General features: G+C 35.1%; 5 protein-coding genes and 2 long non-coding RNA genes across 7 annotated transcripts in view; 6 read left to right on the forward strand and 1 right to left on the reverse strand.

Annotated features, from left to right (window-relative positions):
* Window positions 1-5,674: 5,674 nt before the first annotated feature.
* Window positions 5,675-10,176, forward strand: LOC124450928. The gene is made up of 3 exons (XM_047001579.1): window positions 5,675-6,247; window positions 9,250-9,476; window positions 9,789-10,176. Exons 1-3 carry the CDS (start codon window positions 5,729-5,731, stop codon window positions 10,033-10,035), a joined length of 993 nt encoding a protein of 330 aa, XP_046857535.1. The 5' UTR covers window positions 5,675-5,728; the 3' UTR covers window positions 10,036-10,176.
* A 5,540-nt stretch (window positions 10,177-15,716) lies between these two features.
* On the forward strand, window positions 15,717-47,264 carry LOC124450939. The gene is made up of 4 exons (XR_006950268.1): window positions 15,717-16,220; window positions 19,226-19,451; window positions 19,753-20,645; window positions 47,172-47,264. It is a non-coding gene; the product is annotated as an uncharacterized LOC124450939 (long non-coding RNA).
* LOC124450922 (putative lipase LIH1) lies at window positions 28,571-29,649 on the reverse strand. Its single transcript, XM_047001572.1, has one exon. It carries the CDS (start codon window positions 29,636-29,638, stop codon window positions 28,577-28,579), a length of 1,062 nt encoding a protein of 353 aa, XP_046857528.1. The 5' UTR covers window positions 29,639-29,649; the 3' UTR covers window positions 28,571-28,576.
* LOC124450938 lies at window positions 36,331-37,339 on the forward strand. The gene is made up of 2 exons (XR_006950267.1): window positions 36,331-36,543; window positions 37,130-37,339. It is a non-coding gene; the product is annotated as an uncharacterized LOC124450938 (long non-coding RNA).
* Window positions 40,112-47,018, forward strand: LOC124450923. Its single transcript, XM_047001573.1, has 3 exons — window positions 40,112-40,696; window positions 45,716-45,942; window positions 46,248-47,018. The coding sequence occupies exons 1-3, from the start codon at window positions 40,175-40,177 to the stop codon at window positions 46,537-46,539; spliced, it is 1,041 nt and encodes a 346-aa protein (XP_046857529.1). The 5' UTR covers window positions 40,112-40,174; the 3' UTR covers window positions 46,540-47,018.
* A 10,490-nt stretch (window positions 47,265-57,754) lies between the features above and the next one.
* Window positions 57,755-62,367, forward strand: LOC124452009. Its single transcript, XM_047002603.1, has 3 exons — window positions 57,755-58,267; window positions 61,569-61,795; window positions 62,109-62,367. The coding sequence occupies exons 1-3, from the start codon at window positions 57,755-57,757 to the stop codon at window positions 62,353-62,355; spliced, it is 987 nt and encodes a 328-aa protein (XP_046858559.1). The 3' UTR covers window positions 62,356-62,367.
* Window positions 62,368-68,024: 5,657 nt separating this feature from the next.
* Window positions 68,025-72,089, forward strand: part of LOC124450927 — a 4,509-nt gene continuing 444 nt past the window's right edge. The window contains exons 1-3 of the mRNA XM_047001578.1: window positions 68,025-68,567; window positions 71,275-71,501; window positions 71,806-72,089. The exon at window positions 71,806-72,089 is cut by the window's right edge and continues 444 nt beyond it. Coding sequence (XP_046857534.1) covers window positions 68,049-68,567; window positions 71,275-71,501; window positions 71,806-72,052 — 993 coding nt within the window. The 5' untranslated portion in view covers window positions 68,025-68,048 and the 3' untranslated portion in view covers window positions 72,053-72,089. The remainder of the gene's footprint in view (window positions 68,568-71,274; window positions 71,502-71,805) is intronic.

Consider the following 72,089-nt stretch of genomic DNA (forward strand, 5'->3'; position numbering starts at 1 on the left):
CGTTTATAGACTCCTTTATCCGTCGAACCAGTCAAGCCACCCCGCTTATCAGTCGGTTATTCCAGGTCATTTAAAATTCAACTGATCTGGTTACCAAGGAGATATTCATTGGATTAGTCATTAGTTTTCAATAATAAATAAAGCTGGATTTTTATCACGAAGTAAATGCGATAATAAAGTAAGAATAATTAATGAATTTTTAATTAATATGAATAGGTAATTTTTGAATTTCAAACATCAGTCGCGCGACGGATTTGACATACTCTAGATCCGCCCCTGCTTGAGAGATATAGCAATAACTTTAGTCAAGGACACGTATAAGTGTTTGCATGCACTTCATTTACCGAAATAAATCTCAACTATTTTTGGGTAAAATGAACATGATAAACATCATGGTATATGTGCCAATTCTTCGATTCGGGACAAGAGTAACTTCAGAAAAAAACGAAATAACCTTTCTGAAGTGTTTAACATGTCTAAAAGGTTTACTTTTAGGGATGGTCACAGAAGAGAAAATTTGCATAAAATCAATAATTACCAAGAAAACTACCATATATGCACAATCTCTAATCAAATGAAATTTTGTATGAATTGACAAATATTCTTAAATTTTAAGATTTTCAGGAAAAATAAAATGAGATTAAAGAGAAGACTGTCTATAAAATTAGGAGCCCCCGGAGCCCCTTGAACCTGCTCATAACCCCTGGGCATTTGCCAAAAACACCCGGAACCTCGGTAAAAATTATGATGACGCAATAAAATATATGCAATTACTTTCCCGTCCAATGAGCAGAAAATAAGTAATTAGGGTTTTTAAAACCTTTCAGTTAGTGGGAAGTAGATTTTGATTAACTTGCCGATGCACCTTTACATATACTGTGAAACAAAGTAAGGCTGCTTCCAGTGTTCTTTTAGTGCATGATGTTTAACATTGAAAATAAACATTGTCATTGGGACAATACGATTATTTTTGTGACCTAAATATGGTTGAAATGAATTCTTAATTCATGATTAGCGTTAGCTAGTTAAGTGTTCTTTTTTGTCCTGTGTGGTTGTTCTTTGAAAATATGAAAATTTGATCTCTGCCAAGATTGTTTTTTAATTTATGTAACATCAACCTTTGACCAGACATTGTGCATGGTGATTTTTAAGATTATAAATTATATTTACTTGTTTCCATTGAGTTATGTAGCTTAACACTTGTGAAAGTTTGGCAGAAACAAGAAATTGCGTGCAAGCACAAACACGACGCAAAAGTGTTTCCGAGCAATTTCAAGTTTCTCCAATACATTTAAAAGTGTTTATAAACAAGTAAATATGTTTTCTATTTTGCGTATAAAATAACCTTTAAAAATAAAACACAAGTTTATTGATTTTAATCGTAGTATTGCTGCCCATCGAAACGACGATGGCTGTCTGCAAAAGTCCATTTAGTTCACTGACTTCCACAAGCGCGCTCGTGACTTAACATGCCAATGCGGCTTGCGCAGGTCCTGTTGCAGTGTTGGCAACGAAATTCTCCCTAGTCTGCGACAGTGGAGGCGTTCCTGGTAGCGTGACGTCTTGATCGTTTTACAGCGTTGCTCCGCCGCTGATTTTAATCGACATGTTGATTATATTCTCGCCATTAAGATTTCCAGGCAAACCATGTTAAAACATTATTTTAATGTCACTGTAGGCATTAGGTTAAGAAATACTTTTACGTTTTCCCATCATTAATTGATACAAAATTTCTATTATCTTACTATAAATATTGTATTGAATTTAAAACTTAAACATTGAGGTCAGGGTTAGTTTTGTTAATGTGGAGTGCTTCTTTGATTTTTAGGGAGAATGAGTTGTCGGCAGTGTCGATGATTTTGAAGCAAGAGGGTGAATAGTTGGTTTTACATGAGTGATATTTAAGAAGGAGTCGGTAGATATGAGAGTTTTTGTCTGATGTGGTATGTTCCTTATTCTGGTGGATAAATAGCGAAGTTTTGCTAATGTATCCGGAATTACATCCCGCGCAATTGAATTCATATACAACCATTGATTTAATTGCATCAGGGATTGGGTTTTAGAATGAAAAAGGTTTTGATTTTGAATGATGTGAAAATCAGTTGAATGTCAATATCTGTACAGAAGCGTTTCATAATGTTTGTAGGTTTGCGCTGTGTGTGTCGTGAGTAATGTCCGATGTATGGTAGTTTAAAGTATAAAGTTGTTATTTTGGAATGGTCATTCAGTATGAGTGCCATTAGTAGAGAGCTAAGATACTTAGCTAAATTATAATTGTATGCGTTAATTGATGAAACTATCGGTCGTAATGGAGGCGATTGCTCTGGTTCTCGTTTCTTGTGGAGTTTCTGCAAGCCATAGAAACGTGAGGGTTGAGAACCTCTGGAGAAGATTTCATTGTAAACTTCTGTTGTTGATCGAGTCTTTCTTTAGAAGCTTCCTTAACAGTAGTTGCAGTTTGGCTTCACATGATAGTGTGACGTCTTCTTTGAGTGGGGTAAACTTTGCTGTATTGTTAATGATTTCAAGGCAGGAGTTACGATACATTTGACGATCCATGATAACAACGCCGTTGCCTTTGTCCGGTTTAAGAATGATAATGTTTGGAATAATGCGAATGTTTTTAAGGATGCGATGTTTTTCGAAGTCAGCTGGTGTCGGATGATAAGATGAGATGTACGAGTGAGCGATGTGTGCCAGCTCTGTTTTAGATGCGTGTAGTCTTCTTGATTGCGAATACTGTGTTTTATAGTTTGGTGGTTTTTTCGTATGTTGCCAGAATGTCGGCTGAATTGAATTGTAGAAGTTTAATGCTGAACCCAAGGCCATTTTTCAGGGGTTCTAGTTCTTCGTCCTTTCATTGGTGTGATAATATATTGGTTATCGTTTCGTTGTGTGAGAATGGTAGAGTTCTGTGTTAAGATATGAACATCGAACGAAAAGTCAAACAGCATAGCATTGCATGCATAATTAAGTAGATATGACACATGTCAGATTAAGTGATATTCTGAACTTGTTATCATAATATCGTTATTCGCCGATATTTAACTTGTTATTTGTTTCACAATAAAATCATAAATATTTCACGTGCAATCCGAATGTTATTGCCAAACGACGAATAATTTAACATATTGTTCCTTGTGAGATTACTTAGTTTTTTCCGATGTGTGGTAATTGTCTTTTGTAGGTATTTGGCTTTGTTTTTTTTTATATAGCATAATTAACAAAATACCTAGAAAAGACAATTACCACACATCGGAAAAACTAAGTAATCTTACGAGGAACAGAACTTTACCATTCACACACAACGAGACGATAACCAATCTATCATCACACCAATTAAAAGACGAAGAACTAGAACTCGTGAAAAATGGACTTGAGTTCAGCGTTAAACCACCACGACTCGACTCAACCGACATTCTGGCAACATACGAAAAATCCACCAAAGTATAAAACACAACATTCGCAATCAAGAAGACTACACGCATCTAAACAGAGCTAGCACACATCGCTCCCTCAAACATCTCATCTTATCACCCGACACAAGCTGACTTCAAAAAACATCCTTTCCTTAAAAACATTCGCAACAATCCAAATATTATCATTCTAGAATCGGAAAAGGCAATGGCGTTGTTATCATGGATCGTCAAATGTATCGTAACTCTTGCCTTAAAATCATTAACAATACAACATAGTTTACCCCACTCAAAGAAGACGTCACACTATCATGTGAAGCCAAACTGCAACGACTGTTAAGGAAGCTTCTAAGAAAGACTCGATCAACAACAAAGTTTACAATGAAATCTTCTCCAGAGGTTCTCAACCCTCATGCTTCTATGGCTTGCCGAAACTCCACAAGAAACTAGAAGCAGAACAATCGCCTACACTACGACCGATAGTTTCATCAATTAACGCATACAATTATAATTTAGCTAAGTATCTTAGTTCTCTACTAACACCACTCATACCAGATGACCACTCCATTAAAGATTCTTTCACTTTCATCGACGACTTCTCATCTTTCAACTCATCAACTTCTTGTCACAAATTCTTCATCTCCTACGACGTTGGAAGCTTATTTACTAACATACCACTTACTGAAACCATCAACCTAGCAATTGACGTAATATTCACTCACAATCCCAGGTTCAGTATAAACCGGACAGACCTCACACAACTGTTTTTAATAGCAACAGCACAGACAAATTTTCTATTTAATGGAAATTTTATGACCAGACGGACGGTGTTGCGATGGGCTCTCCCTTAGCACTCATACTTGCTAACATTTTCATAGGCTCACATGAACGAAACTTGCTAATTATTTATAACGACACTAAACCACGTTTTTACCGCAGAAACGCTGACGATATTTTTGTGTTTTACTAACGAAACTGGGGCCATGAAGTTTTATAATTGCATTAACTCACAGCACGCAAACATTAGATTTTCATTTCAAACTGAACAACAAGATCAACTGTCATTTCTTGATATTTTACTAACAAAATCCCATGACAGCTGTACAACATCTACATATCACAGACCAACGTCACAGGACTTCTGACGAACTATTTTAGTTTCACACCAATTTCATACAAAACCGGACTTATAAGCATTCTAATCGACAGAGCATACAAACTTAACAATACGAACAATGGCTTTCAACGAAACATAAAAAACATCACATCCACTTTTTACGAGACTCTTTCCCACTACACTTTATTAACAGAGCCGTTAAAGGAATATCTTGACAACAAACAAAGCAACAACCTTAAAATTAGACACCAAAACTCCTGACACGACGATCACGACCAACACAAATGAAATTTCCAAAATAACAACTCTATACTTCAAACTACTATACATCGGACATTACTCACGACACACACAGAGCAGATTTACAAAAATTATGAAACGCTTCTGTACAGATATTGACATTCGACTAATTTCACATCATTCGAAATCAAAAACCTTTTCTCATTCAAAAACCCAATCCCAGATGCAATTAAATCAATAATGGTATATGAATTCAATGGCGCGGGATGTAATTCTCGATACATTAGCAAAACGTCGCGCCATTTCTCCACCAGAATTACACATACCACAACAGACAAATACTCTCATATCGACCGACTCCTTCTTAATTCTCACTCATTAAAACCAACTATTCACTCTCTTGCTTCAAAATCATCGACACTGCCGACACCTGATTCTCCTTTGAAATCAAAGAAGCACTCCACATTAACAAAACTAACCTTGACCTCAATGTTCAAGTTTTCAAATTCAATACAATATTTAGTTTATAATACGCTCGGACGCTCCCCATTAATTTATCTTATTTCCTTTTTATTGTCGCAATTTATGCATCATATTACTTTTATATAAACCTTGTATTATTTATTATTTCACTTATACTGAAGATGGCATCATGAGATGTCGAAACATGTCTATTTTAAACATGGCGTAACATGTCGTTCGCAAACGCTAGGCGTCCAAATTGCAGATTATTTTGTTTTTTTCGTTTTTAAATGTCATTTTGTTATTTACTCATCAATTGTGAGTACAAAAATAAGAATAATTGATAAAGGTTTTAACAAAGCACAAGATGTAAAAAACCATTAATTTTTTGTGAAATACTACACCCGACCAGCTTAAGACCCAATTAGAGCGACATCTCTTTTGTCAACATAGAGTTTATCAGTTTGATATGTTTATACTTGAATGAAAAACGATGGCAAATTGCAAAGAGATCATTTCATTTCTTCTTCTCCAGTCGTTACTTATTAATTCCTACTTGTGCAACATCGTGAAACGAAAAGCACCAGAAGGAAAACTTTACGTATTTTCAAAAAGAGAAGGATGTGTGTTCGTACAAAGTGAAAGTCCTTGTACATTAAACTGGAAATTGAATCCATACATCGCCAAACTTTACACACAGAAGAACAAGGTCGTTTCACATGCACTCAATCTCTATACTCAACTTGGCATTTCATCTTTGTGCAGAGATGCTGTTAAAGAAGCCTTATGTTCGCAATGGACCCCAAGATGTTCCGAAATCAATTACAGTCGAGATTATGGTGATGTTACAAGGCTGTGTAACAACGTTTACTCTCGTTGTCCATCAGATCTTGTAAATGAGTTTAAGAACCAAAAATTCTGCAAGATTCTTAAAAAGGGCAGACATTCAAACGATCAGTGTGTTGCGAATACTGCACCCATCAGTGGTGCTTGTCCGCAGCCAAAGTATAAGGTACGTCAACACAAATATATATTAAAAATTAACAATTTGCTGATCAACCCTTAAATTTTTGATAGGATATTTCGATATAATAAAAAGTATTCTTATGAGTTATTTATATTATAAGTCCCATACATGAAGTCTCATGTTGATAAATAAAGCCTCTTAAATATATTTGATTTAAAACAGAAAAATCATCGATCATCTGAAGTATTGCATTAATCTTGTCGTAATTTTTTACTGTAAGTAAATTATCCGGACGCGCCCTCAATTAGGCCGATGGAAACCGTATGTTCAGTAAATTATTATGATTTCTATTACGTTAACCTTTTTTACTTCATATCGTGTTCTGTTATATGCAGTGAGTCTGTAACACGTCATCAATGCCAACTCCCTTTCTTTATGGTTTGTATGAAAAATTCAGGGCGCCAGAACTATCTTAAAAGGGCACATGGGGTGCTTAAAAGGAAAGTCAAAAATATAGAAAAAGGGCGTTGAAATTTGTCTGGACAAGTTCTTTGTATTATATAATTAATTCCTGTAAACAAACTTAGGTTACAATTTAATTATGAAGCAGACATTTTTCTAGGAATTAGAAATTCAAAATTTCTATAGATCAGATCACAAATTTGAATGAAAGTAACTGGTGTGATTTTACCTAGACTACAAGAGTTTTAAGCTTTTTATTGCCTTTACTAAAATCCGTCACATTTAGTTGTAGAAATATAAACGCGTTGATTGACACCACAAGAATTCCGAGCAAACACACGGTAGTTTTCAATTTCCGCGTAATAGATCCTTGAATACTTAGGGTTATTTAAAGTAGGTTGGCTGTCAAGTTAACCATGCTAATTACTCGAGTTAAAGCGACTTAAGTTCTGTCGGAGTTGTTTTCGCGCAAGTCATAATCACCCACGCAGCCACTTTAACGTATTGCCAATGAAAATAATTTGTGTTAACATCACTCGCATGTGATTCTTTTTAGATCATCACATCGGCGTTAAGTAGCTCATTCAATTTCCAGCTTTTTCGTAATAACGGCTCAGTGATTTATTGTGCGTACTTTATCTCACATTGTAAATGTACGCTCTGTGAACGTATTCGGTCAGAACTAAACGATCGTGTACATTTTCTCTGAGCTTTTAAATTTAAATCATATTCAGAAAAAAACTATTGCTTTTTAATTTCTAAAGAATGTAATTTTTTTAATGAATTTACCTCTACGGTGTTTAGAAATGTAAATATACGCCAAAATGTGCTGCAGTAATTTATTTTGAGGTACTCTAAATCCCAGCCACTGCCTCTGTACTCATAGTTTTTGTACTTGATCTAGCTCATACATTTCAAAATATTAACCACGTGTATGTATAAAACTATCAAAGGTAATACTATCAGAATTGAGCAATTCTTAATGCACTACGGAAGATGAAGTGAATCATGCAAATACGCTAAATATGCATGACATTTTCTAATAAAGAAAGAAACAGATGTTTTGTTTATATGTATCGAAAATGCAAGGAGAACCATGTCTAAGTCTAGTTAAACAAATTTAAGGTCTTCTTAGAAAAAAGAAATTTTGAAATTGGCTTGTAATTCAGATGAAAAAACAACCGTTATAAAAGTAGAACAAATTAACCAACCATTGGCGTCAATCCTGTATTAATTTGGGAGGGGGGGCATATTCATATGTTATGCTGTGCTTGGCTAATTTCTTTTTAAAACAATTTCACTTTCAAAAGAAATCAGCCTGGCATAGCTGAATGTATGAATATTGTCCCCCATCCATTTATTGCAGGATTACGCCAATGAAACCAACATTAATTCATGAATATTAAATTTCCTAAATGATGATTCAATCATGCAGTAAATTGATGCAAGATTCAGATCTTTAGTCAGTTTAATGCTATTGAAAAGAATCCCGTGTCCATCTGATGCAGTGTGGCTGTGTATATAAATCCAATTGGATTTTAAAGGTGTTTGGTTTTCTTTCAAGAGATCCATTTGCCATTTGGCATGGCCAATTATGGTGGAAGTAGCTCATTGTTAGAAATAAGTTTAGTTGTAAGCCTTAAATGCCCTTAATTGTAAAATATTTTGAAAATTCACACAATTCTGCTGTTTCATTTGACCTAAGGGACATTAAAATTTAGCGTGACATGTGTTCTGAAATGTACACATTAAAATTAAGTTCAAATTTTCAAATTGATGACAAAATTCAGACAGCCAAAATTGAGAAATTAGATATCAGATAACAAAATAGATTTTGAGCAGTTTTCTCCAGTCTTGTGTTTTTACTCTGTATGGTTTTCTACTCTTGAAAAAGGTACATACTGGAAAAGTCACACATTAAGTGCTTTTGCCGAAAATGCAACAGATATTTATGAGAAAGTTTAAAATGAGAGAAAAATATTTACATGTTATTGTTGCGAAAATTTTGAGAATATCTGCAGTAAAGGTCAATAGGGTATTTGATTTGGCGTACGACAATATATTACTAAATAACAATTCACATTCTTCAAAACGGATAAACTGTTTCAGGCAGTATTTCGATCCCACGAGTAATCTAGTGCATTTAGTTAATTCGTAATGTTTTGTTACGCTTTTGACTAGTGGAACCGAATTCCCATTTTTATAATCTTCTGCTACTGAAAGCATTTGCAAAAACATTTCTTTAGCTAGAATAAACGCTTGCCAAGGGTCTTGTTTTATTTCTAATTTCCGTCATTTTACTTAGAAATCAACGATAGCATCTACAATTGTTAGTAAACAAAAAAAGAGTAAAACATTGATAATTTTGCAACAGAAAATGATAATGTCTGTAGATAAAATTGGACAATAGTTGGAGCAGCCATAGCTAACCAGTCGCCCATGCTTAGGCAGTTATGACTTATCGGCCACGATCCTATCTCATTAATAGATCAGTTGATGATAAAGACTTAGATGATATCCAAACTCAATATTTAAAAATTTGTCTACATTATTAACGAATAATCATATTTTAAATTTACTTTCAGATGACGTCGTGGCTCCTTGAAGAATATCGAAAAACTTCTTTAGGAATCCAGCCAGCTTTGAGCCGTCTTCGTAATCTGCGATACGGTGATGGTAGAAGGATTTTTTCAGATTCATGTGTTTCACAAATAGCTGAAATTGATTGTGCAGCAATTTATTGCTCAGCAAATGAAACTAAGCTCTTGGTAAAAATGGATAGTAATGATTGTCATCATGTTGTCAGTGGCTGGTAAGTAATGACGATTTTTTTCACACGTTTGTCATGCATGAACCAAATTTTCCATCCATTATCATTCGAAATTGAATCTACTCAGTATACATGTCATATAGCTTTATTTGTTTCACGAAATCGGGGATTCCTTGACTGTGAAACGTTACAAGTTGTTAAATAAATTTTTAGGCTGCTTACAACAATAATTTTTGATTATGATTAACGTAATTATGTTGTGCATAAAAAACTGTATTGCATTATTCACGGCTCGTTATACATGCATAGTGCCATATAGTATTGCGCACTTTATTTAAATGTTATCATTTGCAGTATCGACGAACCATTTAGAAGATTGTCAAAGTCTTCGAGTACTTGGAATGTTTTGAATACTTTGAGAAATCAACTTAAAACGAATTGTGACACTTATGCTGCGCCCTCATCCGACTTAAGACCTGAGCCTCCACGGATTTACAAGAAATCACCTACAAAAAAAAGTGCTGGAAACAAAGAGCACAAAGCCATTGGAGTCCTCCCCTTCGTCTTTTTTGCACTTATGAAAATGCTTTTAATTGCTTGAACTCGAGATGAACCAAACTTTTTTTATATTCGTATATTATCCAAAAAACTTTACATATAGTTAATGCAGTATAGTAATACTTGGTGTTAGACTGAATTATACTTGATTTTTCAAATTTTACAGTTATTACCTGTTTTGCAAGATTCTTCTTCATGATGAATGTATTTGTTGTTTTCACGTCTTAAATGAACTTACAATAACAAACATAAGAGTAAGAATATTGATGTCTCCTTGTGCCAAGTGAACATTGTACAGTGTCTCTTTGTACATTGAACTGGACATTGAATGAAAACGTAGCAAAAGTTTATGAACAACAAGATGCGACTCATATCAACCTTTATGCTTAATTATAAACATTTTTTCATACAGTTTGAAAGGTAACGTACATCAGTATTTATAAGCTAGTATGTAAAACTGCTAAAAACAGCTTGGGAGATATAGCAATAAATTTAGTCAAGGACACATATAAGTGTTTGCATGCACTTTATTTACCGAAAGAAATCTCAACTATTTTTGGGTAAAATGAACATAACAAACATCTTGGTATATGTGCCAATTCTTCAATTCGGGACGAAAATAACTTTAGAAAAAAAAGAAATAACCTTTCTGAAGTGTTTAACATGTCTAAAAGGTTTACTTTTAGGGATGGTCACAGAAGAGAAAATTTGCATAAAATCAATAATTACCAAGAAAATTACCATATATGCACAATCTCTAATCAAATGAAATTTTGTATGAATTGACAAATATTCTTAAATTTTAAGATTTTCAGGAAAAATAAAATGAGATTAAAAAGAAGACTGTCTATAAAATTAGGAGCCCTGGAGCCCCTGGAACCTGCTCATAACCCTGGGCATTTGCCAAAACACCCGGAACCTCGGTAAAATTATGATGACGCAATAAAATATATGCAATTACTTTCCCGTCCAATGAGCAGAAAATAAGTAATTAGGGTTTTTAAAACCTTTCAGTTAGTGGGAAGTAGATTTTGATTAACTTGCCGATGCACCTTTACATATACTGTGAAACAAAGTAAGGCTGCTTCCAGTGTTCTTTTAGTGCATGATGTTTAACATTGAAAATAAACATTGTCATTGGGACAATACGATTATTTTTGTGACCTAAATATGGTTGAAATGAATTCTTAATTCATGATTAGCGTTAGCTAGTTAAGTGTTCTTTTTTGTCCTGTGTGGTTGTTCTTTGAAAATATGAAAATTTGATCTCTGCCAAGATTGTTTTTTAATTTATGTAACATCAACCTTTGACCAGACATAGTGCATGGTGATTTTTAAGATTATAAATTATATTTACTTGTTTCCATTGAGTTATGTAGCTTAACACTTGTGAAAGTTTGGCAGAAACAAGAAATTGCGTGCAAGCACAAACACGACGCAAAAGTGTTTCCGAGCAATTTCAAGTTTCTCCAATACATTTAAAAGTGTTTATAAAACAAGTAAATATGTTTTCTATTTTGCGTATAAAATAACCTTTTAAAATAAAAATAAAACACAAGTTTATTGATTTTAATCGACATGTTGATTATATTCTCGCCATTAAGATTTCCAGGCAAACCATGTTAAAACATTATTTTAATGTCACTGTAGGCATTAGGTTAAGAAATACTTTTACGTTTTCCCATCATTAATTGATACAAAATTTCTATTATCTTACTATAAATATTGTATTGAATTTAAAAACTTAAACATTGAGGTCAGGGTTAGTTTTGTTAATGTGGAGTGCTTCTTTGATTTTTAGGGGAGAATGAGTTGTCGGCAGTGTCGATGATTTTGAAGCAAGAGGGTGAATAGTTGGTTTTACATGAGTGATATTTAAGAAGGAGTCGGTAGATATGAGAGTTTTTGTCTGTTGTGGTATGTTCCCTTATTCTGGTGGATAAATAGCGCGAAGTTTTGCTAATGTATCCGGAATTACATCCCGCGCAATTGAATTCATATACAACCATTGATTTAATTGCATCAGGGATTGGGTTTTAGAATGAAAAAAGGTTTTTGATTTTGAATGATGTGAAAATCAGTTGAATGTCAATATCTGTACAGAAGCGTTTCATAATGTTTGTAGGTTTGCGCTGTGTGTGTCGTGAGTAATGTCCGATGTATGGTAGTTTAAAGTATAAAGTTGTTATTTTGGAATGGTCATTCAGTATGAGTGCCATTAGTAGAGAGCTAAGATACTTAGCTAAATTATAATTGTATGCGTTAATTGATGAAACTATCGGTCGTAATGGAGGCGATTGTTCTGGTTCTCGTTTCTTGTGGAGTTTCTGCAAGCCATAGAAACGTGAGGGTTGAGAACCTCTGGAGAAGATTTCATTGTAAACTTCTGTTGTTGATCGAGTCTTTCTTTAGAAGCTTCCTTAACAGTCGTTGCAGTTTGGCTTCACATGATAGTGTGACGTCTTCTTTGAGTGGGGTAAACTTTGCTGTATTGTTAATGATTTCAAGGCAGGAGTTACGATACATTTGACGATCCATGATTACAACGCCGTTGCCTTTGTCCGGTTTAAGAATGATAATGTTTGGAATAATGCGAATGTTTTTAAGGATGCGATGTTTTTTGAAGTCAGCTGGTGTCGGATGATAAGATGAGATGTACGAGTGAGCGATGTGTGCCAGCACTGTTTTAGATGCGTGTAGTCTTCTTGATTGCGAATACTGTATTTTATAGTTTGGTGGTTTTTTCGTATGTTGCCAGAATGTCGGCTGAATTGAATTGTAGTAGTTTAATGCTGAACCCAAGGCCATTTTTCAGGGGTTCTAGTTCTTCGTCCTTTCATTGGTGTGATAATAGATTGGTTATCGTTTCGTTGTGTGAGAATGGTAGAGTTCTGTGTTAAGATATGAACATCGAACGAAAAGTCAAACAGCATAGCATTGCATGCATAATTAAGTAGATATGACACATGTCAGATTAAGTGATATTCTGAACTTGTTATCATAATATCGTTATTCGCCGATATTTAACTTGTTATTTGTTTCACAATAAAATCATAAATATTTCACGTGCAATCCGAATGTTATTGCCAAATCACGAATAATTTAACATAATGGTCCTTGTGAGATTACTTAGTTTTTTCCGATGTGTGGTAATTGTCTTTTGTAGGTATTTGGCTTTGTTTTTTTTTATATAGCATAATTAACAAAATACCTAGAAAAGACAATTACCACACATCGGAAAAAACTAAGTAATCTTACGAGGAACAGAACTTTACCATTCACACACAACGCGACTATAACCAATCTATCATCACACCTATTAAAAGACGAAGAACTAGAACTCGTGAAAAATGGACTTGAGTTCAGCGTTAAACCACCACGACTCGACTCAACCGACATTCTGGCAACATACAAAAAATCCACCAAAGTATAAAACACAACATTCGCAATCAAGAAGACTACACGCATCTAAAACGGAGCTAGCACACACATCGCTCCCTCAAACATCTCATCTTATCACCCGACACAAGCTGACTTCAAAAAACATCCTTTCCTTAAAAACATTCGCAACAATCCAAACATTATCATTCTAGAATCGGACAAAGGCAATGGCGTTGTTATCATGGATCGTCAAATGTATCGCAACTCTTGCCTTAAAATCATTAACAATACAACATAGTTTACCCCACTCAAAGAAGACGTCACACTATCATGTGAAGCCAAACTGCAACGACTGTTAAGGAAGCTTCTAAAGAAAGACTCGATCAACAACAAAGTTTACAATGAAATCTTCTCCAGAGGTTCTCAACCCTCACGCTTCTATGGCTTGCCGAAACTCCACAAGAAACTAGAAGCAGAACAATCGCCTACACTACGACCGATAGTTTCATCAATTAACGCATATAGTTATAATTTAGCTAAGTATCTTAGTTCTCTACTAACACCACTCATACAAGATAACCACTCCATTAAAGATTCTTTCACTTTCATCGACGACTTCTCATCTTTCAACTCATCAACTTCTTGTCACAAATTCTTCATCTCCTACGACGTTGGAAGCTTATATACTAACATACCACTTACTGAAACCATCAACCTAGCAATTGACGTAATATTCACTCACAATCCCAGGTTCAGTATAAACCGGACAGACCTCACACAACTGTTTTTAATAGCAACAGCACAGACAAATTTTCTATTTAATGGAAATTTTATGACCAGACGGACGGTGTTGCGATGGGCTCTCCTTAGCACTCATACTTGCTAACATTTTCATAGGCTCACATGAACGAAACTTGCTAATTATTTATAACGACACTAAACCACGTTTTACCGCAGAAACGCTGACGATATTTTTGTGTTTTACTAACGAAACTGGGGCCATGAAGTTTTATAATTGCATTAACTCACAGCACGCAAACATTAGATTTTCATTTCAAACTGAACAACAAGATCAACTGTCATTTCTTGATATTTTACTAACAAAATCCCATGACAGCTGTACAACATCTACATATCACAGACCAACGTCACAGGACTTCTGACGAACTATTTTAGTTTCACACCAATTTCATACAAAACCGGACTTATAAGCATTCTAATCGACAGAGCATACATAATTATTAATACGAATAATGGCTTTCAACGAAACATAAAAAACATCACATCCACTTTTTACGAGACTCTTTCCCACTACACTTTATTAACAGAGCCGTTAAAGGAATATCTTGACAACAAACAAAGCAACAACCTTAAAATTAGACACCAAAACTCCTGACACGACGATCACGACCAACACAAATGAAATTTCCAAAATAACAACTCTATACTTCAAACTACTATACATCGGACATTACTCACGACACACAGAGCAGATTTACAAAAATTATGAAACGCTTCTGTACAGATATTGACATTCGACTAATTTCACATCATTCGAAATCAAAAACCTTTTCTCATTCAAAAACCCAATCCCAGATGCAATTAAATCAATAATGGTATATGAATTCAATGGCGCGGGATGTAATTCTCGATACATTAGCAAAACGTCGCGCCATTTCTCCACCAGAATTACACATACCACAACAGACAAATACTCTCATATCGACCGACTCCTTCTTAATTCTCACTCATTAAAAACCAACTATTCACTCTCTTGCTTCAAAATCATCGACACTGCCGACACCTGATTCTCCTTTGAAATCAAAGAAGCACTCCAAATTAACAAAACTAACCTTGACCTCAATGTTCAAGTTTTCAAATTCAATACAATATTTAGTTTATAATACGCTCGGACGCTCCCCATTAATTTATCTTATTTCCTTTTTATTGTCGTAATTTATGCATCATATTACTTTTGTATAAACCTTGTATTATTTATTATTTCACTTATACTGAAGATGGCATCATGAGATGTCGAAACATGTCTATTTTAAACATGGCGTAACATGTCATTCGCAAACGCTAGGCGTCCAAATCGCAGATTATTTTGTTTTTTTCGTTTTTAAACGTCATTTTGTTACTTCCTCATCAATTGTGAGTACAAAAATAAGAATAATTGACGAAGGTTTTAACAAAGCACAAGATGTAAAAAACCATTAATTTTTTGTGAAATACTACACCCGACCAGCTTAAGACCCAATTAGAGCGACATGTCTTTTGTCAACATAGAGTTTATCAGTTTGATATGTTTATACTTAATGAAAAACAATGGCAAATTGTAAAGAGATCATTTCATTTCTTCTTCTCCAGTCGTTACTTATTAATTCCTACTTGTGCAACATCGTGAAACGAAAAGCACCAGAAGGAAAACTTTACGTATTTTCAAAAAGAGAAGGATGTGTGTTTGTACAAAGTGAAAGTCCTTGTACATTAAACTGGAAATTGAATCCATACATCGCCAAACTTTACACACAGAAGAACAAGGTCGTTTCACATGCACTCAATCTCTATACTCAACTTGGCATTTCATCTTTGTGCAGAGATGCTGTTAAAGAAGCCTTATGTTCACAATGGACCCCAAGATGTTCCGAAATCAATTACAGTCGAGATTATGGTGATGTTACAAGGCTGTGTAACAACGTTTACTCTCGTTGTCCATCAAATCTTGTAAATGAGTTTAAGAACCAAAAATTCTGCAAGACTCTTAAAAAGGGCAGACATTCAAACGATCAGTGTGTTGCGAATACTGCACCCATCAGTGGTGCTTGTCCGCAGCCAAAGTATAAGGTACGTCAACACAAATATATATTAAAATAAACGATTTGCTGATCAACCCTTAAATTTTGATAGGATATTTCGATATAATAAAAAGTATTCTTATGAGTTATTTATATTATAAGTCCCATACATGAAGTCTCATGTTGATAAATAAAGCCTCTTAAATATATTTGATTTAAAACAGAAAAATCATCGATCATCTGAAGTATTGCATTAATCTTGTCGTAATTTTTACTGTAAGTAAATTATCTGGACGCGCCCTCAATTAGGCTGATGGAAACCGTATGTTCAGTAAATTATTATGATTTCTATTACGTTAACCTTTTTTACTTCATATCGTGTTCTGTTATATGCAGTGAGTCAGTAACACGTCATCAATGCCAACTCCTTTCTTTATGGTTTGTATGAAAAATTCAGGGCGCCAGAACTATCTTAAAAGGGCACATGGGGTGCTTAAAAGGAAAGTCAAAATATAGAAAAGGGCGTTGAAATTTGTCTGGACAATTTCTTTGTATTATATAATTAATTCCTGTAAACAAACTTAGGTTACAATTTAATTATGAAGCAGACAACTTTCTAGAAATTAGAAATTCAAAATTTCTATTGATCAGATCACAAATTTGAATGAAAGTAACTGGTGTGATTTTACCTAGACTACAAGAGTTTTAAGCTTTTTATTGCCTTCAATAAAATCCGTCATATTCAGTTGTAGAAATATAAACGCGTTGATTGACACCACAAGAATTCCGAGCAAACACACGGTAGTTTCCAATTTCAGCGTAATAGATCCTTGAATACTTAGGGTTAGTTAAAGTAGATTGGGTGTCAAGTTAACCATGTTGATTACTCGAGTTAAAGCGACTTAAGTTCTGTCGGAGTTTTTTTCGCGCAAGTCATAATCACACACACGCAGCCACTTTAACTTTTTGCCAACGAAAACAATTCGTGCTCACATCACTCGCATGTTATTCCTTTTAGATCATCACATTGGCGTTAAGTAGCTCATTCAATTTCAAGCTTTTTCGTACTAACGGCTCACTGATTTTTTGTACGTACTTTATCTCCCATTGTGAATGAACGCTTTGTGAACGTACTTGGTCAGAACTAAACGATCGTGTACATTTTCCATGAGCTCGAATACAACGCATCCTCTGTACAGTAGCGGATCGAAGACACCTCAGAATAAATCATATCTCCTCAATTTTAAATTCAAATTACATTCAGAAAAACACTATTGGTTTTTAATTTCTAAAGAATATAGTTTTACCTGTGAATTTACCTCTACGGTGTTTAGAAATGTAAATATTCGCCAAAATGCGACTCAGTAATTTATTTTGAGGTACTCTAAATCCCAGTCACTGCCTCTGTACTCATAGTTTTTGTACTTGATCTAGCTCATGTATTTTAAAATATTAACCACGTGCAAGTATAAAACTATCAAAGGTAATACTATCAGAATTGAGCTATTCGTGATGCACTACGGAAGATGAAGTGAATCATGCATATAAGCTAAACATGCATGACATTTTCTAATAAGAAAAGAAACAGTTGTTTTGCTTATATGTATCGAAAATGCAAGAAGAGTCAAGTCTAAGTCTAGTTAAACAAATTTAATGTCTTCTCAGAAAAAAGAAATTTGGAAATTGGCTCGTAATTCATATAAAAAAAGCCGGTATAAAAGTAGAACAAATTAACCAACCATTGGCGTCAATCCTGTATTAATTTTTTTTTGGAGGGGGGGCATATTCATACATTCTGCTGTGCCTGGCTAATTTCTTCTTAAAACAATTTCTGGTCCCCGCACTTAATTATTGCAGGGTTGACGCCAATGAAACCAGCAGTAATTCATGCATATTAAATTTCCTAAATGATGATTAAATCATGTAGTAAATTGATGCAAGATTCAGATCTTTCGTCAGTTTAATGGATTGAAAAGAATTCCATGTTCATCTAATGCAGTGGCTGCGTATATAAATCCAATTAACTTTTAAAAGTGTTTGATTTTCTTTCAAGGCATCCATTTGTCATTTGGCATGGCCAATAATGGTAGAAGTAGCTCATTGTTAGAAATAAGTTCAGTTATAAGCCTTAATTGTAAGATATTATGAAAATATATACAATCTTGCTATTTCATTTGACCTAAGGGGCATTAAAATTCAGGGTGACATGTGTTCTGAAATGTTCGCATTAAATTTAAGTTCAAATTTGAAAATTGATGACAAAATTCAGACAGCCAAAAATAAAAAATTAGGTATCAGATAACAAAATAGATTTTGAACAGCTTTCTCCAGTCTTGTGTTTTTTCTCTGTATGGTTTTCTACTGTTGAAAAAACGTACATACTGGAAAAGTCACACACTAAGTGCTTCTGCCGAAAATGCAACAGATATTTATGAGAAAGTTTAAAATGAGAGAAAAAGATTTACATGTTATTGTTACAAAAATTATGAGAATATCTGCAGTAAAGGTCAATGGGGTATTTAATTTGCCGCACGACAATATATTACTAGATAACAATTCACATTCTTCAAAACGGATAAACTGTTTCAGGCAGCATTTCGTTCCCCTGAGTAATCTAGTGCATTTAAATAATTCGTAATGTTTTGTTGCACGCTTGACTAGCGGAACCCCATTTCTATTTTTATAATCTTCGGCCCACAGAAAGCATTCCAAAAAAACACTTCTTTACCTATAGTAAACGCTTGCCAAGGGTCTTGTTTTATTTCTAATTTCCGTCATTTTACTTAGAAATCACGGATAGCGTTAGTGAACAAAAAGAGTAAAACATTGTCAATTTTTCAACAAAAAATGATTATGTCTGTAGATAAAATTGGACAGTAGGTGAAGCAGCCATAGCAGACCAGTCCCCCTATTTAGGCAGTTATGGTACATCGTCCACGATCCCATCTCATAAATAGAGCAGTTGATGATAAAGACTTAGATGATATCCAAACTCAAGATTTAAAAATTTGTCTACATTATTTACGAATAATCATATTTTAAATTTACTTTCAGATGACATCGTGGCTCCTTGAAGAATATCGAAAACTTCTGTAAGAATCCAGCCAACTTTGAGACGTCTTCGTAATCTACGATACGGTGATGGTGGAAGGATTTTTTCAGATTCATGTGTGTCACAAATGACTGAAATCGATTGTGCAGCAATTTATTGCTCAGCAAATGAAACTGAGCTCTTGGTAAAAATGGATAGTAATGATTGTCATCAGGTTGTCAGTGACTGGTAAGTTATGAAAATTTTTTTTACACGTTTGTCATGTATGAACGAATTTTCCATCCATTATCATTCGAAGTTCGATCTACTCAGTACACATATCATTAATTGTTTCACGAAATCTGGGACTTGCTGACCGGGAAATGTTACAAGATGTTAAATAAGTTTTATGCTGCTTACAACACTAATTTTGATTATGATTAACGTAATTATGTTGTGCATAAAAACTGTATTGCATTATTCACGGCTCGTTATACACGCATAGTGCCATATAGTACTGCACACTTTATTTAATTGTTATCTTTTGCAGTATCGACGAACCATTCAGAAGATTGTCAAAATCGACTAGTGCTTGGAATGTTTTGAATACTTTGAGAAATCAACTTAAAACAAATTGTGACACTTTTGCTGCGCCCTCATCCGACTTGAGACCTGAGCCTCCACGGATTTACAAGAAATCACCTACAAAAAAAAGTGCTGGAAACAGAGAGCACAAAGCCATTGGAATCCTCCCCTTCGTCTTTTTTGCACTTATGAAAATGCTTTTAATTGCTTGAACTCGAGATGAACCAAACTTTTTTTATATTCGTATATAATCCAAAAAACTTCACATATAGTTGATGCAGTATAGTAATACTTGGTGTTAGGCTGAAGTATACTTGCATGATTTTTTAATTTTTACAGTTATTAGCTATTTTGCAAGGTTCTTCTTCATGATGATTGTATTTGTTGTTTTCACGTCTTAAATGAACTTATAATAACAAACATAAGAGTAAGAATATTGATGTCTTCTTCTGCCAAGTGAAAATATGTGTCTGTAAAAGGTACAAATCCTTGTACATTGAACTGGACATTGAATGAAAACGTAGCAAAAGTTTATGAACAACAAGATGCGAACCACATCAATCTTTATGCTTAGTTATAAACATTTTTTCATACAGTTTAAAAGGTAAAGTACTTCAGTATTTATGAAGAAGTATATAAAACTGCTAAAAACAGCTTGAGAGATATAGCAATAACTTTAGTCAAGGACACGTATAAGTGTTTGCATGCACTTCATTTACCGAAATAAATCTCAACTATTTTTGGGTAAAATGAACATGATAAACATCATGGTATATGTGCCAATTCTTCGATTCGGGACAAGAGTAACTTCAGAAAAAATAGAAATAATCTTTCTGAAGTGTTTAACATGTCTAAAAGGTTTACTTTTAGGAATGGTCATAGAAGAGAAAATTTGCATAAAATCAATAATTACCAAGAGAATTACCATATATGCACAATCTCTAATCAAATGAAATTTTTTATGAATTGACAAATATTCTTAAATTTTCAGATTTTCAGGAAAAATAATAAGAGATGAAAAAGAAGACTGTCTATAAAATTAAGAGACCCCGGAACCCCTGGAACCTGCTCATAGCCCCTAGGCATTTGCCAAAAACACCCGGTACCTCGGTAAAAATTATGATAACGCAATTAAAATATATGCAATTACTTTCCCGTCCAATGAGCAAAAAATAAATAATTAGGGTTTTTTAAACCTTTCAGTCAATGGGAAGTAGATTTTGATTAATTTCCGATGCACCTTTACATATACTGTGAAACAAAGTAAGGTTGCTTCCAGTTTTAGGGGAGAAATACTTTTAGCTTTTCCATCATTAATGAATACAAAATTTCTATTATCGTACTAAAATATTTTATTGAATTTAAAAACTTGAGATTGAGGTCAGAGTTAGTTTTGTTAATGCAGAGTGCTTCTTTGATTTTAAGGGAGAATGAGGTGTCGGCAGTGTCGATGATTTTGAAGCAGAAGGGTGAATAGTTGGTTTTACATGAGTGAGATTTAGGAAGGAGTCGGTAGATATGAGAGTTTTTGTCTGTTGTGGTATGTTCCCTGATTCTGGTGGATAAATGGCGCGAAGTTTCGCAAATGTATCGGGCATTACATCCCGCGCAATATGCCACCATTGATTTAATTGCATCAGGGATTGCGTTTTAGAATGAGAAAAGTTTTTTTATTTTGAATGATGTGAAAATTTGTCGAAGAATGTGCAACTCTCGAGAATGTGCAACCCTCGACCTTTGGTCTCGCGCTTGCACTGATCTGCTCTAGGTTCTCCAAAAGGTCTCCGAGGATTGCGAAAGCATGTGCAAAAACACAGTAAACATCTTTTATTTATTCCAAAAATTGACCTCCGTCCCAATGTCTTCGGAACACGAAAAATAATCACAATCACAACTTTGAGTTCTTAAACAATTTTTTGTTGTTACTCCTAAAAGTATCTCGCTTCTCTCGCTTGTCTCGCCCCCTCTCACTTCCGTTCTCTGCTCTCTCTACTTCCGTTCCACCCATGTTTTCTACATTGTTCCTTATCGTCCCCAACGTACCTGAATGTAGAATTGAAACCCAACACAACTTTAACATAAATTTGTAACACCCTCCCCCACATGTGAGTACGAATGAGTCACATGTTATATCACTTTGTCTCGAAGTTTATTTCATTCCTGTTCCATTAGCTCCTGATTTAACGCATACGCAACCACAGCAGCTTGCCGTCTTGGTCTGAATTCTTTGGCGTTCACTCGCAACTCCTTTTGATGGTTGCTGACGTCGCATTGTAATTCTAAAGGATAGATCAGTTGGATTGGTCTCTTAAGAGATATTTTTCCACACTGAAGTTTATGACTTTATACTTAATCGGACCGGCGAAATCGACACCAATGACTTTACACGGTGTGGTTCCTTTTGTTCGAGTCTTCGGTAAAGGAGCAGGTACTGGAGCTTGATACGGTTTGGTCGTGAATCTCTTGCATCTGTAGCATATCTTCCTTTGCCTTTTGACTAGTCGGCGAAGCCGAGGAACCCAATACCTTTCAGGACCTTTGCCATCGTAAAAATAACTCCCCCATGGAGTGTTTCCAAATGTGCATCTTCCACTAACTTCACGGTGAATAGAGCGTCATCAGGCAAGTAAATAGGAACTCTCCTTGTATCCGACCGTGACATCTTAAAATCTTGTCATCGTCGGGTTGTACATTTAACTGAATCAGATCCGTTTGAGACTTTGGGTTTTCTGCGACTCTAGCTTGTACCATTTTCATCCATGACATGTGTTGCTCTTCCACTTTTTCAGATGTCAGTGGCCCGTGCCTTATATTATCTCTGTTTGTCGAGCATTATCAATAAATCGTTTCAACCACGCCCCAATACGAATCGCCTTTCGCAATGAATGTTTTCAAGAACATCACTTAATATTGCAAAGTCTGACCGCTGGATAGCAGTGCTCAAAACTACTCTCGCCGCCTTTGCTTCACTTAGGGAGTCAATCGACGGTTTGATTGTAAGATCTGGTGGCCAGAGACTACGCTCTGATAGCCAGGCAGGACCTCTCATCCACATCTTTGTCAGTTTGCCACCTCTGCTTCCGAGGTCGGCCGAATTGTCGGTTGTTGGCTTATGGTGCCACACGATCTCATTAGAAGCTCGGATTTTTGCCACTCGATGGGACACGAATTGTTTATAATCACCCTCTCCTTTAATCCACCATAAAGCTACAGTACTATCTGACCAGCAGTGTTTCCTGTGTGGAATGTGCCTCAGTGCATTGCTAGCATTCGAGACCAAATTTGCGGCCATATCACTTGCAACCAGCTCTAACCTCGGGATAGTCATTCCTCTTTTGGCAAGTCTTGATTTCGCTGCCAGTAATTCCTGGGTAACTCTAGATGGTTTAGCGACCGTGTAGACGACTGCGCACAAACCTTCACCACTGGCATCCCCAAATCCATGAATCTCTAAGCTACAGGGTTCTTGGAATGAAAGAACAGATAAGGTGTTTTCCCACTTTTCCCAGCTCTGCTTCAATTTACCAATCAATTCCGCGTCCCAAGGTAATTTCAGATCACACACCTCTCGATAGATTTATTTGCTTTGCAAAAGCAGAGGGGATGCAATTCCCATTGGATCATAAATCTTTGCCAGTCGACTTAAAATGTTGCGCTTTGTTGGCAATTTCCCACAATGTTCTATTTGTACACTTAACGTATCTTTCTCTTTATTCCACGTTGTACCCAGGATCTTCGTCTCAGTTGGCTGCACCCCAAATTGTTGTTTGGCCGCTGTTTGCTCTTCATGATTTTTGTTAACACTACCTTCATCCAACTCCTTTGCATTTGATGCCCACTTATGAAGGATAAAGGTTACGTCACCCAGATTATCGATAGCTTCCAATTTCTTTTTTCGTGCTTCATCCACAGTGCATCCTCCTGAAATGATGTCATCAACGTACAGACACCTTCTCAGAGCCTTGAATGCGTCTGGATCTTTAATTTTCTAGTGATCGAAATGCGTTTCGAGAACTCCCCCAAGTAGGATTGGAAGAGAAACCGATCCAAACAATACTCTCGTGAACCGTAGTACTTCTACATCAGCCTGTGGATTTGGCCGCCAGTGAAATCTTAAAGAATCCCGTTCACTTTCGCGTACACGAATTTGGAGAAATGCGTTTTGAATATCCCCAGTGATTGCAACAGGGAAACTTCGCGCTCTTACCAGCACTTCCCACAGCTTGTTATTTAGCGTAGGTCCCGCGTACAGGCATTCGTTTAAAGAAGGACTTTCTGGTGAAGCTTTTGCTGATGCATCGTACACCATTCTCAGTTTAGTGGACTGCGCTGACTCGCGTACGACTTCTTTGTGAGGTATGTAGAATTCATTACCTTTTGCTACGTTAGTTGCTGGTTCAAGTATGCCATTGTGCTTTTGGTCATGGATTACTGCGTTGTAATCTTCAGTCAATTTCTTTCGCTGTAATCGTCGCTCTAAAGATTCCAACAATCTGATGCTTCCTGTTTTGTTCGATGGGAGAAGTGGATGATTTTCGCGCCATGGAAGACCGGTCTCATACCAGCTCTCCGGGATCGCGTTAATTGCTGTTTGAATTCGTTATACACCATTGATTGGTCGTGTTCAGCAGTGTCTGCTAAGCGCAGCACATCCAACCTGCAGAGATCTTCATAATCCTTCTGCGAAATTTAGGTAAGCGACATCCTTTTACTGTTTGGTTCCACGTCAGGGCTCAAGGCAAACTATCCGAGTTTTGTTTTTCTGCAATTGGTTGCCCCTCAGTTCCCACTAGTGGATTCGTGCGAGTTTTTTTCCGTGCATATTCCCCGCTTCCCAAACGATATGGACAGGTAATTGAGCTTTCTGATCATTATCAACAAATTTTGCATTCTTCAGGTGTTCAAACTCTCTTTGTAAGTTTTCATAGGGTGGATTGTCCACTGTGAGTAGCTCTTCTTTCTCCATCTTGATTAACTTCACCTTCATTGAATAATCACTGTCTATTGCTTCAACTTCCCCTTCATAGATTTCCAGTCTTGTTGTTTTTGATGTTAAAAGCATGTGAATTTTAGTAGTTTGTGTCTCAATTGGTTTCATCCTCAGCATAGATGCAAGTCTACCAGATATGTATGACCTTCCAGCCCCTGAGTCGATCAATGCACGACATGTAATTCCATTTATATTGACAACAAGAACTGGGAAAATTCCTTCACCAGTAGATCCATCTGTAGTCAACACAGTCTGACCTGTTTTTAGTGGTTCTTCTTGATTGGTGACATCACATATGCTCGTATGGTGTCGTTTGAGGCAATTTTCGCATGATGACTTGCTGGGGCAAGCGTTAGCATGATGCTGTCCTGCTGTACAGTTGAAACAAAGTTTCTTCTTGACTAAAATTGCTCTTCTCTCCTTGACAGTACTGATACTTTACATTCCCCCGACTTATGATTTCCCTCACAGTAGACGCACACTCCCTTTTCTTTGGTATGAAAGACTTTCTAGATTTCCATCCAGGTGTGTCTGACTCTTTCTCACAGACTGGATTTCGCCTGGTCCACTGTCTGACTGCTTCAGTAAGCTTGGAAAAGTCCCAACTTTCCCATTCTGCATCATATCTAACAAGGTGGGGACCTTACGGCTGGGAGTTTTTCTAGAGTCATGGAAACATTTCCTTGGACATCTTTCAGTTTACCCAGCGTTTCCAAAGCTGGACACTGTGATTTAACTTCTCACTAAATTCGGCAATCTTTCTCGGCTTTGCTCCGGAGATATGAGGAAAGCCCATGATCTCTTTTATAATATATTAATTCTAACACGGTTTTAATATGCACATGAAAAACATGTGACTTTGACGAGATTTGAACTCGCATGACCTCTTTTATGTAAGCTTTTATAATTTCCGAATTCTTCCCATACTGATCTTTTAAAATTGACTTCGCTCTATTGTATCCTTCGGTGGTAAACGGTAATGATTCTACTCGTCGCTTAACCTTGGGCTCAAGGACACTACATAGATATGTGAATTTGTTGATGGCAGCTATATTTGACTTGTCCACCGTCTCCGTAAATTGCCCCCAAAATCTGGGCCAATCCATGTATTCCCCCTCAAATTTCGTAATATTTATTTTTGTTAATCTCACCGACATACCTTCATCACTTATTTTTGAGTCCCCGGACTTTTATTTTTGAATTTTTGCATTTACTTGAGCCTTTGTTTCTTGATGCTTTACTTCAAATTTAAGTTGCTCCTCGCGAGCGTGACTTTCCTCTTCTAATTTCCTATAGTTCAGCCAGTGATGTAGCTTGTTTATTTCGTCTTCGGCTTCGCTTATTTTTGTTTCAATTTCCACATTCCAATCGCTGATTTCTTCAAGGTCGTCTTCTCTTTCGATTTTCGCTGCTTCTAGAGCTCTTTTAAAATTGTCAGCTTCGTTTATAGTTGTCTTGAGTGCGTTCAGTTGTCGTTCGATAGTTTCTCGCTTTCCCGAATCTAATATTTTAGCTGTTCTTTGAGCAGATAACTTTAGTTGAGTTAATTTTATATTGAGTTTTGCTTCGTCGTTTGTCATGTTTGTATGGCACGCGTAATATCTCGTACGAAATTTTCACAATTTATCACAATAACAATCCTTCGTCGGTAGATGCCACGTATTCCGAAAATTGACCTCCGTCCCAATGTCTTGGGAGCACGAAGAATAATCACAATCACAACTTTGGTTTCTTAAACAATTCTTTATTCTTACTACTAAAAGTATCTCGCTTCTCTCGCTTCTCTTGCTTGTCTCGCCCCCTCTCACTTCCGTTCTCTGCTCTCTCTACTTCCGTTCTACCCATGTTTTCTATATTGTTCCTTATCGTCCCCAACGTACCCGAATATACAATTGAAACCATTGAGCTCTATAAGACCTGGAGGGGAAAAGGGGCCTGGACCCCCTGGTCAAAAACATGGCGGTAATGGCGGATTTTGGTTGTCAAAACTTCCACTTTGAGAAAAATTTTAACATTCGCTCCCTCCCGAATCCGGATCTCTATTACTGCTTATATTAATGACAACCAGCGAAAACAACCACGATACCGTAAGCATAAAATATTGAAAATAATGCTTCAATATTTTAGACACACACATTTAAATGAGGTAAATCTACTGTAAAATAACGTATATTTTACGAGCCCGCGTCTTTCCGCTGACTTTGACAACCAAAATCCGCCATGTTTTTGACCACGCGGCCGCGCGCTAATAATTTATAGTAATTTTGTTGACGTTTCCCCTCCAGGTCTTATAGAACTCAATAATTGAAACCCAACACAACATTAACATAATTTGCAACATATTTCTTAAATGAATAATGATCCAAATGTATTAATTACCGGCTGAAGCACTAGGCGGGACGTCAACCGGTTGTTGTCTTTCACTTATGATGAAAATAATGTAAATAATCGGTTTACAATAGTTTTATATTCGTGTTCCAAGTTGCATTATTTTCTCTGCAACAAATATTTTACGCCAGTCGTTACATGGTCGTTATATTTTATTTTCTGTTAATGCTGGAGCTACGTGCGATAAATTATCAAACAAAAATGGTGGCTGCACGTAAGACAATTTTTTATCGACGACCATTTTGTCAATGTTTATTGGTAAACATCAATTTCTATCTTGCCATTTCTCGCGTCTCATTGTCCAGAAGCGGTTTGTCGAGTCACGTTTTTCAGTCAGGACCATTGAACTAAAGTACATGGAAAACTATGTGAAGAAAACAATTGAAGCCAAATCTTAAACCCAGACATGCAAGATTACATCCAGACACGCGTGTTTAGTGTTTCGAGATTCTCTAGCGGAGTTCCACGTGTTTTAGTTCAATGGTCGAGACACAATAATTTATTCAAGTAATTCATATATTTACTGAAGTTGACATGTGTCAAAACGGTAATGAAAATGTGCAAAATATTGCAACAAATGAGTAAGTATGTTGTGCCATTCTACATACTAAAAAACATTTTCCGAGCTTCTCCATAGGCGGTCTAGAAATCTGTTAAAGTTTTTTATTTAATCGATTTATGTAAGTACTAAATCAGATTAATATATAGCAAGCTTTACTTCCTGCTAAATGCGCGCTTTGATGGGCTCAGAAACATTTTGCCGGTCCATTATTTTCCCCTAATCAACCACGGTACAAAAAATTTTACAGTCAAATGTAAACAAACTTCGTAAAGCAATCAGCAAAACGCAAAATAAATGAAACAAAAAACCATTTACGAATGTGATTCGATGGTAAAACACTTGGAAAACAGCTAACTATCAAGACGATACAATTTGAAACGATTTATTTTTTTATGAACTAAGACTACAAAAGTGAAATAGCAAGGACGAGAAAGAAAGCAAGCTTCATTTCATGTCAAATACTAAGCCCTTAATGTCCGAGAGCAAGGTCTTTACGGAGAAATAACGGACCGAGGTCTTTTTGTACAGACCGAGCCCGTAGGCGAGACTTGTACAAAAAGACCTCGGTCTTCCAAATAAATCATTTTAAATTGTATCGTCTGTATAGTTTAACTGTTTTCCAAGTGTTTTACCATCGAATCACATTCGCAAAATGGTTTTTGATTCGTTTATTTTGCGTTTTGCTGTTTGTATTACGAAGTTTGTTTACATTTGACAGTAAAATTACGCTTTTGGGACGGTGGTCGATTACGGGAAATTAATGGACCGGCAAAAATGTTTCTGAACCAATCAAAGTGCGCCATTTAGCCGGAAGTGACGCTTGCCATATAATAATCCATTTTTAACTTTTCATATTGTAAGATAGTTGTTCATATAATGATCGGAAATTGTCCTTCTAAAATGTGTTTCATCTTCGTTTGCTGGATATTCGTGGCATCTGTCTGTACCAACGCAATTAATTTCTTGGCCAACATGTAAAAACCCCATAAGAGGAGGCATGACTGTAATAGGGTCATTCTTATAGGTCATTCTAAGATTCAATCCGCTCAAAGCTCCGTTGACATGTTCTGCAAATTCATGGTTACCAACCCTAGGCGAGCCAAAGGTTATTAAATCGACACGATGTCCAGCATTGACCAAATCAACTGCTGCCAAAGTCGCCATTGCCCCACCAAGTGAATGACCGGTGACTAAAACTCTAGCGTCAGAATGTCCGTTAGATAAAGCGCTTACTTTCTCAAGCATTTGGCCTTTCAATGCGTTATAAGTCTGAAAAAATCCAATGTGTACTTCGCAATCTTCGCAACCCGAGTATCTTTCTTTAAAGAGCTTGACATTTCTATACCAGTCAGTAAGGTCTTTAGAACCTTGAAAAGATACAACGATTTTATTTCCATCGTACTTGACAAAGCCTTTCACCCTCTCGCCGTCTTTCAACCTTATTTCAGTAGGATTTACTTCTTGGTAGGCCTCTTTTGCATATATTGCGGCATTTCGAATCGCTGCCAGTTTCTCGGATGGTAAAGGACGAGTGTTCCTCTTGTGTATGACAGGTCTAGTTGTGGAACAAAGTTTGCCAGTTGGGCACTTTCGACAAAATATATTTCCTCTTTTGTCTTGATACGATCCTTCATGACACTTTACGGGAGATTTACTCTTCCAAAGACAAGAATGACCAACTGGACAAACTTTGCATTTTGATTGTCCAGTTTGAAGATTGTATTCTCCAAACTTACACGATTTGCAAGATGTTTGACCTGTTACGTCTTGATATTTTCCTTTGCCACATTTTACAAAATGTGATGGATTATTTATCAAAGGACAGTAATGACCAACTGGTGCATTACAACCTGAAGACTGATAAGCTTGCACAAAAGAAGTTATACTTAGAAAAATTATGAGAATCGTCATCTTTTTATTTTTGAATCAAATCAGAGACGCATGCATATCAATTGGTATTTATATACTCAGCATAAAGCTAGAGTAATTGCTCTATTGACTGGAACGGAGTCAAACAGGTACCAGTTCGTTCCGGTCGCGGTCAATAATATCTAGGAAAAAGTTTTAGTCACGCTGTTTGTTTGATTGAGAGCCGTAGCAAATTTTTCCTGTACCTTTAATGTCATGATTTTAGATAAGTACATTCATAGTAGAATAAGAATGTTAAATAAGGAACATTGTTTATTAAAAATAAAAATAAAGATAAAATGATAAACTTATTAAGTTCATCAACTTAGTCAAGTTCATAAAATTAGTTTCATTTTTTCAAGCACAATGAAGATTGTAAATATCATTCTATGAAAATAGAAAATGTTTGCATTAATGCAATTAAGTGCTTTGAAAATCTCAGAAACCAACAACTGTAATTTGTTAACGACAAAACAATCAAAAACATCTTGAATACGTATATTTTACTTCTAAAAATTACAAAAGATTTCATTTTCATACAGATTTCATGTTCATTATCCCATTCTAGTAAATCTTAAGTCAATATCTTAAAATATTTTATTAATCATGAAACAAAGATGCAGTTTAATTATAAAAATCGACCTGTGACCAAAGCAATGTACAAGAAAGCGAAATTATATTGCTCTTAGAATTAAACTCGACTCAAAAGTTTGTCTATTAAGTTTCTATATATAATTATCTCGCTGAGCTTAGCCGTATAAAAAAAATTGGAAAATTTAAAGATGTCCAGAAAACTAACGTTTAATCGTAACCTCTCAAAAATGGGCTTACGTCTAAGTATTTTTGCATCGTTTGGCTTATCTAAAATTAAAATTACTCTTGAAAAGCTGAAGAGCGATTTGTAAATGACTAAATTTTAACCGCTTGCGCAAAGAAAACGAGAGGTTAAATGCATCGTTTGGCTTATCTAAAATTAAAATTACTCTTGAAAAGCTGAAGAGCGATTTGTAAATGACTAAATTTTAACCGCTTGCGCAAAGAAAATGAGAGGTTAAATGTCCATTAAACTTAAAGAAGTGAAAATTTAAGCTGTGTTATGCACTTTACCAAATTTTAAGAGTTTTGACTTAAAATTCACCAAGCAAAGTGTCAAATTGATGTTTTTTACAGTTTGTTCATTGTCGCAAATTTTTTTACTTAGAAGCACTGATTACGTACTTTAGTGATTATTTTAATGACGTAACCTACAAAAACCTAAGTTTGAATGTAATCAGTCATGCATGTAATCAGAAACATGAGAGAATTACGAAACACTTCACACTTCACACGCGTTGTCTGGTATAAAATTTGCGTGTCTGGAATAAAATCTTGTTTTCTAAAAATTGTTAGACTTTTCTATTACAGGTAGCGTACTGTTATGCATGGTAGCGTCTCTTGCTATGATCAATAAGGCCTGTTTCAAACGTCGCATTTTAGCGACGATGAGCCGAATGCATTTAAGACAAAAGATAATAAGGATTTTATCACATTATCTTTTATTTTAAATGAATTTGGCGTACGTATTATTGATTTCTATAAAAATCTATTGTTTTTACAGTATAACTAAACATTAAAGAATTTACATAGCACACGACCAAACCTGCGGGCTGGCTACGCAACAGGCAAAAATAGCTAAATATTTTCCTGATCTGCCAACTCCTACATGGTTTTGCTTTCCATATAGTTTACCTGACATTTGATGATCGTTCTTCCCCCTTGACGCAGGTCCCAAAACCCCTGTAATGCTAAAGGATCTTCTGTAAAACTGTGCTAAGTGTTTTAAGTATGATTGGGAATCGTACTGCTTAATAAATGCAAATGTTTATGATTTTTTTTTAAAAACAATTATCCTGTTTCTAAGTCACATGTACAAGCATTTGATGCGTAATTGATTAAGCATGTGATCGATAAGTTTCCCTTCGATCTCAGCCGGATTAATTATAGGGATAGTATTTCTTCATGTTTGACAGCGTCACGATGTTGAAGACTTTTCAGGTATTCTTTAACCTCATAAGTTTTGATTTCTTGTGATAGGCTTCACATACTCATTTGAACATTTTCAAATAGGTTTAACGACCAATTAGATTCCGTTTTGCTATAGCTGGGTTTTCATGCTATACATGCACGTGTCAACAAGATCTTAGATATTGAAACTACTCTTGAACTAAAAGTCTCACAACAAATTTAAATATTAAAATATAAGATGGCCGACAATCAACTGCAACTGCGTTAAAATATAACTAAAAATATACGTAGATTATACCTCTTACCGAATGAAATACCACAACGTGGTTCCCCAACACACTCTGAAGATACTCCGAAAACACTTCAACTATCTTTTTTGTGTTCACCATACACAATTACGACTCACTGTCAACGACCAATATTTTTCAGCTCCTTCTATAACAATTTCCATCAGGCTTTATTTAAAAAGCGTGACTGCATTGCATTTTATACATTTATTTAATAATAACATGATAACATGTTGCCAGTTTAACCTAAACACACTATCAAAAACCCTTTGTCCGATGACTTGTTTATACTATATCATGTGCATAGTACGTCACATAACTAACCCTTATGACGCAATTAAAATGTATCATAACACAATTTTCATACATCTACTACATTAATCTATTCTTCATTTTCTTATATTGTAAGATAATTTTTCATAAAATGGTCGGCAATATTTTGTCTGACATGTGTTACATCTTGGTTTGCGCGATATTCGTGGCATTTGTCTTATTTGTCTTTACCAACACAATAAATTTCTTGGCCGACATGTAGATAATTCATATTAGGGAGAATGACTGTAAGAATGTATCCTTATACGTCACTCTGAGATTGCATCCCTCGAAAAGATCGTTGACGTGTTTTTTAAATCCTTGGTTAACAACACTGGGTTATTAAGGCAGGACATTCTGTTGATTTAATAACTGGCCAAAGGTTATCAAATCGACAGAATATCCTGCCTTTTTCAAATCGACTGCTGCCAAATTCGCAATTGTTCCACCAAGTGAATGACTTGTCACCAAACTCTAGAAGGGGTATGTTCATCAGATAAAGCGCTTACTTTTTAAAGCGTTGCCCCTCTCAGTGTACTATGAGACTGAAAGAATCCAATGTGTATTTGGCAATTTTGACAACCAGAATAGCTTTGTTTCAAGAGCTTGAGATTTTTATACCAGTCATGTAGCAGCGTCATAAGAACCAACTCGGCAAAATAATTTTTCTTTTTGTTCTTAATGACCTTTACGACACTTTACAGTTAATTTATTCTTCCAAAGACAAGAGTGACAAACTGGACAGACATTGCATTTTGATTTTCCACTTTGAATATTATATTCTCTTTCCTTATACCACGTGCAAGATCTCTTGCCTCATTCGTCTTAATATTTTCATTTGCCACATTTTACAAAATATGTTGGATTATTTATCGAAGGACAAAAACGACCTTCACACGCAAAAGGTTGATTAGCCTGCACAAAAGACGATATGCTTCGAAAAGTTATAAAACCGTCATCTTTTTACTTTTGAATCAAGTCATGCAGATTCTCGTGCATGTCATTGGCATTATTTACTCTACATAAAGCTATAGTAGCTAATTAATTGCTTTCTAGACTGAAACGAAATCAATCGGTACCAGTTCGTTCCGGTCATAATCAACATCATCAACGAAAATAATTGGTAACGCTGTAATTTTTCGAGCACAAGATTGTAATTGTCATTATATGAAAGTAAGAATTATTGTCTGAATTGTTGCAACTGAGTGCTTTGAAACTCTCAGAAATTAACAATTAGCTTATAAACAATCGAACAATCCTAAACAATCTCAAATAAATATAGTTATTTGTATCAAATCCAGAATTCATTTTCCCCCTTTCATTCAAAGCAAAAACGAATTCAACTTTTCGTTTTCGCTTTTTGGTGTTTCACAAAACTTGAAAATTGAAATGAATTGTTGTTTTTTTGTTTCTTAAGTTGTCGTTCATAAACACACGCTGAAATACTACACCACACATGTCTTTACTTTTCACACAACGTTCATCCATGGGGAGTAAGCGTAAAATTAAGGTTTTGTGTATAGAAATAACAAATCAGCAGCAACTCAAATTATTATTACGGAAAAGGATATTTCGTTGAGAAATTTCTGTGAAATGGAAACAACACAGTGCGTGACCTCTCAGATTTTCTGAAAGAACATCATTATCCTTTAGTGTTGAAGGATTTATTGCTTGCACTTCCGAACGTTTTTACCCACCGGATTTATATTTGTTAAAGATTATGTACATTTATTAAAGATTATCTACATTTATCAAAGATTATCTACATTTATCAAAGATTATCTACATTTATTAAAGATTATCTGGCGTGCTGTGATACAGGATAAGACTCGCTGCTTCATTTGCTTTTTTTTTCAAATGGCGGTGAAACCATATTAAGCAGCACTCAATTTCCATTGATAAAAAAATGCAATTTCCACTTACAATTTACATTTGAGAACTACTCGATTTATTTATGATTGTTATGAAATAAACAACATATCATTTGAAAATAAAATAGCTACGCTTTCTTTGCTATGCAAAAATAAAAACTTAAAACATAATATCAAATGAACGAAACATATTTCGATCACTGTACAAAGATAAACATGCCTTTTTTGCTAAAAATCACTACATTGAGTTAGGTGGATGACACTTTTAAGATCAAAATTTTATAGCTACTCTATGCAATACTTTTTCAACAATTACGTTTAGAGATGCACATTGTATGCCCTGGTCTCGGTCGACAAAATGCTACGTATAAATATTAATTTGATTGGCTGCTGATTTGTTATCTCTTTACACAAAACCTTAATTTTACGCTTACTCCCACCTGTGGTGTTATATCAAGTTTCGTCAAACAACAAAAAAAACAAAAAACAGATGTTGAATTCGATTTTTGATTTGAATGAAAAACGAAAAACTTTTTGGTTTGATTTCTTCAATATGATTATTTAATTTCAGCAAAAAACGTTTAGCGGTCCGGAATGGTACACGCATTAGAAACGATATTCAAAGTCATGATTTAAAAAAATTATCTACATTATTTACATTCGCAACACTCCAAACATTATCATTCTCAAACCGGACAAAGGCAATGGCGTTGTAATCATGGATCGTCAAATGTATCGTAAATCCTGTCTTAAAATCATTAAAAATACAGCAAAGTTTACCCAACTCAAAGAAGACGTCACACTATCACGCAAACCCAAATTGCAACGACTGTTAAGGAAGCTTCTAAAGAAAGACTCGATCAACAGCAAAGTTTACAATGAAATCTTCTCCAGAGGTTCTCAACCCTCACGCTTCTATGGCTTACCAAAACTCCACAAGAAACGAAAACCAGAACAATCGCTTCCACTACGACCGATAGCTTCAACTTCTTTTCACAAATTCTTCATCTCCTACGACGTTGGAAGCTTATTTACTAACATACCACTTACGGAAGCCATCAACCTGGCAATTGACCTAATATTCACTCACCACCCCAGGTTCAAAATAAACAGGACAGACCTCCCACAACTGTTTTTAATAGAAACAGCACTGACGCATTTTTTATTTAATAAAAAAATTTATGACCAGACGGACGGTGTTGCGATGGGCTCTCCCTTAGCACCCATATTTGCTAACATTTTCATGGGCTAACAGGAACGAAGCTTGCTAAACATTTACAGCGACACTAAACCACTTTTTTTACCGCAGATACGTTGACGATAACTTTGTGTTTTTACTAACGAAACTGAGGCCATGAAGTTTTATAATTACATTAACTCACAGCACGCAAACATTAGATTTTCTTTTGAAACTGAACAACAAGATCAACTGCCATTTCTTGACATTTTACTAACAAAACCCATGACAGCTGTACAACATCTACATATCACAAACCAACATACACAGGATTTCTGATGAACTATTTTAGCTTTACACCACTTTCATACAAAACCGGACTTATACGCACACTAACGACAGAACATACGAACTTAACTATACGAACAATGGCTTTCAACGAGACATAAAAAACATCACATCCACTATTTACGAAACTCTTTCCCACTACAATTTATTAACAGAACCGTAAAACGATATCTCGACAACAAACAAAGCAACAACCTCAAACTAGACACCGAAACTCCTGACACGACAATCACGACCAACACAAATGAAAATTCCAAAATAACAACTGTGTACTTCAAACTATTATACATCGGACATTACTCACGACACACACAGAGCAGACTTACAAAAATTATGAAACGCTTCTGTACAGATATTAACATTCGACTAATTTTCACATCATTCAAAATCAAAAACCTTTTCTCATTCAAAAACCCAATCCCTGATGTAATTAAATCAATGGTGGTACATGAATTCAATTGCGTGAGATGTAATTTCCGACACATTGGCGAAAATTCGCGCCATTTATCCACCGGAATCAGGGTACATACCACAACAGACAAAAACTCTCATATCTACCGACGCCTTTATAAATCTCACTCATGTAAAACAAACTATTCAACCTCTTTCTACAAAATCATCGACACTGCCGACACCTCATTCTCCCTTAAAATCAAAGAAGCACTCCACATTTACAAAACTAACTCTGACCATAGAATAGAGAATATATAGAAGGGCAACTCGCAGGTGAAACGCGTGGCATATTTTCTGTGCGCATGCGTTAGGTCCGCCATTACTCTGGCCAGTAACTTGACGCTGGCGTACTATAAAATAATATTGGAAAAGTGCGATTTTGGGATAATAATCGCCTAAAACGCAAACTGTTTTGGAAGATCATGGAATTTTGTGACAAAACGTGAAAGAAATAAGGTGAGAGACCATTATTTAATTGCTGGCAAGTCCGTAAAGGTTTTTTATTGGTAAAAATTACATGTTTCAATGTAGGGTGTTTATTTTACTGCTGTAGAGTTGTCAGCATGTTAGGTGAATAGAAGTCCAAAAGTAAAATCTCTTGCGTTTCGTCCATTCTGATTTATAAATTTCAAACTTTTGAGGTGTTATTATAAATGTGCTATTTAAAACACAAACTTGTCAGAGTTTTACTTGTACCAACGCTGTAATATTTCAGGTTGCAACTTGCCAACTTGCTTAACTATAAATCAAGTTAATCAACCAGCTAACCAAGTAATCCAATAATGATTCATGATGCTTGTGTGAGAATTATAACTGATAATAATTTGTAACATTCAGTTTCAAACCATGGAGTGTTTGTTTATCATTTTAAGCATGAGTGAAATGTTAATATGTTAATAGTTGGGCATTTTTAATACCAAATGTAGTTTTAGTAAGGTATACACTCTGTTTGCCTTATTTATAAATTTTGCCTTGCTGTGATTTGTGCTCTATTAAATTTATTACCAATAGTTATGATTGATTTTCTGATATTTTTTTCTAGTTGTTATTTTGGCATTCAGTTCTCAAGTGAGGATTATGTTGCAAGTGTCTTGTGTTATGTAGTTTTAGTATGTTGGATTAGATTTTAGTGGCTACTTGTTGCAGCAGCATGTTAAACTTTGTTTATTTAATTATATTACGTTTTTATTATGATTGGGTGGTTTTTGTAAGGGTGCTCTATTAAACATTGATCACAATTTCTTCAGCTTAATCAGTGCTCGACCTTAGCGGTGGTCCGCTAGCCCGCGGCTAGTAAAAAATGGGTTTGGGCTAGTAAAATTGCAGAACAACGAGCCAATTGGCTACTAGAGGTAGAGGTAGAACAGATATTGGAAAGACAAATAAAGGATTAAGAAAATTTTTAGTTGATCGCCTACGAAACTTACCTTGCGTTTTACGATCGATGAATCCATTTTGTTTCTGCTCGGTCAAACCCATTGAGTTCTATAATAACTAGAGCGGCTATCTCAAGCGCGGCCTTAGATATCTGATGACGCCAAAAAAATGGCGGATTTCGTCCTTTGCCGATGAGATTTACCGAAATTGACCGCTTTTCCGAAAATTTCACAATTTCCCACTCCCTCCTGAGGAAAGAGTGAGGAAATGTATGTGTGTATTTGGGATTCGGCAAGCAATTTTTTGATGAAAATCAAGGTAAAAACCTTAAATTCATAACAGCGAGTGAACTGTGGTTGTCAGTCATCTGCTCCTACGAGGATGCATTTATAACTATCGACGAAAGACCTATATGTCGGCTACACATGTATGAATGCAGATGTGCGTCGTTTTCTTACCAGCGTCAAGCCTCAAGCCTCAAACCTGGCTACCAGCGGATGCCTGTTGGCTAGTAAATTTCAAACCTTACTAGCCCAAGGACTAGTAACTTTAAAAATTAAGGTCGAGCACTGTTAATTGTTTAGTATACCCATATTTATAGATAAATTAGCATTTCTTCTGCACCCCCATCTAGCTTAAGCTAGGAGGGCTGTACACCCCTCTCTAATAAAGTTGTCATTAAATTTTTTAAATGTAAATATGTGCACTGAATTGCTGTATTTTATTCTGTATATTCTATTGCATGAAATGCACACATTCTAAATTCAAATTGTTTTGTGTTAAAGATTTTTGTGCACCTTGTAAATCTTTAATGACAAAGACATGTTTTTAGCCTTGTAACCATTAAGAAAATATAATATTTATTATATTGCCATTATTTTGTACATATGTTTCACTCAGAAATGTCTTTATCAAAATAAGTTTCCAATGTTATTCAATTCTCAAATCGCCCAAAGCATTGTATATTGGGTTTGCTGTGGATCTTTCTCAGGTGTGCGTCTCTACTGCAACTTTTTGATTCGAGATTATAAAGTTGTACATTTTCCATTTTTGGTACTATTCATCGCCAGGGAGGCAATAGTGATAACCATACTCCAACCGAATTTATGCAAGCATTTAGAAAGCTTTTCTTCAGTTCCCTTCTAACCTGTTTATCTGGAAATTGTGACAACGACCTTCATTCTATGCTGGTTGAGTATTTCAAAAATGTTGCAAAGAATAAAGTCAGCCAGAAGAAATCGGTTCAAGTCTTTCCACTTCCGCACCACAAATTTTAGCAATTGATCCTACTAACTACAAGGAGCCAAATGTTGTTACTAACATAATGAGGGAAAATGCCATTGCATATGTGTCTGGTTTTCTTCTAATGAAGAGTTTCAAACTCCACTCTTGTCTGAAATGCACCAATGCTCTTTCATCTACAGAACTGGAAGATAGCAGAAAGTTATTCTGCCACTTTAAAGCATTCGATGAAAAGAAATCTGATTTAGGAGGACTACAATCACCATCTTGTCCTTATCTGGAATACATCATCAAACTTGAAGACACATTTATTAAGACGTTTTTTGTCTACACAAAGAGCGAAGGTGTTGGTCGAAGTATATTAGACACCGTCAAGTCCATACCAAAGGAATTTGATTGCTGTACGGAATTCCCATTTGAGTTCTTGCAGAAACTTTTTGTAAGAATACGCATTTATTACGCCATAAAATTTGCGAACTGCATATTCGCAACAACTAAAAGGAAAGACAGGAAGTATATTAAAGTCACACACCTTTGAGGGCTTTGTGCATATAATTTTTTGTGCTTTGTAAAACTAAATTGAAAACAAAAGCTTTTTATATCACAATAATATATTTAACATGTAATACATCCAAGTTCATTTAAGTCCTCAGGACTTGTGAACCTCAGAACCTGTTCAAGCTTTCCGACTGAATTTCGCTATAAATATATTAAATAAATGCATTTGTTACATGATATATACAAAATACTTGCCTTTTTATTTCAATTTCTTTCAAAAAGATGCCAAAAACAGCCAACAGCTCAAAAAATCTACATTTTAACCCACTTTACGGCTTCCACTCCATATATTTTCATAGTAAATGTTGTACACTTTACTGGCCAGAGTAATGGCGGCCGTCAAATTTCCGGTATTGGCGAAACAAACTGCGCGCCACACTTACATCAAAGGTTACCGACGAGAGTTGCCCTTCTATATATTCTCTAGTCTATGCCCTGACCTCAATGTTCAAGTCTTCAAATTCAATACAATATTTAGTTTATAACGCTCTCGTACGCTCCCCATTAATTTATCTTATTTCCTTTTTATTGTTGTAATTTATGTATCATATTACTTTTATACAAATCTTGTATTATTAATTATTTCACTTATACTGAAGATGGCATCATGAGATGTTGAAACATGTCTATTTTAAACATGTCGCACGCGAACGCATGGCGTCCAAATCGCAGGTTATTTTGTTTTTTTTTTGTTTTTAAACGCCATTTTCTTACAGTCCTCATCAATTGTGCATGATTGTGAGCTTTAAGAATAAGAATAATTGATGAAGGTTTTAACAAAGAACAAGATGCGAAAACCCATAAACTTCTAGTGAAATACGTCACCGCACAGCATGAGACCCACTAAGAGCGACATATCTTTTGTGTACATATAGTTTGTCAGTTCGATATTTTTATACTTGAATGAAAAATGATGGCATATTGTAAAGAGATCATTTCATTTCTTCTTCTCCAGTCGTTACTTATTAATTTCTCCTTGTGCAACATCGTAAAACGAAAAGCACCAGAAGGAAAACTTTACGTATTTTCAAAAAGAGAAGGATGTGTATCAGTACAAAGTGAAAGTCCTTGTACATTAAACTGGAAATTGAATCCATACATCGCCAAACTTTACACACAGAAGAACAAGGTCATTTCACATGCACTCAATTACTACGCTCAACTTGGCATTTCATATTTGTGCAGAAATGCTCTTAAAGAAGCCTTATGTTCACAATGGACCCCAAGATGTTCAGAAAGCGATTACAGTCGAGATTATGGTGATGTTACAAGGCTGTGTAACAACGTTTACTCTCGTTGTCCTTCAAATATCGTAAATGCGTTGAAGAACCAAAAATTCTGCAAGATTCTTAAAAAAGGCAGACATTCAAACGGTCAGTGTGTTGCGAATACTGCACCCATCAGTGGTGCTTGTCCGCAGCCAAAGTATAAGGTACGTCAACACAATTATATATTAAAAATAAACGATTTGCTGATCAACCCTTAAATTTTTGATAGGATATTTCGATATAATAAAAAGTATTCTTATGAGTTATTTATATTATAAGTCCCATACATAAAGTCTCATCTTAATAAACAAAGGTTCTGAAATATATTTGGTTTAAAACAGAAAAATCATCGATCATCTCAAATAATGAATTAATCTTGTAATGTTCTAATCAAATCGTAATTTTTGACTGTAAGTAAATTATCCGGACTCGCCCTCAATTAAGCTGATGGAAACTCCATGTTCAGTGAATTATTATGATTTCTATTACGTTAACCTTTTTTACTTCATATCATGTTCTATTATATGAAAACAGACAAATCATCGATCATGGGAGCAGCATTCAATATTTTCACAAAAATGAGTTGAAATGCTGCAGCTAGGGCATCCGGTGCGTGGTAGCAGAAATATGTATTGGCGGCGGCTTATATTGACTTCATATCGTCAATTGCTCCTCAAAGCTTTATGTAAAGTTATTGCACAGTCATAATAAACTTGCATCAAAATGCTTCTCCTAATCACAAAATGTTTCTTTTCGAAACGTCAGAATTTTTTATTCGTAGGTATATACACAAGCAACTTTTATAGCTTATATGCAAGTATTGAGCTGGTTATTTGTATTCTGTTTTAATAGAACGGTTTTACTTCCATAAAGGCCATTATCGCACAGTTTCCGCACTACATATAGAACTTGAATGTCAATTAATATTATTTTTTAAAAAATACGAAGGTTTCTTTGTGTGGAAACTGTGCGTAATTTACTTGTCCTCCGAATTCAACCTTAACAACAGTTTCCACTGATGTGAAACCAATCTATTGCCCTTAATAAACATTGAATAATAATAAACATGGTTGTGTAACTCATTACGGTTAGAAAATAATCCTACATAAAACCATTGTAAAAATAGCCTTTCGTGCATAGAATTAAGGTGTACTTTTCTTGACGCAAAGTATGAACTTATAGTTTCCTAACAATTGTACATAATTTCCCTTTTTTAAGTCACATTTGGGACGAAAATTCATTTCCTACGCACAAAACCATTGGTATAAATAGAAGTAAAATTAGAGTTATTTGATAAGAAAAGTCGTACTTCTTTCTTAATAAAAATTTTATAACTAAGAGTGCAGATCAATTTGGACGAACTAAACGAATGTGATAGCCCAGGGCATAATGCCAAGTATGGTACTTATACAATGATGGCTGACTCTGGTAAGATAGTAACTTTTAATGTTGTGCAAAGTACTGAAGTCAGTTCTTCTAATGCTATGGAGAAAGAAGCATTTGAAAGATGTCTGTCTGAATTTGAAAAGATTTCCTGAAATTCCATCTGATTGTAGTTTAGATTGCCATGCTATGAAAAACAAACACCCTCAAATTGATCACCAATATGATGTGTGGCATTTGTCTAAATCTGTCACAAAAACTAACAAAGAATTAACATTAAAAAATGATGACTTGAACCATTGGATTAAGTCAATTTCAATCATTTCTGGACACCTATAGTTCTTTATACTGTAGCAATAATAAATGGAAATATCTAATAAAGTCTAAAGTACCTTGTTACTAACTGAACACATTTCTTCATCTACAAACATTTGAGGCTTTTGAATTACTATTTTGTTTTTTGTATTGAACATTTTGTTTTATTTGCATTAACCAGAGGGCTGGCTTGTGCATAACCTGTTTAGTGTGTATAGAAAAGTGATGGGAGGGAGACAATATTAATGTACGCATGTTTTAATCTCTAAGAAACAATTGGTTTCAAAAGAACTTAATGAAAAAAAAAACATGCATGTATGAATAAAAACCTTTATCATTTTTCGAGCTAGCAACAATACAGACAGTGAGCTTGACTATGTTAGGCCAGTTCGCTATCAGTCGAAATCCGTCTAACCAATCACAATAAAACAAATAATCAAATGAACCAACTGTATGATAGCAATTGGACTCCCTTATACGTCCAGCCACCCCTCTTATCGGTCGAGACCATTCCAGACGATCCACTGATCTGGCCATTGACCAATAAAAGAAGCGTTTTTAGCGTTCATAGACTCCTTTATCATTTGAACCAGTCAAGCCACCCCGCTTATCAGTCGGTTATTCCAGGTCAATTAAAATTCAACTGATCTGGTTACCAACGAGATATTCATTGGATTAGTCATTAGTTTTCAATAATAAATAAAGCTGTATTTTTATCACGAAGTAAATGCGATAATAAAGTAAGAATAATTAATGAATTTTTAATTAATATGAATAGGTAATTTTTGAATTTCAAACATCAGTCGCGCGACGGATTTGACATACTCTAGATCCGCCCCTGCCTTTCTTTATGGTTTGTACGAAATATACAGGGTGCTGGAACGGTTATAAAATTGCACGGGGGGTGCTTAAAAGGACAGTCAAAATTATAGGAAGAGGGCATTGAAATTTGTCTGGACAATTTTTTTGTATTATATAATTGTTTCCTCCAATTAAACTTACGTTACACTTTAATTACGAAGCAGGCAACTTTCTAGAAATTAAAAATTCAAAATTTCTATAGATCAGACCACAAATTTGAATGAAAGTAACTGGTGTGAATTTACCTAGACTACAAGAGTTTTAAGCTTTTTATTGCCTTCACTAAAATCCGTCACATTCAGTTGTAGAAATATAAACGCGTTGATTGACACCACAAGAATTCCGAGCAAACACACGGTAGTTTCCAATTTCATCGTAATAGATCTATGAATACTTATGGTTAGTTAAAGTAGGTTGGGTGTCAAGTTAACCATGCTGATTACTCGAGTTGAAGCGACTTAAGTTCTGTCGGAGTTGTTTTCGCGCAAGTCATAATCACACACGCAGCCACTTTAACTTTTTGCCAACGAAAACAATTCGTGCTCACATCACTCGCATGTGATTCCTTTTAGATCATCATATTGGCTTTAAGTTGCTCATTCAATTTCCAGCTTTTTTGTAATAATGGCTCACTGATTTTTTGTACGTACTTTATCTCACATTGTGAATGTACGCTTTGTGAACGTACTTGGTCAGAACTAAACGATCGTGTACATTTTCCATGAGCTCGAATACAACGAATCCTCTGTACAGTAACGGATCGAAGATACCTCAGAATAAATCATATCTCCTCAATTTTAAATTCAAATTACATTCAGAAAAACACTATTGGTTTTTAATTTCCAAAGAATATAGTTTTACCTGTAAATTTACCTCTAAAGTGTCTAGAAATGTAAATATTCGCCAAAATGCGACTCAGTAACTTATTTTGAGGTACTCTTAATCCTGCACTGCCTCTGTACTCATAGTTTTTGTACTTGGTCTAGCTCATGTATTTCAAATTATTAACCACGTGCAGGTATAAAACTATCAAAGGTAATACTATCAGAATTGAGCTATTCGTGATGCACTACGGAAGATGAAGTGAATCATGCATATAAGCTAAACATGCATGACATTTTCTAATAAGAAAAGAAACAGTTGTTTTGCTTATATGTATCGAAAATGCAAGAAGAATCAAGTCTAAGTCTAGTTAAACAAATTTAATGTCTTCTCAGAAAAAAGAAATTTGGAAATTGGCTCGTAATTCATATGAAAAAAACCGGTATAAAAGTAGAACAAATTAACCAACCATTGGCGTCAATCCCGTATTAATTTTAGGGGGGAGCATATTCATACATTCTGGTATGCCTGGCTAATTTCTTCTTAAAACAATTTCTGGTCCCCGCACTTAATTATTGCAGGGTTCACGCCAATGAAACCAACAATAATTCATGCATATTAAATTTCCTAAATGATGATTAAATCATGTAGTAAATTCATGCAAGATTCAGATCTTTCGTCAGTTTAATGGATTGAAAAGAATTCCATGTTCATCTAATGCAGTGGCTGCGTATATAAATCCAATTAACTTTTAAAAGTGTTTGATTTTCTTTCAAGGCATCCATTTGTCATTTGGCATGGCCAATAATGGTAGAAGTAGCTCATTGTTAGAAATAAGTTCAGTTATAAGCCTTAATTGTAAGATATTCTGAAAATATATACAATCTTGCTGTTTCATTTGACCTAAGGGGCATTAAAATTCAGGGTGACATGTGTTCTGAAATGTTCGCATTAAATTTAAGTTTAAATTTGAAAATTGATGACAAAATTCAGACAGCCAAAAATAAAAAATTAGGTATCAGATAACAAAATAGATTTTGCACAGCTTTCTGCAGTCTTGTGTTTTTTCTCTGTATGATTTTCTACTGTTGAAAAAACGTAGATACTGGAAAAGTCACACACTAAGTGCTTTTGCCGAAAATGCAACAGATATTTATGAGAAAGTTTAAAATGAGAGAAAAAGATTTACATGTTATTGTTACAAAAATTATGAGAATATCTGCAGTAAAGGTCAATGGGGTATTTAATTTGCCGTACGACAATATAATAATTCACATTCACATTCTTCAAAACTAGATAACAATTCACATTCTTCAAAACAGATAAACTGTTTCAGGCAGCATTTCGTTCCCCTGAGTAATCTAGTGCATTTAAATAATTCGTAATGTTTTGTTGCACGCTTGACTAGCGGAACCCCATTCCCATTTTAATGATCTTCGGCCCACAGAAAGCATTCCCAAAATACACTTCTTTACCTATAGTAAACGCTTGCCAAGGGTCTTGTTTTATTTCTACTTTCCGTCATTTTACTCAGAAATCACGGATAGCGTTAGTGAACAAAAAGAGTAAAACATTGCCAATTTTTCAACAAAAAATGATCATGCCTTTAGATAAAATTGGACAGTAGGTGGAGCAGCCATAGCTGACCAGTTCCCCCTATTTAGGCAGTTATGATACATCGTCCACGATCCCATCTCATAAATAGAGCAGTTGATGATAAAGACTTAGATGATATCCAAACCCAAGATTTAAAAATTTGTCTACATTATTTACGAATAATCATATTTTAAATTTACTTTCAGATGACGTCGTGGCTCCTTGAAGAATATCGAAAAACTTCTGTAAAACTCCAGCCAGCTTTGAGACGTCTTCGTAATCAGCGATACCGTGATGGTAGAAGGATTTATTCAGATTCATGTGTGTCACAAATAACTGAAATTGATTGTGCAGCAGTTTATTGCTCAGCAAATGAAACTGAGCTCTTGGTAAAAATGGATAGTAATGATTGTCATCAGGTTATCAGTGACTGGTAAGTTATGAAAATTTTTTTTACACGTTTGTCATGTATGAACGAATTTTTCCATCCATTATCATTCGAAGTTCGATCTACTCAGTATACATATTATTAATTGTTTCACGAAATCTGGGACTTGCTGACCGGGAAATGTTACAAGATGTTAAATAAGTTTTTATGCTGCTTACAACACTAATTTTTGATTATGATTAACGTAATTATGTTGTGCATAAAAAACTGTATTGCATTATTCACGGCTCGTTATACACGCATAGTGCCATATAGTATTGCACACTTTATTTAAATGTTATCATTTGCAGTATCGACGAACCATTCAGAAGATTGTCACAGTCGTCGAGTACTTGGAATGTTTTGAATACTTTGAGAAATCAACTTAAAACGAATTGTGACAATTTTGCTGCGCCCTCATCCGACTTGAGACCTGAGCCTCCACGGATTTACAAGAAATCACCTACAAAAAAAAGTGAAGATAAACCAAAACCAAGTGCTAGAAGAAACACACCAACAAGTACTGGAAACAGAGAGCACAAAGCCATTGGAATCTTGCCCATCGTCTTTTTTACCCTTGTAAATATGATTTTAATTGCTTGAGCTTGAGATGAATCAAACGTTTTTTATATTCATATATAATCCAAAAAACTTCATATATAGTTGATGCAGTATAGTAATACTTGGTGTTAGACTGAATTATATTTGCATGATTTTTCAATTTTTACAGTTATTAGCCATTTTGCAAGGTTCTTCTTCATGATGATTGCATTTGTTGTTTTCATGTCTTAAATGCACTTATAATAACAAACGTAAGAGTAAGAATATTGATGTCTCTTTATGCCAAATGAAATTGTGTGTCCGTAAAAAGTACAAATCCTTGTACATTGAACTGGACATTGAATGAAAACGTAGCAAAAGTTTATGAACAACAAGATGCGAACCATCTCAATCTTTATGCTTAGTTATAAACATTTTTTTATACAGTTTAAAAAATAAAGTACTTCAGTATTTATGACGAAGTATATAAATTTGCTAAAAACAGCTTGAGAGATATAGCAATAACTTTAGTCAAGGACAAATATAAGTGTTTGCATGCATTTTATTTACCGAAAGAAATCTCAACTTTCTTTGGGTAGAATGAACATGACAAACACCATGGCATATATGCCAATTCTTCGATTCAAGACAAGAGTAACTTCAGAAAAAAAAAATCTTCTTAACATGTCTAAAAGGTTTACTTTTAGGGATGGTCATAGAAGAGAAAATTTGCATAAAATCAATAATTACCAAGAAAATTACCATATATGCACAATCTCTAATCAAATGAAATTTTGTATGAATTGACAAATATTCTTAAATTTTAAGATTTTCAGGAAAAATAAAATGAGATTAAAAAGAAGACTGTCTATAAAATTAGGAGCCCCGGGAGCCCCTGGAACCTGCTCATAACCCCTGGGCATTTGCCAAAAACACCCGGAACCTCGGTAAAAATTATGATGACGCAATAAAATATATGCAATTACTTTCCCGTCCAATGAGCAGAAAACAAGTAATTAGGGTTTTTAAAACCTTTCAGTTAGTGGGAAGTAGATTTTGATTAACTTGCCGATGCACCTTTAAATATACTGTGAAACAAAGTAAGGCTGCTTCCAGTTTTCTTTTAGTGCATGATGTTTAACATTGAAAATAAACATTGTCATTGGGACAATACGTTTATTTTTGTTACCTAAATATTGTTGAAATGAATTCTTAATACATGATTAGCGTTAGCTAGTTAAGTGTTCTTTTTTGTCCTGTGTGGTTGTTCTTTGAAAATATGAAAATTGATCTCTGCCAAGACTGTTTTTTAGTTTGTGTAACATCAACCTTTGACCAGACATAGTGCATACTGATTTTTAAGATTATAAATTATATTTACTTGTTTCCATTGAGTTATGTAGCTTAACACTTGTGAAAGTTTGGCAGAAACAAGAAATTGCGTGAAAGCACAAACACGACGCAAAAGTGTTTCCGAGCAATTTCAAGTTTCTCCAATACATTTAAAAGTGTTTATAAAACAAGTAAATATGTTTTCTATTTTGCGTATAAAATAACCTTTTAAAATAAAAATAAAACACAAGTTTATTGATTTTAATCGACATGTTGATTATATTCTCGCCATTAAGATTTCCAGGCAAACCATGTTAAAACATTATTTTAATGTCACTGTAGGCATTAGGTTAAGAAATACTTTTACGTTTTCCCATCATTAATTGATACAAAATTTCTATTATCTTACTATAAATATTGTATTGAATTTAAAACTTAAACATTGAGGTCAGGGTTAGTTTTGTTAATGTGGAGTGCTTCTTTGATTTTTAGGGAGAATGAGTTGTCGGCAGTGTCGATGATTTTGAAGCAAGAGGGTGAATAGTTGGTTTTACATGAGTGATATTTAAGAAGGAGTCGGTAGATATGAGAGTTTTTGTCTGTTGTGGTATGTTCCCTTATTCTGGTGGATAAATAGCGCGAAGTTTTGCTAATGTATCCGGAATTACATCCCGCGCAATTGAATTCATATACAACCATTGATTTAATTGCATCAGGGATTGGGTTTTAGAATGAAAAAGGTTTTGATTTTGAATGATGTGAAAATCAGTTGAATGTCAATATCTGTACAGAAGCGTTTCATAATGTTTGTAGGTTTGCGCTGTGTGTGTCGTGAGTAATGTCCGATGTATGGTAGTTTAAAGTATAAAGTTGTTATTTTGGAATGGTCATTCAGTATGAGTGCCATTAGTAGAGAGCTAAGATACTTAGCTAAATTATAATTGTATGCGTTAATTGATGAAACTATCGGTCGTAATGGAGGCGATTGTTCTGGTTCTCGTTTCTTGTGGAGTTTCTGCAAGCCATAGAAACGTGAGGGTTGAGAACCTCTGGAGAAGATTTCATTGTAAACTTCTGTTGTTGATCGAGTCTTTCTTTAGAAGCTTCCTTAACAGTCGTTGCAGTTTGGCTTCACATGATAGTGTGACGTCTTCTTTGAGTGGGGTAAACTTTGCTGTATTGTTAATGATTTCAAGGCAGGAGTTACGATACATTTGACGATCCATGATTACAACGCCGTTGCCTTTGTCCGGTTTAAAAATGATAATGTTTGGAATAATGCGAATGTTTTTAAGGATGCGATGTTTTTTGAAGTCAGCTGGTGTCGGATGATAAGATGAGATGTACGAGTGAGTGATGTGTGCCAGCTCTGTTTTAGATGCGTGTAGTCTTCTTGATTGCGAATACTGTGTTTTATAGTTTGGTGGTTTTTTCGTATGTTGCCAGAATGTCGGCTGAATTGAATTGTAGAAGTTTAATGCTGAACCCAAGGCCATTTTTCAGGGGTTCTAGTTCTTCGTCCTTTCATTGGTGTGATAATAGATTGGTTATCGTTTCGTTGTGTGAGAATGGTAGAGTTCTGTGTTAAGATATGAACATCGAACGAAAAGTCAAACAGCATAGCATTGCATGCATAATTAAGTAGATATGACACATGTCAGATTAAGTGATATTCTGAACTTGTTATCATAATATCGTTATTCGCCGATATTTAACTTGTTATTTGTTCCACAATAAAATCATAAATATTTCACGTGCAATCCGAATGTTATTGCCGAATTACGAATAATTTAACATATTGTTCCTTGTGAGATTACTTAGTTTTTTCCGATGTGTGGTAATTGTCTTTTGTCTTTTGTAGGTATTTGGCTTTGTATTTTTTTATATATCATAATTAACAAAATACCTAGAAAAGACAATTACCACACATCGGAAAAAACTAAGTAATCTTACGAGGAACAGAACTTTACCATTCACACACAACGAGACGATAACCAATCTATCATCACACCAATTAAAAGACGAAGAACTAGAACTCGTGAAAAATGGACTTGGGTTCAGCGTTAAACCACCACGACTCGATTCAACCGACATTCTGGCAACATACGAAAAAATCCACCAAAGTATAAAACACAACATTCGCAATCAAGAAGACTACACGCATCTAAAACAAAGCTAGCACACATCGCTCCCTCAAACATCTCATCTTATCACGCGACACAAGCTGACTTCAAAAAACATCCTTTCCTTAAAAACATTCGCAACAATCCAAACATTATTATTCTAGAATCGGACAAAGGCAATGGCGTTGTTATCATGGATCGTCAAATGTATCGTAACTCTTGCCTTAAAATCATTAACAATACAACATAGTTTACCCCACTTAAAGAAGACGTCACACTATCATGTGAAGCCAAACTGCAACGACTGTTAAGGAAGCTTCTACAGAAATACTCGATCAACAACAAAGTTTACAATGAAATCTTCTCCAGAGGTTCTCAACCCTCATGCTTCTATGGCTTGCCGAAACTCCACAAGAAACTAGAACCAGAACAATCGCCTACACTACGACCGATAGTTTCATCAATTAACGCATACAATTATAATTTAGCTAAGTATCTTAGTTCTCTACTAACACCACTCATACCAGATGACCACTCCATTAAAGATTCTTTCACTTTCATCGACGACTTCTCATCTTTCAACTCATCAACTTCTTGTCACAAATTCTCCATCTCCTACGACGTTGGAAGCTTATTTACTAACATACCACTTACTGAAACCATCAACCTGGCAATTGACGTAATATTCACTCACAATCCCAGGTTCAGTATAAACAGGACAGACCTCACACAACTGTTTTTAATAGCAACAGCACAGACAATTTTCTATTTAATGGAAATTTATGACCAGACGGACGGTGTTGCGATGGGCTCTCCCTTAGCACTCATACTTGCTAACATTTTCATAGGCTCACATGAACGAAACTTGCTAATTATTTATAACGACACTAAACCACGTTTTTACCGCAGAAACGCTGACGATATTTTTTGTGTTTTTACTAACGAAACTGGGGCCATGAAGTTTTATAATTGCATTAACTCACAGCACGCAAACATTAGATTTTCATTTCAAACTGAACAACAAGATCAACTGTCATTTCTTGATATTTTACTAACAAAATCCCATGACAGCTGTACAACATCTACATATCACAGACCAACGTCACAGGACTTCTGACGAACTATTTTAGTTTCACACCAATTTCATACAAAACCGGACTTATAAGCATTCTAATCGACAGAGCATACATAGTTAACAATACGAACAATGGCTTTCAACGAAACAAAAAAAACATCACATCCACTTTTTACGAGACTCTTTCCCACTACACTTTATTAACAGAGCCGTTAAAGGAATATCTTGACAACAAACAAAGCAACAACCTTAAAATTAGTCACCGAAACTCCTGACACGACGATCACGACCAACACAAATGAAAATTCCAAAATAACAACTCTATACTTCAAACTACTATACATCGGACATTACTCACGACACACACAGAGCAGATTTACAAAAATTATGAAACGCTTCTGTACAGATATTGACATTCGACTAATTTTCACATCATTCGAAATCAAAAAGCTTTTCTCATTCAAAAACCCAATCCCAGATGCAATTAAATCAATAATGGTATATGAATTCAATGGCGCGGGATGTAATTCTCGATACATTAGCGAAACGTCGCGCCATTTATCCACCAGAATTAGGGAACATACCACAACAGACAAAAACTCTCATATCGACCGACTCCTTCTTAATTCTCACTCATTTAAAACCAACTATTCACTCTCTTGCTTCAAAATCATCGACACTGCCGACACCTGAATCTCCTTTGAAATCAAAGAAGCACTCCACATTAACAATACTAATCCTTACATCAATGTTCAAGTTTTCAAATTCAATACAATATTTAGTTTATAATGCGCCCGTACGCTCCCATTAATTTATCTTATTTCCTTTTTATTGTCGTAATTTATGCATCATATTACTTTTATATAAACCTTGTATTATTTATTATTTCACTTATACTGAAGATGGCATCATGAGATGTCGAAACATGTCTATCTTAAACATGGCGTAACATGTCGTTCGCAAACGCTAGGCGTCCAAATTGCAGATTATTTTGTTCTTTTCGTTTTTAAATGTCATTTTGTTATTTCCTCATCAATTGTGAGTACAAAAATAAGAATATAGTCCGGCAGATAGTGGCAAAAAAACTCACCATATCGCGGGGCAATTCCATTTTGCTTTAAAATTGTCCGAGTACGGATATAGAACACAAATCCAGATGTTGGCCTTGGTAATTTTTCTTGTGAAATCAAGCCAACACGTTTTTTTGTGCTAACTCGATGACTTTTGTGTTATGATGAAAATTGAATCGGAGAAGAAATAAGCCCGCGATATTTCGACCATCGCATATGTAATTTGGCGGTACTTCAAATAATTTCATTTGTTTTGTAGCATGCATAACATCAAAATTATTCTATCACACAATTTAATTTTTGAATTTTTGCGATTATGCTAGTAGTTCATTGTTTGCAAACTAATAATGATTTCAAATAGAGAATATATTCTTATTCCTCGTCACTGTCAAATGAAGTGTATGTGTCAAGATCATCTTCATCTTGTGATTGGTTTGTGCACGTGGTGCAATTACATAAGTCGGTACATTTCAAGACGTTTGCAATGCATATACATCGGTTGTTTTGGCATCCTGATTTTTTGCAGCTGCAGGATAAGAACTCCAGTAAGGAATCTGGCGCAGGTTTTTGATTCATCCATTTAGGTTCCAATATTCCGTTAACCTTTTGCCAACCGTGTCCTTCAGGTGTGGGAGCATAACAGTTAGGGGTCAGACCTAACTTCCAAATGCATGTCACATAGTTTGCGCGCTGACAATGAAGGAGCAATTCATCGACGGTGGGCGGCAACTGTTGTGGCTCAGGGATCTTATTTTTGGTACAAAATTTTTGATACCGTGCTTTGTTGATACTTGTACAGCGTTTGATGCCATAGTACTCACCAATCATCTCTTGAATTACGGGAAAGAGAGCTTCATTGAACTCGAACGTTTCTCCCATTTTTGATAATGCTTCTTGGAACCGTTTGCAGATCTTTACGATCTTGTATGCCTTCTGTTTGCCTATACCAAAAAACGCACTAGTTGAATCGCAACCAGTTAATGCATGTAGAGCAGGAAGAGCGACAGCCAGTTGTTCACCAATGCAGTCAAAAATCTTCGAAATTGCAAGGATTCTTTTGTTCCCCTTTATTCCTATCTGAACAAACAGATTGCATGGTATTTGTGCTTTGTAATACACGGCTAAGATAGCAACATCGCTGTCAACAGTCGATACACAAATATTTGGATGTGGAATGAGCTGAGTTGCATGGTTGCAACAGAGAAACATTTTGGTATCTGCTTCTTCTTGGTTAGAGCAAAGGTCTTCTTCTAACTTTGATACTACTTTGTTGTCCACGACTCTAAGCTGATAACATCGACTTTCTAATGTGAAGAATATAAGTGTATCTCCGATAGTAGATTTGAATCGCTCGGGATCTGACCAATCGTTTAAAAAAAACTTTACAAGATCGATTTTGTTTACACCATAACAAAGAAACTTTTTAAATTGCTTCGGCCGTTTCTGTTCTCTTCTGGTCAGTTGAACACGAATACAGCCAGCAGCTGCACGTCTTTTCCGCTCGCTACCTTTTAACGATTGGTCATGGTATTGGTCTGTGACAAAATAAACTATACGTGCTGCGTGAGATGTAATACGCTTTAAAACGTACTCGGACATTTCACCAAATGTTTCCAAACTGAGAGATGGGAGCTGCTGAATGATGACCATACCATCAAAAACTTGTACACAATTTTCTGGAAAAGTATCAAGCAAAGGATCCGGAACATCTTTTTCTAAAGAATCAAGCAATTTAGACTTTACAGTTTTAACCAAACCACCATCGGTTGTCGCTAAGGACCATGGAATAGGGCCCAAAGAGTAGGCGAGTACTTCTTGTAATGATACATCGCGCTTACCACGTATCACCAGCAATCGAGCAAATATATCTCGGTCAGCTTTCAAAGTAACACTTTTATCTTTAATCTTACAAGACTTCTTCGCCTTCATCGCTTGAAAAGTCTTGAGCTTCATTTTTGGAATAGGATCGAACAAATGGACATCACTGGACTCGATACGTTTTGCAAAGTTATGAAGAGCTTCTTTCCCTCTACTTTCAGCGTTTACCATGTCAGCTTGAACTTCAGGACTACATTGCAATCCAGAGCTGAGATGCACGAGATAGCTATTTTCTTTGAAAGGTGTTCCCCATTCTTTAATAAGGTTGTAGCCGCGAGTGACGCATTCCTCGTCGAATAACACTCTCTTTCTTCCCATGTCTTTCGTCACATTCTTAACATCAGAGATTCCAAGGAACTCTTCCATTCTTGACTGACATTTTGCTGCAACATGAGATGTAAGTGCCCATCTTTGTACGGTTCCTTCAGACGTACAGAAGCCGACAATGCCACCAGCACACTTTTGTTCCCTATTGATAGTTTGTTCAATAGCTTGGTCTGATGCTATTTTATTAAATTTGCCATTCTGTCTTCGTACAGAAAAATGGCCTGCTTCAAACTGTTCATAAACTGCTGGATGCGTTTCGGGTAATTTTTGCATATTGACTAAGTAATATGTCAGGAAACGTGCATAATTTGGACGGTCGTAGCCAAATAGCCAAGGGAGCATGTTTTCCGTAGACTGCAGATGCATTTTCCAATCACCGAGTTTGATAGATCGCGTGAAATCGAGCAATATTTGTACCATTTGCAAAAATGATGACCAAACTGAAGCTGTTGGACCAAGTGATCCTTTTAAAAGATCTCTTTGATACTTGTGTATTTTATCAATAGTCTCTTTATGAACTTCACTGAGTGTAGACAACGATTCATTTGTGTGAGATGACATAAAAGTTTGCATTTCCACGGAGTTAACTAATTCATCGTACCTTCGAGATTTTTCAGGTTGATCATCGAGCCATTCTATAAAACTGTCAAGCATGAGCCTCTTGACCGCGTCGTAAAGATACTTCAGTGCTCTCATTGCATTGTTGAAATGTTTACCTTTGAGCATTTGATCAACAGACGATTCGCCAAGTATATTTGATTCGATTATAATATCGCGAAGACCAGCATCTGCAAATCTCTTTCCAATGACAGAGATAAAAATACACATAGCATGGAAACCACCAAGACGCAGGACAATGAACTTTTTAAGATCAATATGTTTAGGATTCATCATGATTTCAACTGCTTTAGAGTAGATCGCCATGTCGAGAACGACATCCGTTTCATTTAAACCAAGTTTTGTGCTTTAAGTTTCGATTGAGTTAGCAGCTCTAAAACAGTATCATGAGAAGTCGGAGATTGGTTGATAGATGGCAGGTATCCAATTTTGTCATAATTATTGCTGTCATTCTCACACACCATAAAGTTAAATCCTGTCCAATTAGGTGTTTTCTGTTCGAAATTCTTCTTACTTGCTTGACTTCTAGCAATGACCCATATAGTATCAATCACGTGCGAGCGTTGGACTTCCTCTTGGTATAAATCAAGATTAACTGTAATACTTTCCTCTGTATTCTTTCGCTTTACCTTTACATAAGATGGTATCTCGTTAGGTAGCGCATGAAACTTCTTACGTTTGGTAGTTGTCTTTGAGACTAATGACACAGTTGTAAAGATGGCTCGGGCGTATTAAAGAAAACGTTAGAGGATTGTATCACAATACCATTAGTGCAGTGCAAGCTAAGTCCTTTGAGACTCTCGGGATTAATGTCGTTGTTATCCCACACAAACGTTACAAATCGAAATGGTTGTATTATAGATGGAGTAAAGGATCTGTGGATCTGATTCTTGGCATGTTCCATCGCTAAATTTGTCTCGATCATCAGGACATCGTCGTATGATACTCCGTGACCAAACTTGTTTATCCAATTTATGACATCCTTGGAACCGGTTTTCCTTTTAATTGTAAAGGAAAACAGATATGTTTTGATGTTTTCTTGGTCCCGTTATTAGCGTGGTATATCAAATCTTGGCCAATAGAAGAAATCAAACGCGAAACTTTTGCAGACTTTTTATGCTTTTTCCTAAGTATTTCCTCCAAAAGGCATGTTGTTAAGAATGGAACACTCGTGTCTTTTGAAAGGAGCTCACTCTTCGATGGTGGCCAACTGCTGAATGTGCTGGTACTTTCCAACAATTCCTTACGTATTTCACGCCCAACTTCTTTTGTTTTCTCTTCTAATGTCATTTCCCATCGACTGTTACCAAGTTTTGCCCTGACTGCTACTTCGATCAACTGCCCCTTTTCAATGCTGTTGTTATATACATAATCGCTACCATACTTCGGAGACCAGAATCCAACTTTTGAGCCGAAAAATTTACGAATATTTTCTTTCAGTCGATGAGGTGCTGGCGAACCAATCTTGTAGTTTTCTCCAAACAAACGAATTTTGATTTCCGAATGCATTCTCAGTAAATCGCACATCCGAAAAACTTCGCAACCTGTGATCACCCTGTTTTCGATAACAGTGCAAAGCTCGTTAAAGATTTTCTCACTATCGCTTGGAAGTACATTCTTTACATCCCGTTTTCTGCTTATCATTCTGTAACATGTCCTATGGTAGAAGAATTCTTTTGCAAGTATTACCTGCCATTCGCACTCACCAACCATGGCCTGCAAATGAGGGTAATTCAACGAGAAGGAAGCTTCTTGTAAAGTTCGTGCTCCATTTTCTGTTTTACATTTTTCTAAGATCTCATATCCGCTTCCACTTCTTGCTGTTTTGTTTTTACCACATACACAGCATTCATAGTCTGCTAGTATTTTTCCTAAGTAACAACATAAATATCATGAAATAATGTTCCCTTGTACAAATATAACTATGGCATGATAAAAGTAATTTTTCAGTTGTGTATATCATCAATGAAGTTTCTGGAAATTATTACCATTATTTTTGAAAGTTTTGCTTCATACCTTTCCGATTTTTCCGTTTCGATGTAGCACGAAGACTCTTCGCTTCATTGATGTTTGATGTAGCCGATTCTGACACGCTCAATTTTCTTAGGGCTTTACCATGCGTATAGCTTTGATAGCATTTTCTGTGGTATCCTTTTTCTGCTGAAGGCAAATCATCTCGAAAGGAGTCGATGATCGAAATAACTTTTGGTCATTACGAATTTTCCCGCGTTGTACACTGACTTTATGGATGTTTCGCTAAACTTTGTTATTGGTTCAGCACTTTTTCGGTACAGTTTAAGATACAATTACTTATTTCAGCCGTCTTTGGCTTTTTCGGAGGTGAAATATTCACATTGACTTCAAAGATGATAATTTTTGGCTTTTTGACATTTCAGACAAAATGTGTGGCAGTTTATTGTTTTTCTCAATTATCGTATTTGAAGTATACTAATCACCGCTACCCAAAAGACTGTTGGCTCAATTCCTCCCGCAAAATTTTCAAAACAAAAGGGCGAAAACTTAAGAGTATTCGAAGCTGGTTGACAACATCCTTTTATGGCTCTCACAAGAAAATACACACTGGCCAACAACTGGAAAAGGACTAAAAAGATGGTTTTCTACAATTATAGCATAAAATCAAATTGCCCCATGATATGTTGAGCTTTCTATCATTTTTGAACCACTATCTGCCGGACTAATAATTGATAAAGGTTTTAACAAAGCACAAGATGTAAAAAACCATTAATTTTTTGTGAAATACTACACCCGACCAGCTTAAGACCCAATTAGAGCGACATCTCTTTTGTCAACATAGAATTTATCAGTTTGATATGTTTAAACTTGAATAAAAAACGATGGCAAATTGCAAAGAGATCATTTCATTTCTTCTTCTCCAGTCGTTACTTATTAATTCCAACTTGTGCAACATCGTGAAACGAAAAGCACCAGAAGGAAAACTTTACGTATTTTCAAAAAGAGAAGGATGTGTGTTCGTACAAAGTGAAAGTCCTTGTACATTAAACTGGAAATTAAATCCATACATCGCCAAACTTTACACACAGAAGAACAAGGTCGTTTCACACGCACTCAATCTCTATACTCAACTTGGCATTTCATCTTTGTGCAGAGATGCTGTTAAAGAAGCCTTATGTTCGCAATGGACCCCAAGATGTTCCGAAATCAATTACAGTCGAGATTATGGTGATGTTACAAGGCTGTGTAACAACGTTTACTCTCGTTGTCCATCAGATCTTGAGTTTAAGAACCAAAAATTCTGCAAGATTCTTAAAAAGGGCGGACATTCAAACGATCAGTGTGTTGCAAATACTGCACCCATCAGTGGTGCTTGTCCGCAGCCAAAGTATAAGGTACGTCAACACAAATATATATTAAAAATTAACAATTTGCTGATCAACCCTTAAATTTTTGATAGGATATTTCGATATAATAAAAAGTATTCTTATGAGTTATTTATATTATAAGTCCCATACATGAAGTCTCATGTTGATAAATAAAGCCTCTTAAATATATATGATTTAAAACAGAAAAATCATCGATCATCTGAAGTATTGCATTAATCTTGTCGTAATTTTTTACTGTAAGTAAATTATCTGGACGCGCCCTCAATTAGGCTGATGGAAACCGTATGTTCAGTAAATTATTATGATTTCTATTACGTTAACCTTTTTTTACTTCATATCGTGTTCTGTTATATGCAGTGAGTCAGTAACACGTCATCAATGCCAACTCCCTTTCTTTATGGTTTGTATGAAAAATTCAGGGCGCCAGAACTATCTTAAAAGGGCACATGGGGTGCTTAAAAGGAAAGTCAAAAATATAGAAAAAGGGCGTTGAAATTTGTCTGGACAATTTCTTTGTATTATATAATTAATTCCTGTAAACAAACTTAGGTTACAATTTAATTATGAAGCAGACAACTTTCTAGAAATTAGAAATTCAAAATTTCTATAGATCAGATCACAAATTTGAAAGAAAGTAACTGGTGTGATTTTACCTAGATTACAAGAGTTTTAAGCTTTTTATTGCCTTCACTAAAATCCGTCACATTCAGTTGTAGAAATATAAACGCGTTGATTGACACCAAAAGAATTCCGAGCAAACACACGGTAGTTTCCAATTTCCGCGTAATAGATCCTTGAATACTTAGAGTTATTTAAAGTAGGTTGGGTGTCAAGTTAAACATGCTAATTACTCGAGTTGAAGCGACTAAGGGCCTGTTCATATGAGCCCGGGTAGCCGGAATTCAGCGAAGCGTTTAATCATTTTAGCCAATGGAAAAGATTAATTCTTTCACAACAAAAAAGTTATTTAAGCAATTTCCCTATGTTCTGAATTTGCAAATTCACAAAACCTTTAAAATGAAAACAAATAATTAGGCCAGATTTGAAAATTACAACTAAAATGACTCATGACTTATAAGAAAGATTGTAAGTTTTGCGTTTAAAGTTTTTACTCCTTTCAATATCTCAAAATCATTTCACGCCTCGCTGAATCCCGGTTAGCTGGGCTCATGTGAACAGCCCCTTAAGTTCTGTCGGAGTTGTTTTCGCGCAAGTCTTAATCACCCAGGCAGCCACTTTAACTTATTGCCAATGAAAATAATTTGTGTTAACATCACTCGCAAGTGATTCTTTTTAGATCATCACATCGGCGTTAAGTAGCTCATTCAATTTCCAGCTTTTTCGTAATAACGGCTCAGTGATTTATTGTGCGTACTTTATCTCACATTGTAAATGTACGCTCTGTGAACGTATTCGGTCAGAACTGAACGATCGTGTACATTTTCTATGAGCTTTTAAATTTAAATCATATTCAGAAAAAAACTATTGGTTTTTAATTTCTAAAGATTGTAATTTTTTTAATGAATTTACCTCTACGGTGTTTAGAAATGTAAATATACGCCAAAATGTGCTGCAGTAATTTATTTTGAGGTACTCTTAATCCGGCACTGCCTCTGTACTCATAGTTTTTGTACTTGATCTAGCTCGTACATTTCAAAATATTAACCACGTGCATGTATCAAACTATCAAAGGTAATACTATCACAATTGAGCAATTCGTGATGCACTACGGAAGATGAAGTGAATCATGCAAATACGCTAAATATGCATGACATTTTCTAATAAAGAAAGAAACAGATGTTTTGTTTATATGTATCGAAAATGCAAGGAGAACCATGTCTAAGTCTAGTTAAACAAATTTAAGGTCTTCTTAGATAAAAGAAATTTTGAAATTGGCTCGTAATTCAGATGAAAAAACAACCGTTATAAAAGTAGAACAAATTAACCAACCATTGGCGTCAATCCTGTATTAATTTGGGGGCATATTCATATGTTATGTTGTGCTTGGCTAATTTCTTTTTAAAACAATTTCACTTTCAAAAGAAATCAGCCTGGCATAGCTGAATATATGAATATTGTCCCCCATCCATTTATTGCAGGATTGACGCCAATGAAACCAACATTAATTCATGAATATTAAATTTCCTAAATGATGATTCAATCATGCAGTAAATTGATGCAAGATTCAGACCTTTAGTCAGTTTAATGGTATTGAAAAGAATACCGTGTCCATCTGATGCAGTGTGGCTGTGTATATAAATCCAATTGGATTTTAAAGGTGTTTGGTTTTCTTTCAAGAGATCCATTTGCCATTTGGCATAGCCAATTATGGTGGAAGTAGCTCATTGTTAGAAATAAGTTTATTTGTAAGCCTTAATTGTAAAATATTTTGAAATTCACACAATTCTGCTGTCTCATTTGACCTAAGGGACATTAAAAATTAGCGTGACATGTGTTCTGAAATGTACACATTAAAATTAAGTTCAAATTTTCAAATTGATGACAAAATTCAGACAGCCAAAAATGAGAAATTAGATATCAGATAACAAAATAGATTTTGAGCAGTTTTCTCCAGTCTTGTGTTTTTACTCTGTATGGTTTTCTACTCTTGAAAAAGGTACATACTGGAAAAGTCACACACTAAGTGCTTTTGCCGAAAATGCAACAGATATTTATGAGAAAGTTTAAAATGAGAGAAAAATATTTACATGTTATTGTTGCGAAAATTATGAGAATATCTGCAGTAAAGGTCAATAGGGTATTTGATTTGGCGTACGACAATATATTACTAAATAACAATTCACATTCTTCAAAACGGATAAACTGTTTCAGGCAGTATTTCGATCCCACGAGTAATCTAGTGCATTTAGTTAATTCGTAATGTTTTGTTACGCTTTTGACTAGTGGAACCGAATTCCCATTTTTATAATCTTCTGCTACTGAAAGCATTTGCAAAAACATTTCTTTAGCTAGAATAAACGCTTGCCAAGGGTCTTGTTTTATTTCTAATTTCCGTCATTTTACTTAGAAATCAACGATAGCATCTACAATTGTTAGTAAACAAAAAAAGAGTAAAACATTGATAATTTTGCAACAGAAAATGATAATGTCTGTAGATAAAATTGGACAATAGTTGAGCAGCCATAGCTAACCAGTCGCCCATGCTTAGGCAGTTATGACTTATCGGCCACGATCCTATCTCATTAATAGATCAGTTGATGATAAAGACTTAGATGATATCCAAACTCAATATTTAAAAATTTGTCTACATTATTAACGAATAATCATATTTTAAATTTACTTTCAGATGACGTCGTGGCTCCTTGAAGAATATCGAAAAACTTCTTTAGGAATCCAGCCAGCTTTGAGCCGTCTTCGTAATCTGCGATACGGTGATGGTAGAAGGATTTTTTCAGATTCATGTGTTTCACAAATAGCTGAAATTGATTGTGCAGCAATTTATTGCTCAGCAAATGAAACTGAGCTCTTGGTAAAAATGGATAGAGATGATTGTCATCAGGTTATCAGTGACTGGTAAGTTATGACGATTTTTTTTCACACGTTTGTCATGCATGAACCAAATTTTCCATCCATTATCATTCGAAATTGAATCTACTCAGTATACATGTCATATAGCTTTATTTGTTTCACGAAATCGGGGATTCCTTGACTGTGAAACGTTACAAGTTGTTAAATAAATTTTTAGGCTGCTTACAACAATAATTTTTGATTATGATTAACGTAATTATGTTGTGCATAAAAAACTGTATTGTATTATTCACGGCTCGTTATACATGCATAGTGCCATATAGTATTGCGCACTTTATTTAAATGTTATCATTTGCAGTATCGACGAACCATTTAGAAGATTGTCACAGTCTTCGAGTACTTGGAATGTTTTGAATACTTTGAGAAATCAACTTAAAACGAATTGTGACACTTATGCTGCGCCCTCATCCGACTTAAGACCTGAGCCTCCACGGATTTACAAGAAATCACCTACAAAAAAAAGTGCTGGAAACAAAGAGCACAAAGCCATTGGAGTCCTCCCCTTCGTCTTTTTTGCACTTATGAAAATGCTTTTAATTGCTTGAACTCGAGATGAACCAAACTTTTTTTATATTCGTATATTATCCAAAAAACTTCACATGTAGTTAATGCACTATAGTAATACTTGGTGTTAGACTGAATTATACTTGCAAGATTTTTCAATTTTTACAGTTATTACCTGTTTTGCAAGATTCTTCTTCATGATGATTGTATTTGTTGTTTTCACGTCTTAAAAGAACTTACAATAACAAACATAAGAGTAAGAATATTGATGTCTCTTTGTGCCAAGTGAAATTGTGTGTCCGTAAAAGTACAAATCCTTGTACATTGAACTGAACATTGAATGAAAACGTAGAAAAAGTTTATGAACAACAAGATGCGACTCATATCAATCTTTATGCTTAATTATAAACATTTTTTCATACAGTTTGAAAGGTAACGTACATCAGTATTTATAAGCTAGTATGTAAAACTGCTAAAAACAGCTTGGGAGATATAGCAATAAATTTAGTCAAGGACACATATAAGTGTTTGCATTCACTTTATTTACCGAAAGAAATCTCAACTATTTTTGGGTAAAATGAACATAACAAACATCATGGTATATGTGCCAATTCTTCAATTCGGGACGAAAATAACTTCAGAAAAAAAAGAAATAACCTTTCTGAAATGTTTAACATGTCTAAAAGGTTTACTTTTAGGGAATATCACACAAGAGAAAATTTGCATAAAATCAATAATTACCAAGAAAATTACCATATATGCACAATCTCTAATCAAATGAAATTTTGTATGAATTGACAAATATTCTTAAATTTTAAGATTTTCAGGAAAAATAAAATGAGATTAAAAAGAAGACTGTCTATAAAATTAGGAGCCCCCGGAGCCCCTGCAACCTGCTCATAACCCCTGGGCATTTGCCAAAAACACCCGGAACCTCGGTAAAAATTATGATGACGCAATAAAATATATGCAATTACTTTCCCGTCCAATGAGCAGAAAATAAGTAATTAGGGTTTTTAAAACCTTTCAGTTAGTGGGAAGTAGATTTTGATTAACTTGCCGATGCACCTTTACATATACTGTGAAACAAAGTAAGGCTGCTTCCAGTGTTCTTTTAGTGCATGATGTTTAACATTGAAAATAAACATTGTCATTGGGACAATACGATTATTTTTGTGACCTAAATATGGTTGAAATGAATTCTTAATTCATGATTAGCGTTAGCTAGTTAAGTGTTCTTTTTTTGTCCTGTGTGGTTGTTCTTTGAAAATATGAAAATTTGATCTCTGCCAAGATTGTTTTTTAATTTATGTAACATCAACCTTTGACCAGACATAGTGCATGGTGATTTTTAAGATTATAAATTATATTTACTTGTTTCCATTGAGTTATGTAGCTTAACACTTGTGAAAGTTTGGCAGAAACAAGAAATTGCGTGCAAGCACAAACACGACGCAAAAGTGTTTCCGAGCAATTTCAAGTTTCTCCAATACATTTAAAAGTGTTTATAAAACAAGTAAATATGTTTTCTATTTTGCGTATAAAATAACCTTTTAAAAATAAAAAATAAAACACAAGTTTATTGATTTTAATCGACATGTTGATTATATTCTCGCCATTAAGATTTCCAGGCAAACCATGTTAAAACATTATTTTAATGTCACTGTAGGCATTAGGTTAAGAAATACTTTTACGTTTTCCCATCATTAATTGATACAAAATTTCTATTATCTTACTATAAATATTGTATTGAATTTAAAAACTTAAACATTGAGGTCAGGGTTAGTTTTGTTAATGTGGAGTGCTTCTTTGATTTTTAGGGAGAATGAGTTGTCGGCAGTGTCGATGATTTTGAAGCAAGAGGGTGAATAGTTGGTTTTACATGAGTGATATTTAAGAAGGAGTCGGTAGATATGAGAGTTTTTGTCTGTTGTGGTATGTTCCCTTATTCTGGTGGATAAATAGCGCGAAGTTTTGCTAATGTATCCGGAATTACATCCCGCGCAATTGAATTCATATACAACCATTGATTTAATTGCATCAGGGATTGGGTTTTAGAATGAAAAAGGTTTTGATTTTGAATGATGTGAAAATCAGTTGAATGTCAATATCTGTACAGAAGCGTTTCATAATGTTTGTAGGTTTGCGCTGTGTGTGTCGAGTAATGTCCGATGTATGGTAGTTTAAAGTATAAAGTTGTTATTTTGGAATGGTCATTCAGTATGAGTGCCATTAGTAGAGAGCTAAGATACTTAGCTAAATTATAATTGTATGCGTTAATTGATGAAACTATCGGTCGTAATGGAGGCGATTGTTCTGGTTCTCGTTTCTTGTGGAGTTTCTGCAAGCCATAGAAACGTGAGGGTTGAGAACCTCTGGAGAAGATTTCATTGTAAACTTCTGTTGTTGATCGAGTCTTTCTTTAGAAGCTTCCTTAACAGTCGTTGCAGTTTGGCTTCACATGATAGTGTGACGTCTTCTTTGAGTGGGGTAAACTTTGCTGTATTGTTAATGATTTCAAGGCAGGAGTTACGATACATTTGACGATCCATGATAACAACGCCGTTGCCTTTGTCCGGTTTAAGAATGATAATGCTTGGAGTAATGCGAATGTTTTTAAGGATGCGATGTTTTTTGAAGTCAGCTGGTGTCGGATGATAAGATGAGATGTACGAGTGAGCGATGTGTGCCAGCTCTGTTTTAGATGTGTGTAGTCTTCTTGATTGCGAATACTGTGTTTTATAGTTTGGTGGTTTTTTCGTATGTTGCCAGAATGTCGGCTGAATTCAATTGTAGTAGTTTAATGCTGAACCCAAGGCCATTTTTCAGAGGTTCTAGTTCTTCGTCTTTTCATTGGTGTGATAATAGATTGGTTATCGTTTCGTTGTGTGAGAATGGTAGAGTTCTGTGTTAAGATATGAACATCGAACGAAAAGTCAAACAGCATAGCATTGCATGCATAATTAAGTAGATATGACACATGTCAGATTAAGTGATATTCTGAACTTGTTATCATAATATCGTTATTCGCCGATATTTAACTTGTTATTTGTTCCACAATAAAATTATAAATATTTCACGTGCAATCCGAATGTTATTGCCGAATCACGAATAATTTAACATATTGTTCCTTGTGATATTACTTAGTTTTTTCCGATGTGTGGTAATTGTCTTTTGTAGGTATTTGGCTTTGTTTTTTTTATATAGCATAATTAACAAAATACCTAGAAAAGACAATTACCACACATTGGAAAAAACTAAGTAATCTTACGAGGAACAGAACTTTACCATTGCCACACAACGAGACGATAACCAATCTATCATCACACCAATTAAAAGACGAAGAACTAGAACTCGTGAAAAATGGACTTGAGTTCAGCGTTAAACCACCACGACTCGACTCAACCGACATTCTGGCAACATACGAAAAAATCCACCAAAGTATAAAACACAACATTCGCAATCAAGAAGACTACACGCATCTAAAACGGAGCTAGCACACACATCGCTCCCTCAAACATCTCATCTTATCACCCGACACAAGCTGACTTCAAAAAACATCCTTTCCTTAAAAACATTCGCAACAATCCAAACATTATCATTCTAGAATCGGACAAAGGCAATGGCGTTGTTATCATGGATCGTCAAATGTATCGCAACTCTTGCCTTAAAATCATTAACAATACAACATAGTTTACCCCACTCAAAGAAGACGTCACACTATCATGTGAAGCCAAACTGCAACGACTGTTAAGGAAGCTTCTAAAGAAAGACTCGATCAACAACAAAGTTTACAATGAAATCTTCTCCAGAGGTTCTCAACCCTCACGCTTCTATGGCTTGCCGAAACTCCACAAGAAACTAGAAGCAGAACAATCGCCTACACTACGACCGATAGTTTCATCAATTAACGCATACAGTTATAATTTAGCTAAGTATCTTAGTTCTCTACTAACACCACTCATACCAGATGACCACTCCATTAAAGATTCTTTCACTTTCATCGACGACTTCTCATCTTTCAACTCATCAACTTCTTGTCACAAATTCTTCATCTCCTACGACGTTGGAAGCTTATTTACTAACATACCACTTACTGAAACCATAAACCTAGCAATTGACGTAATATTCACTCACAATCCCAGGTTCAGTATAAACCGGACAGACCTCACACAACTGTTTTTAATAGCAACAGCACAGACAAATTTTCTATTTAATGGAAATTTTATGACCAGACGGACGGTGTTGCGATGGGCTCTCCCTTAGCACTCATACTTGCTAACATTTTCATAGGCTCACATGAACGAAACTTGCTAATTATTTATAACGACACTAAACCACGTTTTTACCGCAGAAACGCTGACGATATTTTTTGTGTTTTTACTAACGAAACTGGGGCCATGAAGTTTTATAATTGCCTTAACTCACAGCACGCAAACATTAGATTTTCATTTCAAACTGAACAACAAGATCAACTGTCATTTCTTGATATTTTACTAACAAAATCCCATGACAGCTGTACAACATCTACATATCACAGACCAACGTCACAGGACTTCTGACGAACTATTTTAGTTTCACACCAATTTCATACAAAACCGGACTTATAAGCATTCTAATCGACAGAGCATACAAACTTAACAATACGAACAATGGCTTTCAACGAAACATAAAAAACATCACATCCACTTTTTACGAGACTCTTTCCCACTACACTTTATTAACAGAGCCGTTAAAGGAATATCTTGACAACAAACAAAGCAACAACCTTAAAATTAGACATCGAAACTCCTGACACGACGATCACGACCAACACAAATGAAAATTCCAAAATAACAACTCTATACTTCAAACTACTATACATCGGACATTACTCACGACACACACAGAGCAGATTTACAAACATTATAAAACGCTTCTGTACAAATATTGATATTCGACTAATTTCACATCATTCGAAATCAAAAACCTTTTCTCATTCAAAAACCCAATCCCAGATGCAATTAAATCAATAATGGTATATGAATTCAATGGCGCGGGATGTAATTCTCGATACATTAGCAAAACGTCGCGATATTTATCCACCAGAATAAGGGAACATACCACAACAGACAAAAACTCTCATATCTACCGACTCCTTCTTAAATATCACTCATTTAAAACCAACTATTCACTCTCTTGCTTCAAAATCATCGACACTGCCGACACCTGATTCTCCTTTGAAATCAAAGAAGCACTCCACATTAACAAAACTAACCTTGACCTCAATGTTCAAGTTTTCAAATTCAATACAATATTTAGTTTATAATACGCTCGGACGCTCCCCATTAATTTATCTTATTTCCTTTTTATTGTCGTAATTTATGCATCATATTACTTTTGTATAAACCTTGTATTATTTATTATTTCACTTATACTGAAGATGGCATCATGAGATGTCGAAACATGTCTATTTTAAACATGGCGTAACATGTCGTTCGCAAACGCTAGGCGTCCAAATCGCAGATTATTTTGTTTTTTTTCGTTTTTAAACGTCATTTTGTTACTTCCTCATCAATTGTGAGTACAAAAATAAGAATAATTGACGAAGGTTTTAACAAAGCACAAGATGTAAAAAACCATTAATTTTTTGTGAAATACTACACCCGACCAGCTTAAGACCCAATTAGAGCGACATGTCTTTTGTCAACATAGAGTTTATCAGTTTGATATGTTTATACTTAAATGAAAAACAATGGCAAACTGTAAAGAGATCATTTCATTTCTTCTTCTCCAGTCGTTACTTATTAATTCCTACTTGTGCAACATCGTGAAACGAAAAGCACCAGAAGGAAAACTTTACGTATTTTCAAAAAGAGAAGGATGTGTGTTTGTACAAAGTGAAAGTCCTTGTACATTAAACTGGAAATTGAATCCATACATCGCCAAACTTTACACACAGAAGAACAAGGTCGTTTCACATGCACTCAATCTCTATACTCAACTTGGCATTTCATCTTTGTGCAGAGATGCTGTTAAAGAAGCCTTATGTTCACAATGGACCCCAAGATGTTCCGAAATCAATTACAGTCGAGATTATGGTGATGTTACAAGGCTGTGTAACAACGTTTACTCTCGTTGTCCATCAAATCTTGTAAATGAGTTTAAGAACCAAAAATTCTGCAAGACTCTTAAAAAGGGCAGACATTCAAACGATCAGTGTGTTGCGAATACTGCACCCATCAGTGGTGCTTGTCCGCAGCCAAAGTATAAGGTACGTCAACACAAATATATATTAAAAATAAACGATTTGCTGATCAACCCTTAAATTTTTGATAGGATATTTCGATATAATAAAAAGTATTCTTATGAGTTATTTATATTATAAGTCCCATACATGAAGTCTCATGTTGATAAATAAAGCCTCTTAAATATATTTGATTTAAAACAGAAAAATCATCGATCATCTGAAGTATTGCATTAATCTTGTCGTAATTTTTTACTGTAAGTAAATTATCTGGACGCGCCCTCAATTAGGCTGATGGAAACCGTATGTTCAGTAAATTATTATGATTTCTATTACGTTAACCTTTTTTTACTTCATATCGTGTTCTGTTATATGCAGTGAGTCAGTAACACGTCATCAATGCCAACTCCCTTTCTTTATGGTTTGTATGAAAAATTCAGGGCGCCAGAACTATCTTAAAAGGCACATGGGGTGCTTAAAAGGAAAGTCAAAAATATAGAAAAAGGGCGTTGAAATTTGTCTGGACAATTTCTTTGTATTATATAATTAATTCCTGTAAACAAACTTAGGTTACAATTTAATTATGAAGCAGACAACTTTCTAGAAATTAGAAATTCAAAATTTCTATTGATCAGATCACAAATTTGAATGAAAGTAACTGGTGTGATTTTACCTAGACTACAAGAGTTTTAAGCTTTTTATTGCCTTCAATAAAATCCGTCACATTCAGTTGTAGAAATATAAACGCGTTGATTGACACCACAAGAATTCCGAGCAAACACACGGTAGTTTCCAATTTCAGCGTAATAGATCCTTGAATACTTAGGGTTAGTTAAAGTAGGTTGGGTGTCAAGTTAACCATGTTGATTACTCGAGTTAAAGCGACTTAAGTTCTGTCGGAGTTTTTTTCGCGCAAGTCATAATCACACACGCAGCCACTTTAACTTTTGCCAACGAAAACAATTCGTGCTCACATCACTCGCATGTTATTCCTTTTAGATCATCACATTGGCGTTAAGTAGCTCATTCAATTTCAAGCTTTTTCGTACTAACGGCTCACTGATTTTTTGTACGTACTTTATCTCCCATTGTGAATGAACGCTTTGTGAACGTACTTGGTCAGAACTAAACGATCGTGTACATTTTCCATGAGCTCGAATACAACGAATCCTCTGTACAGTAGCGGATCGAAGACACCTCAGAATAAATCATATCTCCTCAATTTTAAATTCAAATTACATTCAGAAAAACACTATTGGTTTTTAATTTCTAAAGAATATAGTTTTACCTGTGAATTTACCTCTACGGTGTTTAGAAATTTAAATATTCGCCAAAATGCGACTCAGTAATTTATTTTGAGGTACTCTAAATCCCAGTCACTGCCTCTGTACTCATAGTTTTTGTACTTGATCTAGCTCATGTATTTTAAAATATTAACCACGTGCAAGTATAAAACTATCAAAGGTAATACTATCAGAATTGAGCTATTCGTGATGCACTACGGAAGATGAAGTGAATCATGCATATAAGCTAAACATGCATGACATTTTCTAATAAGAAAAGAAACAGTTGTTTTGCTTATATGTATCGAAAATGCAAGAAGAATCAAGTCTAAGTCTAGTTAAACTAATTTAATGTCTTCTCAGAAAAAAGAAATTTGGAAATTGGCTCGTAATTCATATGAAAAAAACCGGTATAAAAGTAGAACAAATTAACCAACCATTGGCGTCAATCCTGTATTAATTTTTTTTTAGGAGGGGGGGCATATTCATACATTCTGGTATGCCTGGCTAATTTCTTCTTAAAACAATTTCTGGTCCCCGCACTTAATTATTGCAGGGTTGACGCCAATGAAACCAGCAGTAATTCATGCATATTAAATTTCCTAAATGATGATTAAATCATGTAGTAAATTGATGCAAGATTCAGATCTTTCGTCAGTTTAATGGATTGAAAAGAATTCCATGTTCATCTAATGCAGTGGCTGCGTATATAAGTCCAATTAACTTTTAAAAGTGTTTGATTTTCTTTCAAGGCATCCATTTGTCATTTGGCATGGCCAATAATGGTAGAAGTAGCTCATTGTTAGAAATAAGTTCAGTTATAAGCCTTAATTGTAAGATATTCTGAAAATATATACAATCTTGCTATTTCATTTGACCTAAGGGGCATTAAAATTCAGGGTGACATGTGTTCTGAAATGTTCGCATTAAATTTAAGTTCAAATTTGAAAATTGATGACAAAATTCAGACAGCCAAAATAAAAATTAGGTATCAGATAACAAAATAGATTTTGAACAGCTTTCTCCAGTCTTGTGTTTTTTCTCTGTATGGTTTTCTACTGTTGAAAAAACGTACATACTGGAAAAGTCACACACTAAGTGCTTCCACCGAAAATGCAACAGATATTTATGAGAAAGTTTAAAATGAGAGAAAAATATTTACATGTTATTGTTGCGAAAATTATGAGAATATCTGCAGTAAAGGTCAATAGGGTATTTGATTTGGCGTACGACAATATATTACTGTAGATAAAATTGTAGATAAAATTGGACAGTAGGTGAAGCAGCCATAGCAGACCAGTCCCCCTATTTAGGCAGTTATGGTACATCGTCCACGATCCCATCTCATAAATAGAGCAGTTGATGATAAAGACTTAGATGATATCCAAACTCAAGATTTAAAAATTTGTCTACATTATTTACGAATAATCATATTTTAAATTTACTTTCAGATGACATCGTGGCTCCTTGAAGAATATCGAAAAACTTCTGTAAGAATCCAGCCAACTTTGAGACGTCTTCGTAATCTACGATACGGTGATGGTGGAAGGATTTTTTCAGATTCATGTGTGTCACAAATGACTGAAATCGATTGTGCAGCAATTTATTGCTCAGCAAATGAAACTGAGCTCTTGGTAAAAATGGATAGTAATGATTGTCATCAGGTTGTCAGTGACTGGTAAGTTATGAAAATTTTTTTTACACGTTTGTCATGTATGAACGAATTTTTCCATCCATTATCATTCGAAGTTCGATCTACTCAGTACACATATCATTAATTGTTTCACGAAATCTGGGACTTGCTGACCGGGAAATGTTACAAGATGTTAAATAAGTTTTTATGCTGCTTACAACACTAATTTTGATTATGATTAACGTAATTATGTTGTGCATAAAAAACTGTATTGCATTATTCACGGCTCGTTATACACGCATAGTGCCATATAGTACTGCACACTTTATTTAATTGTTATCTTTTGCAGTATCGACGAACCATTCAGAAGATTGTCAAAATCGACTAGTGCTTGGAATGTTTTGAATACTTTGAGAAATCAACTTAAAACAAATTGTGACACTTTTGCTGCGCCCTCATCCGACTTGAGACCTGAGCCTCCACGGATTTACAAGAAATCACCTACAAAAAAAAGTGCTGGAAACAGAGAGCACAAAGCCATTGGAATCCTCCCCTTCGTCTTTTTTGCACTTATGAAAATGCTTTTAATTGCTTGAACTCGAGATGAACCAAACTTTTTTTATATTCGTATAT

The sequence above is a fragment of the Xenia sp. Carnegie-2017 genome, unplaced genomic scaffold, assembly GCF_021976095.1.
Source record: "Xenia sp. Carnegie-2017 unplaced genomic scaffold, XeniaSp_v1 HiC_scaffold_24, whole genome shotgun sequence".
Lineage (NCBI taxonomy): Eukaryota > Metazoa > Cnidaria > Anthozoa > Malacalcyonacea > Xeniidae > Xenia > Xenia sp. Carnegie-2017.

Excerpts from the sequence above, each read along its gene's own strand:
- LOC124450928 (XM_047001579.1), top strand. The coding sequence starts at position 5,729 with ATGGCAAATTGCAAAGAGATCATTTCATTTCTTCTTCTCCAGTCGTTA. Across the intron at positions 6,248-9,249 it reads GTCCGCAGCCAAAGTATAAG|ATGACGTCGTGGCTCCTTGA; the intron begins GTACGTCAACAC and ends ATTTACTTTCAG. Across the intron at positions 9,477-9,788 it reads CATCATGTTGTCAGTGGCTG|TATCGACGAACCATTTAGAA; the intron begins GTAAGTAATGAC and ends TATCATTTGCAG.
- LOC124450923 (XM_047001573.1), top strand. The coding sequence starts at position 40,175 with ATGATGGCATATTGTAAAGAGATCATTTCATTTCTTCTTCTCCAGTCG. Across the intron at positions 40,697-45,715 it reads GTCCGCAGCCAAAGTATAAG|ATGACGTCGTGGCTCCTTGA; the intron begins GTACGTCAACAC and ends ATTTACTTTCAG. Across the intron at positions 45,943-46,247 it reads CATCAGGTTATCAGTGACTG|TATCGACGAACCATTCAGAA; the intron begins GTAAGTTATGAA and ends TATCATTTGCAG.
- LOC124452009 (XM_047002603.1), top strand. The coding sequence starts at position 57,755 with ATGGCAAATTGCAAAGAGATCATTTCATTTCTTCTTCTCCAGTCGTTA. Across the intron at positions 58,268-61,568 it reads GTCCGCAGCCAAAGTATAAG|ATGACGTCGTGGCTCCTTGA; the intron begins GTACGTCAACAC and ends ATTTACTTTCAG. Across the intron at positions 61,796-62,108 it reads CATCAGGTTATCAGTGACTG|TATCGACGAACCATTTAGAA; the intron begins GTAAGTTATGAC and ends TATCATTTGCAG.
- LOC124450922 (XM_047001572.1), bottom strand. The coding sequence starts at position 29,638 with ATGACGATTCTCATAATTTTTCTAAGTATAACTTCTTTTGTGCAAGCT.